Below are 71,648 nucleotides of genomic sequence, written 5' to 3'. Positions count from 1 at the left end.
TGGAAAACACTTCCTAAGGGCTGTGCAAATTTTCCCGCGTTCTGGATGAAGTGTATTTGCAAATGTTGCTGTGCCAGAATGGTCTGTTTTTACTGTTCTTTCAGTAGCATTTGGAATTCTGCATTTGGCTTTAGAAGAGTTACTTTCCGAGCCAATTTAAACAAATCTCCCCGTGAACCCAAAGTTAAGGCAATGCGGCATGCTCTGAATGCTCACGTAGGGTAAGAACACATATGGGCTTACTGGACTGCAGCATGAGTCTCAATAGCCTCACTGAAAAGCATTGTTGTATTTGTCCCTTAAGTTTCTGTGCATGTGATTTGAAGTCAGTGCTTGTCRTTTGATCATGGTTGTCCAGATGAAAGGTGAAATGATGTAACCAGGTCAGGGATTTTCTCCTCTGTGAGCACAAGGTGTTACTGAGTGGCAAAGCATGAGCAGCAGTGATGAGAACAGTGATCCTTGCGTTTACACAGGCAAGAACTTGTCGGTGAGCACTGGACATTAGGCCACAGCAAGATACTTTATAATGCAGGTCYTCTCTATTTCATTTACTCTGTTATATGTGTTTCCATTTTTTGTCCAGGCCTTTCCAGTATGACGTGGAAATATATTTATATATGGAATGGCAAATTACAATTAGCCTGAAAATACAATTTCTGTGTCAAAGAAGGGCTCAATTATCACACTTCTGCATTGTTACTCTTCCTGTTGCTTGGCTACAGGGTTGTACGGAAGACTATATTTTGATAAGAATATAAGTTAATTACTTGCTCCTATTCCTAAATCAGCAATTAAAATTTCACCTCCAGATTTCCTATGTCTTTCATAACATAAGTAGCAGTAGAAAGCAAAAATATTTTGTTTGTGCTTCCCACCTAGCCAAGGAAGTAGGCTCAGAACAATGGCCAACCTTGCCCAAAGCAATTTTCACATTTTCTAGCCAGCTGCTTATGAAATATAATTTCAGAATAGCTTTCTTTGGAATACTGCTTACTAGCCAGGAGCTTTCCCACCTCGTTTAACCTCAAAGTCCTGTTTTGTTTCATCTTGGTGTTTGCTCTGGTGGTAATCGTTGTAGAGCTACATGAAATCTTTGTTTCAATCGTACTAACAAGTAGCCTATTTTATTTTTATTTTTTTCCATAGCAGTATTACTCAGTTATTCTGGATCCATTATTACTTCGATAATGGATAATTACTTGGACCACTTCTARGAAGTGGTCAACTCGGCTGTAACGTTTGCATCGGCTCTTGCTTTATCAAAGCTCCCTAACGTTGTTGAGCCGAGTTCCGTGAGTCTGGCATCTAACGTGGTGCTGCTTGCAGCTCGCTCTGGCTGTCGGTGGGCTCCTCCATAGCCTTGTGTCCTGTCCAGGGAGCTGCTCCCTCCATGCCCGAGGCAGCCCTTGCCCTGTGTCCCTTGCAGGGTGGCATCTGGGGCACTGCTTTGCAGCGGGGAAGCCACTCAGGTAGTGTTAGATGTTAAACATGTCTGTTTGGCTGGAGAATGACAAGGGAGTATGGGCTGGTACTTCCTTCCCGCTCATAATTTTTYCTTTCCTCACTTAAAATACCTATAGGTGTTGTAATATCTATGAGGAAAAGAGAAGACTAAGAAGAAATTAAGTATGATAACAGAGTGCTTTCTGATATTTTAGTTTTCTTTTGTCATTTCAAATAGATGATTAAGTGTGAACAATGTAGGGAATGTCCAGTAAAACTGTATGAAGTATCCACTGCAAAAAAAATTAAGGCATTTAATATTTGCTTGGGGTTTCAGTTTTCATTAAAATGCAGGAAATAGTATTCAAAAATTCCTGTTTATGAAATTTTTGTTTAAGCAATTTTTCTTTAAATATTCTTCAAAACTCCATGGTGCACTCTTGAGTAATTCCAGTTGGAGCTTTGTTTGGATCTCTAGGATTTCATTTCAAATTGTGCTCTTGGATTCGTCTTATGTGATGTGGGACCTTCCATTGCCTGCAGGACTCCGTCCCAATTGTCTTTACCCTTTGGGGAAGTTTCCCAGCTCCATATAGTTTTAGAGTTTGCAAGTACTTCTTTGTACTGTGTAAACTTAGAGTTTAGAGTACTTCTTTGCTTTGGCCTTGGGGATGGGGAAGGAAGTTTTCAGTGCACTTCTCGAGTGAATATTTGCAGCATTTGAACTAGTTAACTGCATTACATTTGAACTGTTGTGTTAGATTTGCTGTGGGATTTTATTTATAGTTTTGCCATGAAGATAATCTCTTTACTAAGGACAGTGAGAGGGAGGAAGGTTAGTTCAGTATATTCTATGGATGCCCTTTTGCTATGCTGAATTTGTGGCTTGTGGGAATTGCTCTTTTCCTTTGCAGTGTCATTAGCCAGGGAATTAGTAAAATGGAAAAGAATTATGATTAGGGTAAACTGTATGGTTGAATAAATGTTAGCATACAGGAGCACAAATATTTCTTACTTTTCTAGACCTTTATGGTATACTAAAAACACATAGTCTTCCTGCATCATTAGTTTTACATCTATTTTAAAAATAATTAATAAAAACATTTGTAAAACAAAGTTTGTGACAATGAATTTTAAATGCCGCATTTTTTTAAATAAAAAAAAAATATGAATGCTCTTGAAGTAAGGCGCTGCAGTCACTCCCTAATTGCAGCTGAAGGGTTGCCCTTTTAAGCCTCAAGCCTAGGTAGGGTGTGGATTCCAGACCATGGCTAGCTATTCCTTTGGTGAAGGCATGCAAAGTATTAGCTAGGTTATTTCATCCATTTGGATTGCTAGCCTAGGGTCCTTTAAAAGCAGGTGCTGAGAATAGGTGCATCAGTTAAATACTCYGTGACGAGACTGATTTATGACAGGAGGTTTAAGGAAGAAAGAAAATCATCATAAGACAGATGAACAAAGGGTGGCTGTAATTAAGTATGTATTAGACACCAGCACTGTGGCCTCTCCAGACCCTGACTTTCCATTTGCTGTCTCTTACTTAAAATGTTGTGCACTGGTTAGTTGTATTAAATCCACACAAAGGGGCATGTTCTGTGTTCCTGGCTAGCTTTTTCTACTGATCAAGCTGGAATGACCTTTAAAAAGCCAGATAATATTTTATTTACCTTTTTTCTCCCATTTACTGCTAAATGTTAATGAAGGTAAGAGATTCAAATCCTGGCAAATAAAGCATTTTAATTGACTTAAGTGTAACCATAACAGTAAATTGGCTGCTTTATATGGAAAAGCTTTTCAATGTTGTTGAAACACAGGCTTGTGCAAGCCTTCCTTCTGTCCATAGGCTCAGAAATTAGTAGCAAACATTTCCTTTGTTTCCAGTGTCAGGGGGTTTGCAGACCTTTTGGGGATAGGCGCTCCCAGGGTTGGCTGCTATGACCTAGTGCTGGCCAAGTGTTCCCTTGAGACAGCAGTTACAGCCTCCAGGATTTTCACTCACTTTTCAAGCTACCTGTTCATCTACATCAAGTTTGTATCACGCTTAAGCACTGCCTGGCACTGTTGAGTCTGACCTGGTGCTTCAGCTAATCTGGATTTAATGGTATTAGTGCTTTAAGGGCTGATGATCAGTTTATTGCTGAGCTCCCATTAAACAGACATAGATGAAAACCCTTCTTCCCTTCCTAGGAAACTTCCTCTAAGTTTGCATCCCACTCTGTGGACTGAGGAAATGCTCCTTGGGGCTGGAGATAGTCTTTGGGCTTGTGTGTGCAGAGGGACATGCAGAGCTCTTGCACAGGCTGGCGTGGCACACGTGAGCATCCCTTCCTCCCAACTGAGAAGTTACCTAACTGTTAGCAGTGCTAAACATTTCTCTGTGAACACAGATTACCCCATTGCATTTAAAGGTGATAGGGGCTTTTGCATGCTGAGCTGATTGAAGTCTGCAAAATGGGAAGTTTAGTCTTCTGATTTGGACACCATCTGATTACCTGTAGCTCAGAAACTTTGGTGACCGTCTCACTAAGCTGAATCTAGGCAGCGTTTCAGGAGAAGGTTCCCTCCATAAAATGTTTCATTCTCATGTACAATCCTCCCAATATGTTAACTACAAACCCTTTGGGGGGAGGGGGGGGGAGAAAAGAAAGGGAAAAAAAGAGCCTTTCTATAAATTAGTCAATAAAGATTAGTCTTTTGAAATTCAGGGAATTTGTCAACTTGGTGGGCTTTCCTGTTGCATTTGCCCGAGTCATGGAAAGTCCACTCAAAACCACTCTTGCACTGAACAGTCTTGTGTTGCCCACATATTCTCAGGAGCAACCTGGGTAACACTAACATAAGAAAAATATACTGCGGGTTTGTGAATTTTGTTCTGTAGGAAATAGCATGAGCGATGTATGTGGTCAAAGCTTATGTGTTCTTCAGAACCTTTGAACGTGACATTAAGCTAAAATATCATTGAAAGTGACTTAGAAAAAAGCCTTGTGGATTATATGTTTTCTGTATGCTGCATGCTGCTAGTAGAGAATAAAATTTGGCAGAAGATTGGATTTCTCAGGATTCTTCTGTGAATCACCCCAAAATCAGATTAGAACAAAGGCAGATATATTTTGCATTTGAATATAAAACCTATCAAGTGGGTGGTGAGGAAAGAATGGGTAAATAAATACAAAACCTCTTAAGGGTTTCTTTCTGGGTTGGTTTCAAGAATGTCCCACAAAACAGGTTTTCATGGTTGTATGGGGCAATGCGAAGCCATTCAAGTTTCTTTCCTTTCTTTAGAAATTCTGAAGAAACTGTTGAAAACAGCTTCTGAGCTTTTACTAAAATAGTTTCCAGAGATGAGGAAAATGAGAGAATGCATATACAATCTTAGACAAACGATCTGCTCATATATTGAAGCCTGGATTGTAAAATGACTGCTGTGCCTTGCAATGAATGAATATTCAGTGCTTCCCTGCTGGGTTGCCTTTTCCTATTTGAACCAGCTACTGTTCTGCACTGTGATTCACTTGTTACCAAATTAAACTCTTTACACACATGGGAGATCCAACTTTATAAAGTCAAATTTTTGAAGTGCTTTCTGGTCAGCCACTGTGCCTGTCACAATCTTCATAACACACTGAATTAAGTTTAAAATATCATCCATGTGTGTTGTTTTCCCTTGGCTGTTCAGCAGCTCTTCTGTACATCATGCATTTTTCTGTTGACACTACGTATCACTTAGCAACCCAGTGAAAGGCCCTATATGCATTGATTGCACACAATTGTCTTTATGGGGTGGAAGTGTTAAGTGAATAAACCCCCACGGGTGACCAGACGGTCATTCCTCTCATGTTGATAATCTGTTTACATCAAAATATTGTTTACTCAGCTCTCTGATCTTCAGGAATTTACATGAAGCTGAAAGAATACAGTTAACTCCCCACACTCTGACACACAAGTATGAGCTGTATTTACCTTCTCAAAGATGGATAGATTAAGGAGGGGAGGATTGTTTTGTTTTTAACTTAGCTCTCCCGAATAAAGCATTGAAATGCATTTGACAGTTAACCACAGATGATAATGCAATCTTTATGCTGGGGCTCTCATCATAATGGAGAAGTTACAAGGCTGTCACTGCTCCATAAAGAAAGAATCTTTCCTGCAGTCTTAGTGCCGTCTTTTCTGCTTTTCTCTTTGTAAGCAGTGGTACCAAATTACCTTCTGAAAAGTTTGATGGTTTTTTTTTTTTTTTTTTTGTAGACAGAGTGAACAGCAGGGCTTTTAAAATATTAGAGCAAGTGACAGTGTTGTGCTGCCCAGGCATTTTCCCCTGCCATAAAGTTGTGCAAATAGATCAAAATTGCTTTAAATTGTGTTTTTTTTAGTGATATTCTTACTAATTACTGTTTTTTCTAAATTGGAGACAAAGATGTAACTGTTGATGTAAACTGACATTTTTGTGAGAACTTTGGAACTCAATAGAACAATTCTATAGTTTTTATAGTAGGAGGAATGTGGGCATTTTTTAATGTGTGTGCCTGTTTGGGCAATTCAGGAAGATTTGGATGAAAAATCCTCCTCTTTGAAAAGATTCCAAAAACACATACCCTGAAGTAGGTGAAGTGGCAAGAAAACTGCAATCTGTTATTGTTATTAAAAAAAATACTAATTTTTGTAAAGATCACACTGTAGCATCTGTCTCAGTAAGTATGATTAGTTGCATTAAAGCAGTCAGCTATTTGTGCGTTTTGTATCTCTTTTTTCAGGTATCAGAATGTGTAGCCTGAACCTCTACCTGCGTAAGCGGTTCTGCTGTTTCCAGGCTGCTTTGTGGAGTAGCAGAACTTAGCAGGGGTTGGGAATTAGTGATACACCATGTGGTGGCTATCCTGGCAGCACAGCACAGGCATTTTGAGTTTGGGGAGTGGAGGCTGGGCCGCACGCATGTGCATGTCCTATTACAATGTGTGTTTTCTGAAGTCAATTGAAATCAATCTTTGCAAAGTCTGAAGAATAAATGATCTGGATTTCTCATTATGTTTCCATGTTGCTCCCATTGAAGTCTATGTACCCAATCTTAGTCTACTACAGAGAATAGTCCTATTGAATCAAACTGATCCTTGCTGAAGTCAATGGAGTTATGCCAGTGATTAATTTGGCCCATTAACTTCAGTGAAATTTCTCAAGTGAGTAAGGCAGTTAGAATTTGACCCAGTGAGGAAACTCTCATTGCCTGAATCTCGTGTGGTCGCTGTGACTAAGCAGAGCAGAGCACAAGGCTGGGTGCAAACTTGCAGGTGAGGACTGCCCTGGCATGGGGGCCTGGCTTCCTGATGGGCAGAGGAGGTGGCTACAAACCATTTCCCTCTGGTGACTTTCAGATAAACCTTAGACAGAGCTGGTTTCATTTTGCTGGAAGTTACAGTTAATAAATAGTTCTTAGTGGAGTCCCCTAAAGAAAACTTTCTGTATGTTAACTGAGAAGCTGGTATCTGTTGCCTAGTTCTACAATCAAATGAATGACCGCTTCTATAAATATTTCATTGTTACAAGTTGGATTTTTCACAGCATTAACTTTAACAACATGGGTGTTTGCAATAGGATAAAACTTTAAATTGGTGTTTTGCTAGTTAAAAAAAAAAAGTGAGCAAATAAAATGGAGCTAGAAGTGTGATGGATTTGGTGGTAAAATTGCCATCTGATACCTAGAGACTTGTTGAGAATTGATTGAGAAAGCCAGAAGAAAATGACTATTCTTGTTTCGTAGGATATCTTTTCTATCTTTACAGCACGGAGGATTCTGTATATTTATTTGTTTACTTATTCTGTAAGAAAAGCAGTTACTCTTATCTATTATTGGTTTCAAATACAGCTTTTTCTAAAATATAATTTACTATAAAATATTGACTTCACATCTTAAAAACTGTTGATCTCAGGGGAATGAATGTGAAAATGCTAGGAGCAACTTAGAATAACTTGTTTTTCTTTCAGTTTTCTAAAGGCTAATTTGTATTTCTTTTTAATTGAGAAGAAGCCAGATTTAGCTGTTTATTTTCATGTGTTCAGAAGTTTGATAGCTCAAGCCAAACATTGCCAAGGCTTTCTCTGTAAAAAATTAATTAGTAAATGGCACTTCTCCTTCCCTAAAGATGTCGTTTTTCACATACTCTAGGTGATGTGGTTTGAATTGCCCATTCCAAAACATTCAAAGATTTTTTTAAAATCATTAATAGTAGGAAATTTTTGCAAAATTTCAGGACCGCAAAGCATGTGTAGTGACTGTATGTGGAAAGAAGCTGTAATCAAAGTGCTGAACCTTTATTTGAACTGTGGTGCCTTGTGCTTTATCGTAAACCCTCTCTCAACCTCTAATATCTTTGTTTGCTTCAGTATTTTTTCCATTCAGACAAAATTCCCGGCCTTCTAAGTCTAATGATGTTGACATATTAAAATGGTAGGGAGAAGAGTGCGGACTGAGCCCCTCCTTTTAGCTAAATGTTATCTGCTTAGACTAATATTGCAATTGCCACCCACTGACATAATTTGTTTCACAGTCACAGCCTGGCAGCATGAATCAAATGTTGACATTCTAATTTCATGCACACATGGGTGTTTGGCTGCGCAGGCCGCGGCGGCTGAGCCATTCAGCCCCTACCTGTGTAAATCAGGCAGACAAGGCCCTTTCACTGCAGCCCAAGGGGAAGTTGCTACCTTCTTGCAAAGGCCTGGCGCCGCTGAAAGCCGCCCAGCCCTCGCCTTTCCACAGGACACGGGCGCTTCTGGGAGGGACTGTCCTGCTAGCCCAGGCAGATAGCTTCCCAACGAGGTTAGTACTTTSTATATTTATTTATAAAATACTTTTTTATTCAGAATGCCTCACATTTTTCTCAGAACTGATGTATGAAATAGATGGTTTCATTCTCAAAGCTGATAGGGTATTTTTACTGTAATTGTTCCTATTGAAATGGCTGCGGTGCAGAGGTGTTGCAGCCTGGCTCCTGAGACCTGGCCTGTGCTAACGCATGTTTCAGGAGCCACGTCCCTGCGGCACTTCAGTTCTCACACCCACCTGCCTAAAAGTGGGCAGAGGGTAAAACCTTCGGCCAAGTCCTTTCATTCCTGTAACTGCTGTCCCTGGAAGTAGTGCAAGGCTGTCACCCCAAAGAGGGGAGAGGCTGGCACACAGCTGGGTTTAGGGTGCCCTTTCCCTAGGAAAGGGCCGCCCCAGACAACTGCCTCTGCTTCAGGGAGGACCTGCTACCTCCTGTATCCTACCTCCTTCCTTGGCCTCAGCAGAAAGGGCGGTGCCGCAGGGCTCTGCTGCAGCCGGGGCAGCTGCCTGGCACTGTGCTGTGCTGTGGAAGGGCCTGCCCTGCCTCGGGCAGCCCTGGGGAGACCTGCTTCCCCTTGCAAAGCGTCACAGAGAGTATGGTGCCGTTCTGGGGCGATCATGGCACGGACTGTGGCAGAAACCCAGCTTTTCTTTGCACTACAAATACGGTTAAAGTCTTGCAAGTATCAAAACTATGATTTTTGTTGTTGTTTCGATTTTGGAGTTTTGTTCCATTTTCCTGAGAAGGACAGTTATTGATAGTGAATTTGTAAATTTTCTTTAGAGCATGGCTTTTGTTTCTCTTGAAAGGCACCCTAAAGTCATGACAAAGCCAAAAGAATGGCTTTGAATAGTTATTCATGGATCTAGAGACACTCTGCAATGTCCCACCTCAGAAATGTTCCCAGAGCTTCATGGTGGGATCACCAAGCCTGATGCCGAAGCGGTTGCTTTGGGGCCACTGGCCCCTGATTATTGAACTAACTGTCAATGCCAGGAAAACACCTGCTTTGTGCTTCCCTGTTTTGTGTGTGTTTGGAAGCTCTGAAAGCTCTGGATTGTTATGAAGTCCCGTTAAGAACAGCAGATAGTTTGATCCCTGCTGCTCTGTTTCAGTTCATAGTGGKGCAGACCAGCCTGTGGCAGGAGGCCAGTGCTTCAGCCTCAGGGGACCTGGATGAGAGCAGAGTTGTTCAGCTTGTATCTGACAGGAGTACCACAAAGCGAACTGTGTCAGGAATGAGATACACATATACAGGCCTGCTCTCCTCTGGAATAATTGCAGACGTTGTTGTCCCACTGCATACATCCAGACCCCCAAATCCCCTCTGCAATGGCCTGGAAGGCAGGATCTAGCTGGCCTTCACAGCTCTGCAGTACTGGAAAGGGAACAGATTTTAGCCAAGACCTCGTGTCGGAGATGTGCCAGATCTTTAAAGTTCATTCAGAGCGAAAAGGAACTTGTTTTGTAGTCCAAAAGAATGACACTCAGTAAATTGAACAGGAGTGAATTTATCTCCCTCAGAAGGATGGAGGGCTGAGTCAAGCCTGCTGGGATCCGATGTGCTGTTCCAGGGAGGTGCAGAGGTTCCAGGCTGGAAGCTCAGTGTGTAGAGCCTTTCTTAGCAAAGCTCCAGCTCTGCCAGTGGCCTTGCCAGAAGCCCTGGCTTCACTTTCAGCATTTTTTTGCAGCGGTTCATGAGAACATTTTCATTAGTTTTCATGAATATTGTTTGCATGCCCAAAGCTCCTATTCTGGTCCTGCATCCACTGAGATTTTTTTGCTTTCCGTCAGTGAAAATTCAGCACATGGCTCCAAAGACATACCTTTTTTTTTTCATGGTAAGGAGGCAGGACTGCTAGAAACTGCCTCCTTTTTACTTCCGTAGGGCTGCAGAAACCACCACAACATACAACTTGCATAGGTAGGCAGCAGCTTGATTACAAGCAGAGGAATGAACTTTCCACTCCAGCAGCTTGCCCACATACCATTCCTGTGGGTTATATGGCTGAGTCTGGGATTGTTATTATTGTTTTTAATGGATAGACATTAATGCATAATCTTAATAGTGCTTGCTGTCAGAAAAATCTTTACATTTCAAAAAAAGGTATACAGATGATCCAAGATATAACATACATGCTCACTGCAATCCTTCCACAGCGTTGTAATCAGCATGCAGAACATCAAGGAGTCTACATGCACGCTGTGAGGTAGCTCCTGCACAGCTGGGATTAGATCAGCTGGACTCAGTTGCATCTTTTGTCCCATCAGAAAGCTCAGGAGTCAGGAAGCAATTATGGGGCATGGCCAGCTTTTCTCACACTGAAACACCAAGCRCAGAGCATTGCGCTCAGTGAGTTTCAAGGATCTGGCAAATCTGGGCATCTGAAGTTATACGGAAACAGTCTTTTGTCAGGAAAATGAAACAAACTGGATGTGTCTGATGCTATGAGTTTATCTGATAAATTAGGACATTATATGATAAACTTCTCATTGACATTATTGACTAAAACAATTTCAGACTATGCCCGCACTGGAATGGTTTTGTCACAGTCCAGAACTTTCCAGCCTCCCTATGCTCATATAGATTTAATACAGAGAAAATAAAGCAGGATTTTCTACATTGATACTATCTCTGCACTGCTATAGATGTGACAGTGTTAATATGGCCACCGTAAGACATCAATGAGTGTTTTTTTAGGCCTCCTAATGGTCTCTCCCCTGCTCTGAAGCAGGCCCTGTGGCTTGCCCTCAGGCCTCCTTTCCCCAGCTAAAGAAAGGACGTGTGGAAAGGCCCTGCGCCTGCTCCCCACACCCTGGGGCTTGTGGTTGTTTGTGAGGAGCTGCCCAGCTCCTATCCGTCGAGTCTGGTGGGTATCGAGTGGTGCCTGCGCTGAGGCTTTTCACCTGCCCTTGGCGTTGCAGGAAATTCTATCAACATTTTACTAAGCAAAAAATAACCAGAATTTATTTTGTTCTGTTTTTCTTTCTCTCTATTTTATTTATTTATTTGGTTGGTTTAGGCCAGCTGGTTAAGCCAGAAGAAGGAAAGGGCTGGAAGGGAGAATTTGTGTTTTGGGATATTTTTGAATAATGAAAACCTGGCAGAGGGGCTGTATGAGCTACAGGGCTAGCATCTCACAGAGATGAAGCTTTATCACTTTGCAATCTGCTGCAGAATTCCTCATGCTTGGCTTGTGGTTTCCCAAACCACAACCAAAATAATGTGGAGAAAGAACTTAAAAAGACTTTCAGAAAACCAAGTAAATTACAGTGTTTCCACCTGCTTTGATAAGATGAGAGAAAGGATGAAGATGCAGTGCTGTGTTGACATACCGTGTTGGCACAAGCAAAGGGCTCATTGGGAAGTGTTTCTGTAACTCTAGGTTGCTTGRGTGCTCGGTGCTCCTGAGCAGGCGCGTGGGAGGCTCAGATGCACGCACGTGTTTGAGGAACACGCCTAGAGCATTTGCAGCATTTTAAACCTTTCTTCAAAGATTTTTTTTTTCCTTTGGGTCAGATATGCAGTGTCTGGATTAGAGAACATTATCAACTGGACCAACCTGCTCAATTGGTTAGGACTCGAAGGACTTAGCACATTTAGAGGGGCTTAGAGGTAATTTCTGTCTTGTTATTGCTAGGAATTTTCCTTGTAAGGGCAGTAGCTCATGTGAGATAGACTGAGAGGCCTCTATGAAACAGAGGAGGAAAAAGCAGCAAAAAAAAAAGTAGAAAAAATAAAGTAGTAAAATATATTTTTTCATAATGAAAACATACGATGATGGGTTATTTGCCCAACTTTTTATGAAAGCCTAGACCACTAGGGACAGTTTGAATTACCTCTTTTTGCCACAATTTCTTTAGAATTTAGAAGTAAATTATTTTCTTTAGTGGAATTTTGGGAGGGTTTTTTTTTCTTTGCAAAGGACAGTGTCATTAAGTGAAAAATAGTGATTATTGCTACAGAAATCTCCATGTAACTGTGTGCCCGCAGGCTGACAGAAGCCCAGCCTTGTTTGTAGGAATATTACCTGTGTTTGCAAAGCCAGGAGCTGCTAATGGGTGTTTCATAGTGAACTGTGGACGTGGTAGATGCCCTTGGCAGGCTTATTGCCTTGGCCAGCGCTACCGCTGCCTTGTTGGCTCTGTGCTGTCGGCAGGAGCGCATCTGTGCTGAGCTCCCCAGGCTTCTGATTTCAGGGTTAGCGCTGGCAGAATCATCTCCAGGGTCTCTGCACTATTTGCCCTAGTGCAAGTGTAGTCCTAACCTAAGTCCAGCAAGTTGGTAATTTTCTAAAGCTGCTGCATCTCCTTTAATGGAGATACTCTTGAACAGCAAAAAGATAGGCAGAAGTAGAGAAAGTATTATGAAAATTAAAATGTCAGAAAGTTTCAAAGAGTCATGTCTGGATGGATGATGAGTGCATTGAACATGGTGGGGAAAGAGTGAATGTGTAAGAGAGGGTTATATTTTGCTCTGTCATGCCAGCAGGGTCACATAGTAAGAGTGTCCACCATGGTTTATGAAAGGGACTGTACATCACAAATACTGGGAGATGAACTTAGGGTATCCTTTCTAATCATTTCTTCCTACATAGGTAAAACTCCTCAAGACTTAGAGATACATTAAGACTGATTAAGTGGCTGATTCCTTTTGGAATAGCACGGAAGCCAGCAAAGCGACTGTTTGGCAAGGAGTTCTGTGTCCTTGTAGTTAAAGTGTGTGTGCAGGTGCTTCTGGAGAGAGTCTCTTAGGACGTGAGCAAGCTCATCTACCTTTGCTAATGGTAGGGTAGGTCCTCCAYAAGCCAGGTTACTAGGATCTTCTGACCTTGACTTCCTCAGCTTGAACTTTATCCTTCGTATAAGAACAGCTTGTAGTAATTTCAAATGCTTTTAATAACTTCTGTGTAATGAAGTCTATTTTCCTTCCTCCTCTAGCAAAATAAATCTGTATGTTTAAAGATGAAAAATCTTGAGATGAAAATAACTTTGCACCCATTTGTTTATGTAGTTCCTTGTCTGGAGAATATCTTTAATTTTTATGGGTCCTTTGAGCATTGAGCATGAGTACTTAAATTTAAGATGGTAAACAAAAATTTCAAGTGATGGATTAAAAAAGCTAGATCTGCTTTCTATCCATTTATCTTCCCTTTGTCCTTAATCTTGATTTGCCCTGTAGGTTAGTCTTATCATAAAGACAGTATGAATGACTGTCTCAGCGCCTTTCCTCATTAATGCTGCAGGAAATTGATGAGTAGATCTCTGGAACTGTGGATTTTTTTGGCAAGAATTATAGCCCCTATTTATTTTGGAGGGACCCATGTGGCTTTCTAAGCAAATACATGTAAAAAAATTCCCCAAAATAAACAGTACAAGTAATTGCCTGATATATGAAGTTGACATTTTGGCTTTGTGATTTGCTCTGATATGTAAAAATGTAATTTCCTCTTTGAAAAGATGCTGCTGCAAAATTGTAAGTAAATTAAAATCAGTGGTTTATTCAGAAAGTGAGTAATAGACTCCATTTTAATATATCAATATTTATTCTGCAGCTCCTCGGGTCTGCCCAGATATGTGCCATCTAATGCTAAATGTATGGTTGACTGTGATATTACCTTTGTTTATAATTGAAATGGATAAAGATTGATGTAAATGTCTTGCATATTCACCCTGGACTGGGTTGGTAAATAACATTGTTCCAGATTCTGAAAGATCATGCAGGAGTTTAATTCCCAGCATTAAATACACCGGATCTGTTTACATACTTGATGTTAGGCACTTAAATAAGTGTTTTTTCAAGACTGGGACATTTGATACTGTACTTGAGTTCTAAAATTCAGATGATGTATAATTTTGTAAATTTAATGAAGCTGTATTTGCTGGTGCATCTCTGCCTTGAAGGAATCTGTTTGTTGGATAAACATTATATTCACAGTAGCATCAATTTGTGCGTCATTTTAATTAAGCTTAAAAATAGAGTACAAGAAAGAGAAATACATGTCTTAATACATGGAGCACCCTCTGACACACTGAAGTGCCCTGTGAATTGACACTGATAAAGCTTTGGACACGTGCCATGTTATTAAAAGCCCTGGGAGGGAACTAGATGGCAGTGTTGGGATGAGGAGGAGGGGGGTAGCGGCTTCCAAAGGGAAGCTTTATGCTCTTTCAGGGTGTAATTGCCTCTCAAAATGTTACAACAAAGGTAATAAACAGGTTAAAATTAAAAAAAAAAATAAAAAAAGATTAATGAAGTTATTCATTCAGGAGTAAATGTTTACTTCAGGAGTAAATCTGACTGCAGATCTAGAAACAAGTTTTAAGTCCTTAATAATAGAGTTAAAATATTATGTTCTACAGTTTATACTAAGGTTCAATGTCATAACTGTGAAAATTCATGAAGATTAAAACTTATTGCTCTGCTTTTGTTTTCTTATTGGATCTTTTTTTTTCTTTAACCTAAAACAATTCAAATGCTTCCAAACGTGTGAGTGTCTGAACATTTGGCTTTGGAACATACTCATAGTATGATCCATATGCTCTTTCATTTCTTCTTATACAGAAACAAGAAACAAGCCGTTTAAACTTTGCATTAGTTTTAATAATCTTCTGTGGAAATTGGTGATTTGCACCTTACCTCWGTGTAGTGAATTTCTCTCTCTAATGCAGAAATCTCTTTGTATTTTTGATGGAGTGAGCAAGATTCTAGTTTAATATCAGAATTCTGGATTCTTCATTATAAAATTTGCTTCTCTTCTGCTTCAAAATTCATGAGGAATTTTCACAAATRTGCTTTTTCAAATCCACCTGACATTATATATTTTGGAAAAATAAATTTAGTGTGGTTATTTTAAGTGATAATTATGTCAGTTTTTCAGTATTTAATATTAGAAATGCAAGTTATTCTAGTTGACTATGACTTGTCTTGGAAATTGGATACTTCTGCTGTATCTCTTCCTTGTTTGTATAAGAAAAATTCATACAGGTCACTTCATGCATTTCATGCAAGCGTGCGCACATGCAGTCCTGCGTGTCGTTTTCCCTCTCTTTTTGACTTGATTGCAGTTTAGTGAAAAATGTTTACAGAATTTTTATAGAAAGTAAAATGTCAGAATGTGGTTAGGACAAATAGTATTTTTATATTTGCCATACTTTCACAGATGGCATTTCTCTTTTGCAGTGTGTTCCAGAAGGCTTGAACAAGACTTTATATCCACTGATTCCTATTGTACTCTTTATTTAAGGAATATAGGACCAAGGTTAGCTGTGTGATACTGGCAGAAGCTGTAGAACTTGCGTGAACTGAGTATCCTGATCCAAAGGCAGGCAGATCTTTGTTGACTGTAGTAAATCCATTTCAATCAACATAGATTCAATTTCCTTAAGAGCAAAATATAGCCTGTCTTTGCCAGAACTTTCAGCAGGATTGAGTTCTGGCCTTCCATACTTCATCAATTAGCTCTACAGGATGACTCTTATTAATTCCTCTCCTGTGCATGAATGYAGCAGTAGAAGATGTTTAATCCTACATGTGGATTGTTACCTAGAGCTGTGACAATAGACACAGACTGAAACACAGGAAATTTTACTTGAACACAAGGACGTAGTTGTTCGCTGCAAGGATGGCCGAGCAYTGGAATGGGTTGCCTGGAGCAGCTGCGGAGTCTGGATACCTGGAGATGGGCAAAAACCACCTGGAAGATGTCCTGGGCAACCCACTTTAGCTAACCTTGCTTGAGCAGGAGGTTTGGACCTGAGGTGCCTTCAACCCCAGCTGTTCTGTAATTTTGTAAGTCTGTAAAGTGAATTCCCTAAAATGTAGCAAACCCTATAGAGAAAGTTTGTTTTTTGACTAGTGCACAAAGAAGTACAATAGAAGGCCCTTTAGTGATGCAGCACAGTACAAATACCCAGACCCCAGTACAAACTTCTAATTGAGTATTATTCATCTATTTTGGAGCAAAAATTCTAAAAATTACTGTAGATAATATCAGGATGACTTTGTTTTGCTCAAAAAAATGTGCAGAGATGACTGTGGTCTCCTGTGTTTGAGAGCTGTTCACTCGCATGTGTCTGTTTGGGAAGGAAGTTGCCATGTGGATTAAACAGTGCAGAGGGACCTGATTCCAGCTGCAAATTTGCTTGCTTTAGGGCAAGTCCCTTTATTTTTGCAGACAGCAAAAATGAAATAGAAGTTTAACACCCTGCATTAGGCCTGATTTGAAGCCCATGGAGGTATAGAGACTTCCTGCTTGCTTCCATGAATTTCTCCACTCAAGTTGCAGTAGAAATGGCAAGATGCAGCAAGCATCTGTTCCACACAGAAGGGACAAACATGTATATGCTGCAGCGTGTTGCTCAGTGGGTCGTGACAAGGACAGGGAATTCTTTGCTCGTACCAGCAGCTCAAGGCACTGCTGATCTCTTTGTGGTGGCCCSCTCGGTGTTTCTGGTGTGATGGTGTACGTAGGCACATTGCAAACCTACCCTAATGGAAGTAGTACATCCCAGCTGGGAATGTTGTGTTGCTTTGTTTTTGTCCAGTTGCTTCACTCTCCTAATTTGTTTTTTCAGTAAGGCTGCACAACCGAAGAGATGCCAGTCCCCAGCGTGAAGCAGAAGCTGGGAGAAGTAGGCAATAGGAAGGCAATAGCTGGGGGTGGCCGAGAAACTACACCTGGGTGTAAACACCTGCCGCTGGCATGAAGCTCCACCTTGGAGAGTTCCTGTTGGGGAGACTTCTGCTAGATTTGCTGCTTGCTGGAAATTTTCAGGGGAACTTTCCTCCAAGTCAAGTTCTTGCTGCAAATTCCATATATATCATTAAGGGCTCTGTGTTCTGGTAAATGATAGGAGCAAGAGACACTTATGTGTATCTTTCCTTAAAAAAAAAAGAAAAAWWAATAACTCTTTTGTCCTACTGGATAGGCAGCATTTTATGAAGAAAATAGAAGAAATTAATTAACTGTAACTGAATTTCACCTCTTTAACCTTAGCTCTTGAGCAAACCTGAGCTAAATAAACATCTGACCATTCAATCTCTTCCACTTAAGGTTAGCTTGAGTTTATTATACAGGCTACTGCCCTTGTGTATTAGGGAAAGCATAAATTATGCATACTAATTACCTTGGATGGGGCACGACTTTAATGAATTCYTTTAATTAAACTGCAACACAGTGGTTTTATACAGGATGGTCTATATTTCATCCTTAAACTATGTAACCTTCATCTTTGTCTGGAGAGATCACACATGCGAGTTGGTTTAATTCATTTAAGTAGTATATACACAGAGCAACCTTCCCTCACTATCACTGGAAATTTGAAAAATGTTTGTGTTCTGTTGCACTACTAAGAAATTAGATTCCTCAGTGGAAAGTTATGGTTCTGCCAGGAAGGCAAARGCCGGCATGAAGGAAAAGGACAGGGAGTCTTGAGGGAATTAAATTAGAGAAATGTTTAATATTGGTAATTTTTAAAACAAAGATGAGCAGATCATTTCAAATGATACTCCACTTAGTATTTCACTTTAGTTAAACCAGCAAAATTATCTACGTCCATAAAAATGTTTTTTTTCAAAATGGCTTTAGATCCCTTCAAAATTATGAGTTCATAAAAAGTCAATATTACGGTTTTATTTTTGTCTGGAAGGATTTGTGGTATTGGCAGCACCAGTAACTTAGTAGCAGGAGTAGCAGCAGAGGTGAAATGACTGATTTGATTCTGATCCTTGAAYGGAAGGTATGATAATAATTGTGCATTCTCAGGCATTTTATCCTTGGCCCTGTATATGAAATCTGTATGCCCTTTATTTTTTCCTTTTACTGGAGTGTATTCTTTTGTTCTTGCTGTATACCTCTTGTTGGCAATTTTAAGAYTTCTGTGGCTTCATAGAATCCAAAGAATTAAATATGGTCATTGTATGTTCACCAASTGAGAGACAGGCTAATTGCTCAGGTAAAAAGCAGCAGGATGGCAGAAAGCAGTGCAGATTGCCTGCCTTGATGCTCCTGATCCCTGCATCCTGACACCTGCCTCTGGAGTCTGCCCAAAACACAACTGTGAGCTCTGTGGTCAGTGCTGCCACATGCGGGTCCTTCTCTTTGCCCCTATAGCTCTCTCCTGTCAGTGTCTCACTTGGGCTGTTTGTTGCTTTTGCACCCTTTGGGCACAGTCCAGAGTACATAAAAGTAAATGTGCTGTTTGTTTCTTCAGTGTTGCTGCCTCTGGACAAATCCCTGCCCCTTGCAGTTATTCGCATKGATACCTTCTACTGCAGAAACCCCTTCTCTGATCTGTGCGGGAATCTACCTGGTCAAATTCCATGCAAGAGGGGAATATTCATGCCGTTATTCATCCAAACTATTTTTACATGGGTATGTTCTTTTATTTGATGCTTGCCTTAAAAAGAAATGATCGGTATACTGTATATAAGTCTATAATTTAACTTTTAAGATTTACTTAGATATTGTGGATGGACTTTATTCTTAGATTTTTCTGAGGACTTTCACTAGCAACAGTTGACTTTTAACATTTTCTAAGAGGAAGCAAAGTCTGGTCATCTGTCACCTTGAAAAGTATTTGTATGCTCATAATATGCAATCACTTTTTCCCTGTGTAAACAGAGCTAGATTTTTTAGTAAGTTGAAATATACTGATTTGCTGGCATATAAATGTTTCATCTTTCTCTTTCTCCTCTTTGGAGGATGGATTCAGTACATGCTTTGAAATAGATTTAATCTGATCTGCACTTCTGTGGGTGAATCCACAACTTAGGCTTTTGCTCTTCATGGCTTTGAATCCTGTGTATTTTCAGTGGTTGCTTGATGTCACTATTTGCCGTAGGCTTGTCTGTCTCCTGGAGCCTGGAGGCCATACAGGCTCTACTCTCAGATAACATATGTTTTGAGAAACCATTTTTCCTGGTTTTATCTCTCTTACAACCTGACTTTCTGGAGTCGCATCCATGCCCACCGTCTCTCTGTCTGGCTTTCTCTGTGGGTCTTATTTTAACATGGAAGCGCTAGTATGTGTGATAAGGAATGAAGTGGTTTGTGGAAGCAGTGGGACAGGCCTGGCATTGCTCCTGGAGGACACCACAAATGTGCCAGTGTAACTTTCAAATAGGCTTCTTCTTTCATAAAAGTTAATACTCGCAGGACAAACCAAAGCTGTTTGTTCAGATGCACTGTGCTGAGCAGAAATCAGTGATCTCTATTCAGGACAGTATTTTTTCCAATCTAGGCTAGGTTAAAGGAGCTAGGTTAAAGCAGCTCCTTTAGACAGTGATAGTGAATATCAGCAGTTAAATGATTTTTAATTATTTAATTATTTAATAATTAGACAAAAGATAGTGAATATCAGCAGTTAAATAATTCATAAGTAACTGCACTTGAGATGAAGTTATGATGAACAGAAGCAATAGCTAATAAGAATCCCATCAATCACTGGATGTTTCTCAACCATTTTCAAGGAATGCTATTGGAATTGTAAGAAACGCAGCAACTTTTCCACAGCCCCTAGCTGCCCCTTGATGCAAGGCAAGCCTTTCTTTTGGGATTACTTCTAGAGAAGAACATCAAGACTAAACAAATAGGGTATTTGTGTATCGACCTGAAAGGCCTAGCTTTTATTGTGAAATTACGGTAATTATTGTTGTCTCATTCCAACCAAGAAAAGCTATGGAAAAGAAAAAAACTTCTATGTTTATTGAAATTTACGTAAAAGGTATATGAGGTTTCTTTTGTTTTTGTGTTTGATTTTAAGCAGCACTTGACAGTTAAGCGTAGATGACCTGGGTGATAATAACACACTGCAGTATTCTGTGGTGTTGGTTGTGCTCTGCCTAGATTGTACCGGCGTGCCAGAGCTGCTAGTGGCTTTCGAAGCAGAAGGGAATGGGTGGGATATTCCTTAGTTTAAAAGCACAGTTTGGAGCCTGCAGGTTATTCCATGTGTTCAGATACCTGGACAGACAAAGAATTTRATTTCACTGACAAATGTGCAAAGACACAGAGATGGTCTCAGTGGTACTTGCAAGTGCAGGGAACAAGTTTTTCATCTTCACCATGATTTTACTCAGGTTCTAAATTCTATGGTGACTAATTAGTTAAATAAAAATCAGTGAATGGAAATTAAATTTTCCATATTTGTAAGCAAGAAGAACCTGGATTACACCACAATATGTTAGTATTCATAAAGATTTTATTTTTAAAAAATCACTCCATGCTTGCTCCTAGGATTTTCCTTTTTCCCAGGTCCATGGCCAGTCTGAGCCAGCTACYACAGTAAAGGTAGCATGTGCTGACACTGAGTTCCAGTCACTGTAACCATCTGTGTGCAGCRAGGGGAATAACTCTCCAGGTTTTATAGCTTTCGTTGAGCTGGTCCCACTGCAGGTGAAAGAGGCTCTGTGTGGCAAAGTGGCTAAAAAGCCATGTGACAGCAGTTTTCCACCTAACTTTCTGTTTTAATTTGGTTATTCTTGAATAAGACACTTCTTGTATTATTTTTTCCCATTTTTTTCCAAAATATGTTTTTAATAAATTATAATTTGTATAATTAAACTGAACCAAAATGTATGAATTACTTAGGAACATGTGCTAATTGAGAGAAACATTCTCTTGTTAACAGCGTTGTTTACCTAAGGGATTCCTCTCTGTATTTCTGCCATCTTTTCCCCGAGGCTCTTGCAGCGGTCGCAGCAAGTGCTCAGGCCTGCGCTGCCTTGTCCTCTGGTGCGGTGGCAAGCATGTGCCCTGCCTGAGCATGCTAGCCATTGTATCCTATTTCTCCTGGCCAAGCATGGTAGCTGTTGTATGTTATTTCTCAGTAAAATCCCAAGCCCTGGATGCACTGAGTTTGTGAGAGGATTCAACCCCCACAGAGCTTAATGTGGTACTGAGGCACCAAAGTATGCAGCCAAGGAACGTGTGCATTGCAGAAAGTATTTGCTAATACACTTAGCAAAGAGAGTTGAGGGATTCACAGCACATCTTCAACCTGAAGGTGTTTATAATGGGTATCAAAAAAGAGCTGRCAGCTTCTGAGGCCAGCTCAAAAAGGGGCACAAGGTGTGGCAGGATATGCAAGTTGTCATAAGGCACCAGAGAGCACCATTTAGATGTGGCAGGAGGAAGGCAGTCATTGTATGCGTGGTTGGGGCGTGAGCTGCAATGAGATTAAAATGGAGCTCTCAGTTTTCACAAGAAAGGAATCCTCTCTTGATATTACTGGCATGTGGTATCTCAAGCTGTAGTAGCACCAGTGCCATGTTGCTATTGCTGCAGTTGCTGATACTGMAATCAGGGACAAGAAAGAAACTTGGCTATATAGACACTTCCCAGAAGTTTTGTATACCTGTATATCAAAATCACAGCTCCTGGACTGCAACCCCTTGAAAAGTTTTGTGTAAATCCACTGGAGATTGCAATGGGAATAGTCAGGTGCTTGGGAGGGACCCAGCGCTTCAGTGCTTTGCTACACTGAGGATGAAAATTGTATTGCTGGATAATGTTGTTGTGGTAGCCATGGTGAGACCCATGCAGGGAGATGCAGGCTTCGTAGCGGGAGTTGGTCTGTTCCAGTAGTGCCACTGCTGTACTTGACAGCGGGGGGGGAAAAAGGTTAGTTTTAAGGTATTAAAGAACAGACATATGGTAGTAATTAATTAGTCACATAGCTGCATATTAATTACATTTGATTTTGTTATCCTATGTGTTATTTTTTTGCACTTTAGAATATGAAAATATAGCTTTCAGTAGACCTTGTTACTTTATCCTCTTTAAGTCTGTGTTCTTGGTTGAAGTAAATAAACCAACACAGTAAAGAGAGTTGATAGCTACTCCATCTGTATTATGGCACACAATGATGGCTGGAAGTTAAAGGTTTGATATATAGATCTATTTTTTTATTGCCAGCCCCTGCCCCTGAAGAAAGTATTAAAATTTCCAGATGAGTAACCAAACAATAAATAGATGAGACAGTTGCTGTGAATATCTGATTTTTTGCATAATAATGAGATAYGGCTGGATAATATACTTTGCAGTCCACAGTTTGTCTACATTATCATTTTGATTGGACAAATGCATAAGAAAGATATACAAGTAAAGCCATACCAAGTCTTTTATTTTAAATTGATTCAGTGTGAGAGTTCAGTTTAATTTCCAGGACATTTTAAAAACAAAACAAAACCCAGGAATATCCCTACCTACATACAAAGGAGTTCGCACACCCGCAGCCAGGATATAACACAAATACCCAATTCCACAATTAACTTACCTACCACAGAAGTACTCCGTGGAAACTGCYACCTCTTTTTCATCCCAGTTAGGCATGAACTTATAAGGCTGCTGTATTGCAGCTTTACTTTTGCATATACAATTTAATTTACAGAAGGACATACATTTCCTATGATTCTTCCCAAGCAGATTTTACGTAGTGGCAGATTTCTGGACCTGTTTTTTGTTGTTGTTGTTTTATTTTGTTTTTAAGAAGAGCAGTAATACTAGATTTCATATCCATTTATACCTATCAACATTTGCTTCATGACAGACAAAATGAGAAGAGCTGTCAACATTGTACCCAGAAACCAGTAGACTATTTAAAAAAAAAAAAAAAAAAAAGTGGGAAAGTGAGTCCAAACTTTGGCTTAATTAGTTATGCTGGTGAAATATCCCACATTGAGAACTGACAGATGGATTGTACCTCAGTTCAGTTCCTTGTAATCTTCCCCTCATAGACAGGTACTTCATGACTTCTTTTGCCTCAGTAATTCACGTCTTGCTCGTATTAACAGAAATGCAGAGTCAAATGCAAGCATTAAAGTCTAGACTATGTAACATTTAGTGACTGTAATGTTCCCTACCATGGCAGAGTTGCAGCTTACTACATTTTGCCTCAGAAAGAAAATACGTGTTTCTTGTATCTTGCTGATGGAATTATGTAATGAATCAATTATATTTTAAAGATTGCAATACGTGTAATGGCTAACAAGTTCTTGGTGAAGTCATCAGGCTAAGTGTACTGCAGGTGCAGCATCTTTCCTTACTGGAATTTGATCCATTCACAAAATGATTTTCCTATTCAAATCAAGTGTCATGCTTCCTTTCTCCATGGATAATTAAATAAGCTTCCCAATTTATTCCGGCATTCTAATTTACATAAGGTGCCAACCCCAAAAAGGCCTCTGTTCACTCAGAAAGAAGACATAAAATACCTAGATAAATGTAAATGTCAAGCAGCGCTGGCTCCTGAAGGCCACGCTGTCCCTGCAACGTGGAGTCTGGCATTGGGTGGCCCTGCATAGCAGGGGCTGCAGCAAACTGTGAGGAGCACTCAGGACTGGAGTTGTCTTCTCCTGTTTTGGCTTCTGAGGGCCCACGAAGCTTTGGGTCTGTGGGACTGAACCTGGCAAGAGCTTTTATACACTCTTTTTACTCCCAGCTTCGTCAGCTCAGCTTTCTAGGATGTAATCCAAAGCAAGGGTTTGCAACTCAAAGCAAGAGTTGGCCTTTYAGTGAACTTCCTTCAGGCAACTAGTTTTTATATAGGCACTTTGTGGTAAATTCMTGTCATCCAAAGCTTATCAGTCAGATCTGTGCAATTTTAGTTTGTAGGCTTCCTACAACTTGAGGTTCATGCTTTCCAGAGGTTATTTTCACAGCTTTAGGTACTGCTGTGAGTCTTACTACCATAACATTGAATTCTTCATAAGCGCTGATGTGCTTGTGGCACAACATCATGTAGGGTTGGAAATGTAGGGTTTTTTTGTGGGGAGCAAGCAACCAGGGAGTCAAGGTGTCATGGAAGTGAAAAACATGTAGGTTGTGGCTCAGAAATGAGGAACATGTGGTGTTGCAAAATCCTCTCCTTGCAGGTTTGGAGAAGAGGGTCTACAGATGCCTGCAAGGTTGTCTAGGTCTAATTCACTCTAGGTATAGGGAGATCATTGTGTGATGTTCTGGGAGCCCCTTGCTTTTTTTCTAAGACCTAATGGACACCTTGAAAGTCTGCAAATATGTTGGTAAATGAGCCTAGTGCTCCTTAATTGGAGGAAGTGCATGAATTCTTTACCCATCCTGTGTTCTCTTGACCACAGAGGTTACAGAGGGGCGAAGTGCAGTCTGGCAGGCCTATGCCAACAGCTGGTAATGCTCGTGGTGGTCACTTGGGGAATTGGATCTGTGCATTGGGAAGTGATTTGCAAGTGCGTGCTGTAGTAGCTCTATTTTTTTCCCCAGACGAGGCAATCCAGCTTCAAACATCTCATACACAGTTTAAACTTTACACTCAAGTTTTTTTCTTCTCTTTCCCCAAGCTCATAATTTAAGTGAAAATGCATCAAAAATAAGTACATAACATGGCAGAATGCAAATCCTGAAAGAACTAGCAGAACCTTCATTCTGTACTTTGTTTTCCTTTATGATATTTTGTTTTATTAATAAGACTGGCGCTATATTTATGACAAAATAAAACAACTATTTCCAATGAAGCACAGAAGTTTTCATTAAACATCAAATATAACTAATATTTGATGTCATAAATATTAATAACATTCACATCTTTAGATACTCTAGAATCAACTCCAAATGTTTTTGTTTTGATTCCCTTATTTATTTTTATTTCACATTGAACAAGTGGAAGGCATTTTTCCCATTTCTCTGGAAAGAAAAAAACACTTATCAATTTCTGCAGGCAGATTTAATCTTTTGAAAGCTCTTTTCAAACTATTTGAATAATCGTGTTGTTCAGTGTATTTTACATGGCTAAATGGCGTGTCTAAATATAGACAGCCAGGCAGAATTATCACTAAGTGTCAGGTGGCAGAAATGCAATCGGGAGCCACCAGTGTGGGTGTCTCAAAGGACCAGCTCTGAAGTTCCTGCTGCACTAGAACTGCTCAGAAGAAATGGGCCTTCAACTGGAGACGTTAACAGAGCCACGTTTTCTGTGGGCACACAGCATAACTGTCATTTGCCATCTGGTTTCTTGGCCATTTCTCTGTAGATACCGAGCAGTACTTGGTGTTGCCCACTGAGAATGGCCTGCATAGATACCTCATGTTCTTTGCACAGGAAATTCCTTTTTCTGAGCTGACCAGTTCCATGGGTTCTCTAGAAATACAGACTTCTGCCTAGACCACCAAGGCTTTTATTTCCTGTAAATAAATGATTAATGTTATCAGTTGGATAATTTGTTGGAACAGAGAGCAAAGTCTTCTAGAAGTGTAAAATTTGATACCTGATATGTCTTTAATAAGTGGGAGCTAAGGCAAAATTAAAATATCCGTCTGTTTGCTGAGGAGATGAGATTCTGTTGACTAGAGGGTGTGCCAATATGAGAGTGCTAGAATTATTTCTCCAAGAATTACAAGCTGCTCTATGTATTTGCACATGTTTGTTTCTTGTATTCTATGCTGCAGCTATGCAAAGGGTCTGGTGTCCCCAAAGCCGACACTGCAGCTTGCCTTTCTCTAAGAATCCTTGTTCTTAAATTACCTTGTTAATAACTTAGTTGTTAATAACTGCTGTGGAGAGGGGAAAAAAAAAAAGGCTATATTTCACTGGTGATATGTTGTACTCCTTTTTCCAAGACACATAAGTGAACAAGCACAAACACCTGTGGTACTGACTTGGTACTTATACCAATCGTGTGTGTTTGTTGCTGTAAGAGAGAGCTGTGGTGTCCAGGCGCTGCTAGGCACCGGATGGCTTGAGGRAGATACCTGGGATGCTGTTTCCTGTCCAGCTCCACAGTCTCATTCTGATGTCCTACAAAAGCCTCTGTTTCCCTTGCACAGCTCTCCCTCTTCATGCCCGTTCATTGGTCGTATGGTTGAGGGAGGCAGCAGATCAGTAAACAAAAATAATCCCAAAGTTGGGTTGCATCAGATAGCCAGTCTCCTTTGGAAATCAGGCTCATACAGTATTATTTCTAGATAAACACACACACACACACACACACAGTTGAGGTGAAGGCAGCCTTGGGACTAAGTTACTCTACAGTACTAATTTACCTTCACGTGACAAGGCTAGAGTCTGGTCAATCTCTTTGGATTTGCCAATCCATTGATTTTACAGAGCATGCCCTAAATGTTAATGTGCAATAGAAAAGTAAGGGGGAAGACAGAGACTTTGTATCCAAAATCAACTTTATATTAACTGAGTTGCATTAACACGAGAAGTGTGGAAATGTATCTCCTGTAGAAGCTGCTCTGCGTATGCTCAGAAAAGGAAAGGAAAAATAGATGTAAACAYGAGGTGAGAGGAGTAGGAAACAGTAAGTCAAATAAATAAATAAATAAAACTAAAGAACAAAATTCTCCGGATGCTTTCAGAGCATGAGGGAAAGAAACCCCATGTTTTTTCCAAGTCTGTTGAACATCATAGCTTTTGTAAATAGGCCAGTTCCAAGGAGATCATATATGCACCAAATGGGAGATTATTTGCCGCGCACCATTTTAGCTCGTTTGATTTATCAGTAACTAATGGAAAGTTGACAGAGGCTTTGAACAAAATGATTTAATATGTCATGAGCCTAAGATTTGGCATCAAGAATGTTTTACTTACAGATTTTCATGTGGTGACAATATGGCCAAGTTGTTAACATTAATGAAATCCGTTCTAATGTCTTTTTGTAAGATGCAGTATTAATATTCTGTTATTAAACAAGGAATTTAAGGCAGCACAGTGGGGCAGGGAAACAAACTGCTTCTAAAGAAATGGCACCATTCAAGGCAATAAAAGATTTAAAAAAAAAAAAAAAAAAAAAAGAGCCAATAAGTGGAACAGAATTGCTTCAAGTTAACAACGAGACCAACGTAATCACTCTGATTTTTAGATAATTTTGAGGGTAGAAAAATTATTTAGGCAGTGACTGTGGCTAACTGATTTTGGTTTTTGTCAAGTAGGTGTATAAGTTCTTAGCCTAACTTGATGACGAAGAGAGACTTATGGAGTTGTGTTTTCTGTCAGTCTTTTCTCAGGCACCCCAAGTAATGGTGAATGTTTTGGCCCACGGTAGTCAACCTTGAGAGGAGTAAAAGGCCTCCTTCTACTAATTGATTTCCCAAATATTTTCTTAGAAGTATCTTGGCTGGACAGAAGGGAAGGGTTCACACTAGTTCCTGCTTGAGAGAAAGGCAGTTCGAACTGGAATCCTGTTCACTTTGTTTGGCAGCGTCAGAGCATCTTCAACAAGTCCACCTACTGCTGTTCCTCATCTAGTAGAGTATCCTGCAGGAAAGGGGGAGGATGTTAGAAAGCATATGAATGTTGTCTGTAGGGAACCTACAGACAAATAGATTTATTCCAGTGATTTCAGTATAATTTGTTTTTCAACGCTGTTGGAAATCTCCTCAGTGGGGTCTGTGAGAGTTGTATTGTTTTGTACTGTATTGTATTTTTGTACTGTATTGTTGAGTTGTATTGTAGACTGAAAGGATAACAGCATAAGAACAGTGATGGACAGTCTTGGAAGCCCTCTATGTGCAGAAAGAGCTCCCTGAGTGCTATCACTAGTAGCTCTTAGAGGATGCAGAACTTAGAGGATGAAATCCTAATACTGCGCCTGCCAAGGTCATTGAGTGAGTTTATGAGAACAGTTTAGAGTTTTCATTGTGTCTGGGTCTGATCCTGCAATATTCAAACAACACTGAATAGCAGTAATTTGGCAGATCTTTTCATTCATTTTCCAGTTCTGTGCATGTTAACTATTACACAGTTTCAGCAAGTAAAAGATGAAATGGAAACATTCCAGAATAGTCCGAATCATGTGTTTTATACAACTGAATCTTGGTTGTTTTCAAGGAACACAAAACTAAATGGCACCTTATTGCCTAGAGCTCTGATTTGTCCATCAACTTGGGAATGTGATTTTACTTAAAAAAAAAAAAAACAACAAAAAAAAACTGTTCAAGGAGATAAAGACGCTTTTGCTTTGTATCCTCAAAAGCTGCAGGAGAAGTCAATGCAACTTAAGCTGGTGCTGTTGACCTACCCAACTATGCCATGTCCTTACTCACAGAGCCGTAACTTCCCTGTCTCACACTGAGAACTACGGAGCACATTGTCACTGACCCAAATTCATCACAGAGTTTCTTTGCAGACCCTCAAGCTGTCCCTGCAAGCAGTATCTCTCAGCTTTAAAGAAAAAAAAAATAATCACCCTGAGTTTGGTAATGGTGAAACAGTTGGCTTTTTTTCTAGTTGATTTACTTAGATATAGGAATTAGCAAAGGAAAACGTTTAATAAAAGAAAAAAAAATCAAAAAAACTCTCAATATTTTGAGGAAAATAAAAAGCAGCATTTAGACATGCATACAGCTCGCAACTGCAAAGAGAATGCTAACGAATGATTGGGAGTGCTAGGTGTCTCGTGTGTTTTCTTCTTTTCTCATGTGCTGGGTGGCTATACGAGCTGACATATCAGGCAGAGGCTGTGTTCTCTGACAAAGCTTCACTTCACTTCGGAAATGCATTTTGTTTTATAATTCATGACTGTGACCGGATAGGAAGAAAGTATTGTTCCCTCGTACGCAGCTCGGAGACATCAATTGCAGATAGAGAAAGTTGACCAGTTTGATAGAATCTGACTGCTACAGGCAGAACTGGGTTTGTTTTCCAACCAAGTGCCTTCATCTGAACATTCAGTAGGTGCTCCTGGGGATTCCTGTGTGATGACTTTCAAACAGTCTGATCTTGAGCTTTTGGAAACATTTCAGAATAGTGTCAAGCTGATAAAAAAAAGACAAGACAGTAGCTCTTTGTATATTTTCTGATTAAAAATGAAAATAAAAGCTCTTAAAAAGCAAGGCTCTGGTAGCCGAACTTGGTGAGCAAGTAGGCTCAAAAGGCATGACCTAAACCATCTTATGGTAATAGGATTTGTAATAGGTGACTCTGTGTAGACAGGAGTGGAGTTTTTGCGATATGTAACTCTACGTGCACAGGGAAGCATCTTTCGTTCAGTTCACTCAGTGGGGATGAAGAGAACCAGGCAAGTTCCAGAGCGGTCCAAGTGCCTGATGTGGGCMTGTGTTGCCTGTTCTCTGGAGAGGCCAAGCAGCTCTGCTGCTCCCGGGCAGAGCAGGAGTTTCAGCCCTCCTGCACTCTGCTGTACTCTCTCCCGCGGCTCTTGTTTAGAATGGCTGAATCCTGACTGCGTGGGATTGGTGGCAGCCATGAATGAATGTGTTCACCCTGACCAGAGCAGCACTTAGGAAAACTTGTCTATGTAGATGTCTGCCTTGACAGCTGGGCCAGCAGGTCTCTGCGTACTGGACAAGATTATACTGACGAAGTGTGTTTTTGGTGACATGGCTGATGGCATAAGTTCTACATGAAAATATCAACAGCTTTACTACTGGCGTAACTATGCTTACCGGGGATTTTGCTAGTGTTGGAGTAATACAGTTAACAAATCTGTGCTCTAACGGGTGCAGGTGCTGGATAATGTAGTTTTGGTGCAGAAGGAAGGCTATTTTTTCAAACTTTTTTTTAAGCTTAAAAGTATTAGGAGTGGTGATTTTGTTCATGTGCAGTAGAAAGTTTCTTTTGACTTGAACAGAATTAACATTTTTACCTGGAAATCCATACCTATGGAGTAAAGCATCCACCTGTGYGAATCAGACAAGCTGTGCTGTAACTAGGGGAACAGATCAGATCAGATGAGAAAACTCAGCAGTGATGGGACAAACAGCGCAAGACAAGCCCTGCCCTCCCCGTAGGAGGATAATGTTTTAGGAGTTTGATGTCTGCCTCCGAAGTATGCGGTATGGGTCATTTTCTGGGAGAAAATCCTGGTGCCAGTCTTGGAAATCGTGAGAATGACTAACTTAAAATCCCTTGGGTAGCAGGGAAACACCTACATGAAGCYAAGAAACATGTATCTTCTCACCCCCTGCAAATGTAACTAAAGCCAAAACAGAGAGGGAAGCCATAGCTCAAGAACGAAGTGRGCAGGACCATTGGCAAGTTGTTAGTTTCTGTGGGTGTAGTGCTGGTAACAACTGGTTTGGTTTCGGTTATAATCTTGCAGTTCTAGCCACCAGCGGAGCAGAAATTAGGAGTCATGTTCAGAACATAACAGAGCCAGTATCTCCATTGATTCTTGTTTCCATATTCCAGAGAACTTCCTTAACCTAGAAWTTATTAAGGTTAATTATAAAATTATCTGTAGCAGGGCTCAAGTACATCAAGYATAAGTTGATGGTGAACACAAATTGTTCACCTGAGAATCTGCAGGCTCCTTCAGCAGGTCTGTACAGACCTAATCCCATCATTTGCTCTGTGTGTGAGCGGTGTCTGTGCTGCRAAGGATTAGAATGAGCTCAGAGCACAAGGAGAGATTATACCAGCCCTGTTTATATGAGTCCAGGATGTTTTTATAGGAGGCTTGGGAGAACTGTCCCCTTAGCACCAGCAAGGGATGTCTCAGTGGAGTAGGCAATAACGTTGTTTTAATGCCCTGCGTTGCTAATRGAAGCTTTCAGCTTTTCAGTATGCTGCTGCTGGGAACTTAATYTTGAATTCCTCATAGCTGAGTGGTCGTAAGTAAGAATTTCAAGCCAAACTTGCAAGGACTAGGTAGAGCAGAAATATGAGGGTAGAGGGAGAAAAACAGATGCTGATGCTGCTTTGATTGCTGAGGAAGAGTGCATAGGTGTGGTGTGCAGGAGCTATGCCCGGGCTGGGTTGAGGAGCTGGTTGCCATCTGCCAGTGGACATTGCCTCTGCAAGCACTCACGTGGCCTGCTCCAGGGGCTGGGTGCTTTCTGGTGCCCTAACATTGACCTAATGTTTAAAGCAGAAGTTTTGGGCAGGAGGACACAGAATGCAGTAATGTTCAAGGATTTCCAAACAGGGGCTCTAGTGCCTTTTTGTTTGCTTCATCTGAATCTTCTATTTGTTTCATGTTTAATTGGTAGCCCAAGGGCACTGGGTATGGTAGGAATAAAAATACGCTGTAATCAGTATATTATACTGTTAAAACATGGAAATAATGGGTGGGTGGATGAGCAGAGTAGGGCCAAGAGGTCCTGAACTCCCTCTGACAGGCTCTAAGCATCCTGGTTTGAAAGGCTGGGAAGGCACTTCCTGCCATGGAGAAAAAGGGAGTCTGGCCTGGGAGCAGAACAGGGCCCAAGGCTGGGGGCCAAGCCTGCCCTCTTTCATCTGTTGCCTGTCCAGGAGCTGTGGAAGCAGGTCCCCATGGAGGCCGAAGCCCTAAGTTTGAGTGTTCTGGTAGCCCGTTTGGGAAGAGCATGCATTTGGTTACTATTTACAAAAAAAGCTGGGGTGTGCGGGGGACTGCTGCTGTCAGTGACTGTTTGGGCTGGAGAGTGGAAACGCTGCAAGTTCTCCTGGGCTGTGAGATTATTCTTGGCTGTGATGTCTCTCTGAGGAGCTGCTCTAATTAATGCAAAATACTCTAGTTGCTACTTAATAAATACCAAGGCCCTTCTCAATATTATGGAATCAAGAGCTTTTATTTAGCAGTGCCTATAGAGGAGGTGTGAGTTACCCTTTCCAACACATGCGTGTGGGCGGACAGGACCGTGCCACGAGTCTGAGTGAGCAGGACATGGGCCCTGCCTGAGTGCCCATGTGCTGTATCCTGCCCTTGCCACCTCAGGGCTCAGGCTCCCAGCAGAACACAGGTGACAGATAGGCTGGTCTGACTTAGAGATGCTGCCTGGGGAGGGGGCTCGRGGCCCAGGTCTGGGGTGCAGGCAGGCGCGGGACCCTGGGCGAGCTGCTCCGCATGTGCTGTGCCCTTGGTGCAACAGGACACGCAGTGTCAGCCCAGTCCACAGCCCGCACCCTGCCTGGGGGTCCTGGGGCCAGGGCGACGGTGGGCGCTCTCCTTTTCTTTCTCCCTGCCACTTTGTGAGGAAAAACATTACCTGCAGCCCGCACTTGACTCCAGTGGGATAAATCTGGAGCCTTTTTTTTTTTTTTTTTTTTTTTTTTTTTTTTTTTTTTCTCCTCCCTGAGTTGTATTTTTGTCAAGACAAGGGTGCCACTGCAGCTTGCACTGTAGCACAAACGGACCCAGGAAGAGAGAGGAAGATAAAATGAATTTAAATTCCAAAGGGGTTTCAGTGCTGGTTTCCTAGTCCCCGAGTCAGCAATGTGTTTGTGAAAATTCAGCCTTTTTGTCCCTTAGAAAAAAAGGGCTAAATCTACATCGGTGGCCCAGTCTAGGTTTGCTATTCTTTGCATTTTCTATTCAAGTGAATGAGAGTGAATGAAGTGGCCTGGGACCCTTTATTTGATCTACTCAATTGCATAAAGTGACAGAATTCTAATATATTTGTTTAATGCTCTTCAATGGGGCTTTCACTTTCTAGCTTGCAAATGAAGCCTCGATCTGCAAAGTTTTGTCCTTTTTTTCTCTTCCACCTCTTTTTTTTTTCTGGCAGAGAGACCATATTTCATAACTTGGGCCACGGTTTGAAGTGATTTCAAGAGGAGTTTTAGACTCGAAAAGTGGGAAATAAAGAAACAGATGTGAAGTTATTGTAAATTCTTATAGTGGGCTCTGGGGCTATTGTAAACCCACTGCAGGCGGTCCAAAGCCTCTCTTTTTCATGCTGTAATTGAAACATATTAATTAGATAATTTGTTGTTAGTTTAAAAGAAACAAATACAGCTCCTCAAAGGCTTCACAGCCCCGTTTTCTTTTTGTTAATAAAAACAAAACTTAAAAAAAAAAAGCGCCAAGTGACATTTATATTAAGATTCAGAAATAATTCCGCACTGCAGATGACTGCAGCTCTCGCCGCTTTCCCGGGGAGCCCTTAGAGGAAAGGCTCGCCCATGAAATCCCTCTCCTGGGGCTCTGCGATTTCTTTTCTCTCTACCTGGCAGCGCTGGCGCTTCCCTGCAAGGCGCGTCCCGCCCGGACCGAGCGGGCAGAAACCGACTGCGTGAGAAGGAGCCCGGCTCCTCGCAGCACAGGAGCCGCTCCTGCGAGCTGGGGTCTTGTCACACGGCTGGGGGGGGGGGGGGGGGGGTGAAAAAAGGGGGAAAAAAATGAGAGAGAGAGAGATACTATCGCCTGGCAGGGGTTCACATGCCTTACACTGAATTGCAGCAAAATGCGCGTGGCCAGGCAGGCGCTCTCCTGCCTTACCCCCAACCCTGGCTCAAGCGCTTCTTCCTCGAGAGTCTTTTGCCTGCAACGAACACTTTCCTTGCCGCGGATGCGTTTAGTTTATACTTAGTTGCAAAAATAAGTACGTAAGGAAATAAATAAGAATGAAAAACGACCCTACCAAAATCAGTGGAGCTGCTGCTGAGCTCGTCGAGGCTGCTTCCCTGGCCCCCCTCTGTCCTTTCCCTCCCCACTGTTGTCTCTTGCCGGTTTATTTCAGATCTGTGTTTATTGACATTGGACTTGAGCCATTAGGGAGATTTAACAAGTCAAAGCAGTAAATTCAAGCGCTACGCTGAACTGCGCATTTGTTTGCAGTGAGCATCTAAACATTTCCCCAAGTGCGGCGGGCGCTGCGCGGGCGCGGGACAAGTGTGCGCGGAGCCGCCGAGCGCGCTGCGGGGCGAGGAAGCTCCCGCTTTTCAGCTTTGGGGCACAGGCTTTTCAGCTCATTATCTCAGCTGATTACTGGAGAATTTTAAAAGCGCGGCTTCATCTTCTTAGCCGAGCTCTCATTTCGTCTTTGAGGATCTAACTGCTATGTCTTAGGACATAGGAAGGCAAAGAAGAAAATCCTCCTCGCTTAAAAATGTAGGTCGTCGCCTATTTAAGAAAAGTTTCTCGAGTTATGTGTCCATTGATCTGGTGATAAGTTTTGAGTGCTTTCTTTAGCTGATCGTGTTGATATAATCGTGGGTTGGACTTGATGAATGAGTTCAGTTGTCCCCCATCTGACAAGCTTTAGCAGCTTCATGCATTTTAATCAGCCCAATGATTCATGTATTTTCCACCTTTTTTTTCCCTCCTGTGTGTGGGATCCATCCTCTTAAAAAAAAAAAATCGCAACCGGATTAATTGCTCTCTACACGAATCTGAAAACTCTCGCTATAAGTAGTGAGAGAAACGGGGGTGCTACTTGCTCTGTTTATGGTCCAGAAATTCAKATCGCGATCAGGCAGGGATAAATCTCCTTCAAATCCCGGAGGTAGAATTAGCGAAGCCTCTGCGTTCATTAGAATACAATGGTGGTTCCTTTTTAATAAGCCTTTAAGTATCCGGTTGTCCTATGACTGTTTTGTTAGTGCAGACCAATTTACTAATTTCGCTAGATTACCTGTATCTTTTCCCACAATTGCAGAATCCCTGCAAGATCCCTGCAAGAATAGAAGAGCCCCCCTAGGAAGGTGCTCGGGGTCCAAGTTCCCTTGTCACTGCATTGACCTTACTTTTAAAAAGTGGCACTATATTGGTTTACAGAAAAATGAATAAACTGTTCAGTGTTAGAGCTTCCAACCTGCCACTTTTAAAAACCATGATTAATAAAGAGGAGGAAATAATAACAGTAGTTGAATTAATTAATCCTGCTTTAGGAGACATAAATCACAACTAAAAGACTGCAGTTTTCTGGGTTTAACCTAGAAAAAAAAAAAGAGGTTTTTGTATGCCTCTTGCTTGTAARAAAARAAAAAAAAAAAAAGACAAAAATTTAATATCCAGAGCCTTAAAAGTTAAAAAAAATCAAGTTTTCTTTTGTTAGGTTTTTTTTTTTTTTGTATTTTTTGTTAGTTTTTGTTTGGTTGGTTTTTGTTCACCCTATATTGTAAAATTTCACTGATTTTTATCCATCCTAGAGAAATCTAACTAGGAGTAAGCAAGCAATAAATCTGCACCCACACATGCATTTATGCAGTGTGTGTATATATTCAGTATCGTTGTATATGATATCAAAATGCATATATGCATGAATATATATAGGCAAAACACAGAAAAAAAAWTATATTATTTCCTCGGTAACTCACCGATAAAGACTGTTTTGTCTAACATGTGAATTGTTGTTTTTATAGCAACCTCATGTGAATATGCTATAGATTATCTAAATATTGAAATAATGACGTTCCTTTTTCACGAACTAATGCCATTTTCTCATGTAAACTCTTCCAAAAGACAAATAAGAAACTAAATCTGCATTTACATATTTTAATGAGAAAATATTATTTGGACGACTAGGTTCATAATTTAACGTAGACACTTTTTTTAAACCTTTGTCTTAAAACATACATGCTAGGAACAAGAACAGCATATTTAAAATGTCATGCGTATTCTGTACAGGAAAAAGAAAAGTTTAAAAAGGAATTTCTTTACAGCTTCGATAGACACTGACGCGTTTTGTGGGTATTTTTTTTCTTTTTTTTTTTTCCCTTAATTTAAGCAGTTCACAACAGAACAACAGTTCAGTTTCCAGCAAACTACCTAAAACTAGAAAGGAGAATATCAAACAAAAGTGCGTTTTACACATGTTCTCTTCATTCCTATAGACAAGCATTTACAGTTTGCGCAGCCCCTCGCGCGGCGCCGCAGCGCTCCGGACCCTGCGCACTTGGCACCTGCTGCATCTCCACTGTGTGCTGGGGGCCGGGGCGGCTTTTCTAAGCTGTGCTGGCTCTTGTGCTTGGTAGCACATTGGTTTTTATTATTAAGTAGTTTTTAAGGGCTGAAGTAGATAGCTACAAAATTGGAAAATAACCCCCAGCTCCCCAAACCCTACAGTTGCTYAGAGTTCACCAGAGCCGTTAACTTCTCTCTCCCTTCCGCCTGCGGGCTTCAGGCAGCGCTCCCGGTAGCCCAGGTGCCGCAGCGGGCGCCCCGGGCCTCCCCGTGTAGGCACCAGTCCGGTACTCGGAGCGAGGCGGGTGCTGAGCAGCAAGGCGCRGGCACACGCGCAAGGCGAGCGCGTCTTGTCCGGCGCTTCGACGTTGCCCGCGCTTTGCTTCTTGGAGGCTGGAAGCGTCGCTGCGCTCGTGCCGGGGACTGCAGCTCCCTCRCTCTGTCTCCGCTTTTAACGAGCGGTCCCGTGTAGAAAGGTTGCCCTTGGCCAGACAAAGGGAGAAGCGGGCAGGGCCGGGCGCGGCTCCGCCGGACTGGCCGCAGCAGCGCGGTGCCTGAGGCGCCTCGGGAGAGGTGGGACTGCGGGGGCAGTTGGGGTTCGCGCCCCTCAGAGCGCAGTCTGCCCTGCGGCCGCGACAGCGCGGGACGCTGCGCGACAGCGCGGCCAAGAGCTGCTCACATGGACGGCCGAGTCCCGTCTTCGCGCGGGGCGTCGTCGCTGCTCGCAGGGAGAAGAGGAGAGCGGGGAAGGCGAGAAGAGGAAGGCAGGAGCGAAGCGGGAGGGGGGTGGCGAGGAAACTTGGAGGGCGCGGGGGCCGCGGTCAGTGCACCGCCACCGAGTGCAGGGCGGGCGCCGGGCTCGTGAGAGTCTCGCTGGGGGTGGCCGGGCTGCTCTGGCTGGTGGCGGTCTGCGAGGACGTGGGGCTCAAGGAGGGCGGCGAGTTCGAGAGGATGGTGGGGATGGGCGCGGGCAGCGCGGGCAGCGCCGGCACCGCCGCGGGGGTTGGCTTGATGGGCACCGGAATGGCCGGCAGAGTCTGCCCCCCGTGGCAGAGCGGCTTGATGGGCACGCCGTACGCGCTGTACTCGCTGCTGGCCATGGAGATGGGGGTGGCGGTGTCGATCATGCCGGAGCTGTACATGTGCGGCCAGCCCGTGCCAATGGAGCTGCCCACCGTAGTCAACTGGTTGGGGAGGGGGTAGGCGGCCGGCATGGGCTGCATGGTGGAAAAGGCGAGTCCGCCGGGCATCTTGTACTCTCTGGCGATGATGTTCTCGATGGCGAAGGGGTGCTTAAAGCTGGAGGGCTGGGACACGCCGAGGTTGTAGGTGGACATCTGGGGCAGATGGGTGCCGGTGGCGGCCAGCGCGCTGAGGCGCAGCTTGGCCTGCTGCTGCAGGTACTGCGCCGCGTCGGCCGGCTTGCTGGGCGCCAGGTGCTCCGACTTGAGCACCTTGAAGCGCTTGCGGCGGCGCAGGAAGCTGCCGTTCTCGAACATGTCCCCGCAGCTGGGGTGCAGCGCCCAGAAGCTGCCCTTGCCTGGCTGGTCGGGGCGCCGCGGTATCTTGATGAAGCAGTCGTTGAAGGAGAGGTTGTGGCGCAGGGAGTTCTGCCAGCGCTGTGTGTTCTCTCGGTAGTAGGGGAAGCGGTCCATGATGAACTTGTAGATCTCGCTCAGGGGCAGCATCTTTTCCGGGGAGCTCTGGATCGCCATAGCGGTCAGGGAGATGTAGGAGTAGGGAGGCTTCTGGTCACTGTAGGTGTTTCTGCCCGGGCGAGGCATCTTCGCTAGGGGAGCCGCAGAGATCTGCAGAGGGGCAGCCACGGGGAGGGGGCGGGTGAGCCCAGGAGGGTTTGCCCAGACGCGCGGCCGGGGCGCAGGGAGGGGACACGCAGAAGGGGCGCTCCGGGGCCGAGCAGAGCCCCGCGCCGCCGGGAAGCGCCGGATCCTCCCCGGCCCAGCCTCGCGCAGCCCGGAGCCCGCCGAATTACCAGAGCACTACCTTTGCCTCTTGGTCTTGGGAAGGAGGAGAAGGGGACTCCTCTCTTTCCCTTTCCTTCCCTTCCTCTCCCCTCCGCCTCTCCCTCCCCCGCCCCATGCCGCCCCTACATCTGCCCACCTTAAAGTTGCTGGAAGTTGTCAGTCTGCATCCGGGACGGAGCTGGGAGTCGAGGCTGTTTCCCGGCGCGGTCCTGCGGCGCTCCTCCTTGCGCGGCCGCTGCTCCGTTTAGTCCCGAGGAGACAGCGCCAGGCTCGGTTTGGGGAATCCTCCCGTACACCCCTCCCTCGACTCCGCGGGCTGAATCAGCTTGTTTTACACCCCCGGCAGCCGGGCTGTAGCGGGGGCTTGTTTGCTTCTCTGCAGCTGAGATGAGCTAAGTAGTTGCCTCCATGTCCTTCCTCTAACCATCTGATAGTTTTATGTGGTGACATGAGCAGAAAAGACCCCTGTAGAGGCGCTTCATTAATGTGCCACTTCTTCGCTATCATATGACAATCGCCTTGGGAGGAGGGGGAGGGGAGCGGGAGGAGGGGGCTGCAGAGAAAGGCATAATCTGGTTTCATTTACACCTATTTACATGGACACCTTAGGCCAATAGGAATCATTTCCATTTGAAGACAAGGCGAGGGATGCAGAGGCTCCGCGAGCGGGATCGCAGCGCGCCGGGAGCCAGTAGCGGCCGCGGGGAAGGTCCGCGCTAACCTCGCTGCGCACCGCTCAGGAAGCCTGGGCTTCAATTCACACGTACCAAAGGAGCTTCCGAGCAGGGGGGGTGTTTGACATGGAAATGGCCCGGCTCTGGTATTCTGTTTGTTCTGTATTGTACCTGATTTGTATTGTTGGCTAACTTAAGGCGAGTCGTTTTCCTGTAAGGAGAGACTTTCTCTTGGCCATCTGCAGCCGAGCCTCTGCCTCTGCTCCGTCCCGCCCGGGCASAGCTTCCCGCTCAGCCCGCGCCTCGGAGCACGTCCCCGAGCCCGGCGGGGCTAAAGCGTGAAAGCCGACTTCGAGCYGGCCGGGCGTGGACCCCGCGCAGGCTCCTGTCCGCTGCGCCTCCGCTCCCGCGGGGGTGGCCAGGGTATCCAGCACTCTAGCGGCCCCCTTCTCTGCACCACGTCCTTCCCCGGCGSCCCGGCCCGATCCCGAGGCTGCCGCTCCGCCAAGCGCCTAGCTGCCAGGCGGCCGCGGGGAGCAGCCTCGGGACCCGCGGTGCCAGGTGCCCAGGCAAGGTGGGGCACGTTGCTGCGATGGGTATTCCCGAGCGCATCCTGCCGCGTTGGAGCCAGAATGAAGGATAGGCTCAAGGAACGGCAAGCCCTGAAAAAAAAATCCTTTGTGAATACACAACCACTCCATTAACAATATTTTCGGAGCTGGTCAATAACTCACCAAAACGTAACTTAAACACGATGAATTTAGGAGATTAAACAATTTCATTAATATTGAAATGGCTACCGGGGCTGAGCGCGCCCGCTTGAAATGCAAGCGCACGTTTTTCAATATTAACAGAAGTACTTGAAGAAAAGAATAATGTCACCTTCTTAATTCAGCAAAAATAGGCGGCATGGGGGAGGGAGCGCCCGCTCGGGCTGGCTGCGCGGAGCGGGCGCCTGCGAGGTGGCTCTGCGTGCGGATTAGCGGCCGCGCTGGGGGACACTTCTCATCGAGCGGGGCTCCCTGAACTCCCGCCACGGATGGAAAGCGCTTCTGCCGCCGCACCTAAACCCGACGTGTGGTCGCTAAAGGAGGTCGCCCTCGTTGCACTGCGGCTGCCCTCGGTCCCAGGCCGGTACGGTGCCGTTTAGCGAGAGCCGGGGAGGAAACGGCGACTCGCCTCGTGTCCCCTGCGCAAAACAGGGCTCCGAGCTGCGGGGCTGCTGAGCTGCGAGCGAGCCGGGCAGGGCAGGACAGGGCAGGAGGATATGCCCTCTGCGTGCAAGGCGGCCGGCGGGGAGCCACTCCTGGGCCCCTTAGGAGTTTAGCAAGGACAGTACGAATTCCTCCCATGTCCCCCAAGGCAGCGGGCTGATGGCTTCGTAATACGAACCCCCAAGTAAGTAGGTTTAAGGACCCCCATATACACTTTTTTTTCCCTCGATTGGAATTTGTGTTTCAGCCCAGGTCATTCTTGGAATCCTCGTGCAAACGAGAGCTCAGGAGYAGCACGGGCTAAACCCCACAGGCTGACAGATTCTTTTCTTCTTCCTTTTGCTGGTATCATTTACTTTTGAGGAAAGGAAGAAAGGAAAAAAAAAACCACTAACGGCGTGTCCCAGCGCAAACGGGAACCTCTAAGCTGTAAAGTTAAAGAAAACACGACTTCCGTTGTCGTTTGGTGCCGCGAATGCCATTGAGGGGTGTTGAAAGCGGCCGATTCCCCCATGCAGGGGAATGTGTGCGGGGGGGCTCGGGTCCGCTAAGCGCCCCCGCCGCTCGGACCCGAAGTTTCACCTTGTCGTACAGATGACACGCAACACATGACAGAGCTGGGCAATAGAGGGTTTAAGGGTAACTTGTAGCTTTTGCCTTTTACTTCGAAAGCCGACATATGAGAGGAGGAGAGGGGGCGAGAAGAATGCTTGCAAAGTGAATCTAAATCCATTGTACAGAAAACCAAAACAAATAGACGTTTTTCTGAAGCCTAATTCAAGCAAGAAGTGGAAGTATTGGGAAAACTGTATAAAATACACATAAGTCAATTATATCAATGTGCAAACCTAATGGAAATCTATTTCGTGCAATAGCCATTCAGTCTCTCCAAGGAACCCGGCGCGGACCACCTTTCTGCATGGAAGGTTCGCAATAGCCCCCTTTCCCACAAGGAGGACCACACACGTTTACAGATTTGGTAATAATTTATGCTAATTTTCCTCCATAAATCCACAATTCGCTTCAGTGGCAAACGGGGCTGTTGAGAGAGGAAAAGCAGACAGAAAAGTGACAAATACAATATTGATTTTGAATCCTTGTGGCTGGCGGCAGGTGTGCTTTTTGCAGAGAGGAGGAGTGCGAGAAGGGCTGGGGAGAAGCCAAGAAGTTTTCCAGGGATACAAAAAAAAAAAAAAAAAAAAAAAGAAAAAAAAGAAAAAAGAAAAAGAAAAAAGAAATCCGCGCGGTGCCAAAGAATAGCTCGCACAACCTTGTTAATATTTACAAACCAGTTGGGAGAAAAGAGAAGCGAGGGGGGAAGTACCCGCTTCTTAGAGTTTCCTAGGCTGCGCGACACAATGCCGCGCTCGGAGCGAGCTTCCCCGTTTTGCAAAGTCAACTCCGGGCTGCCGCTCGCGTCCGTCTTTCGCCTGAGCCTCGCTCTCTGATTTTTATTTATTAATTTATGTATTTATTGTAGCGGTTCCGTTTTCCCGGGGACCGGTGGGGAGCAGGGCGCGCCGGGCGCCGCGCTGCCCCTGGACGCGGGTGCGGAGCGCCGCGCTGGGAACCGCGCCGCAGCGTGGCCGCCTTTGTCCCGTCGCACATTCTTTCCCAAATCTGCCACTTTGGCGTGAAAGTGCTTAGCGCCTTTCAAAGGGATTTTGTTCCTTTCGCGCTGAGCACTAAACAAACTCGCCCTGCCTGTCAGCGCGCAGCGAGACTTGCTCCTCAAACCCCGTTCCCTGGCTGTGCGGGGCCCTTTGTGCCCGCGGGGCGGGCTCGGCCCGGCGGTGGCCCCGGACCTGGCCTCGCCGCCGCCCGGGGTCCCCGCGTCYTGCCCGCCTGCCCCGCCGGGCCTTCGAGCACCGCCAACGGCCTGGGCCCTTGCTCGGTTGCGGCGCGCTTCAGGCCACCTTCCTTCGACCGCAGGTGGTGGGGCCGACGGGCCCGTTCCCCGCCTGCCTTCGAGTCTGATGCTCCCTGCCCTCGGCTCCAGCTTCCCCGGGCCTGGAGAGGGCTCGTCCGTCCCAGCGGGCCGGGGTCCGGGCGAAGCCGCGCTACCTTGYGCGCTCCACCTGCCGCCGGGGCTAGCTGCAAACTGCCCGCGCGGATGCGCAGCCTCCGCGCCCCCCCGCTCCCAGCCGCCGGCGCCTGTACCCGAGGGGTGCCTGAGCCCCGTTCTGTTGCCGCGGSCCCCCCTTGAGCTCCAGGTTAGTGTGTTCAAAGCCAGGCTCTCCAGGAAAGTCTTTCCTTCCCCGAGCATGTCTTGGAACTTACAGGGGTTGTTGATTCGTTTATTTGCTTATTTATTTATTTATTTAGAGAAGTTCCAGGTGAGGCCTCGCAAACTTTCTCTTTTTTAATCTTCTCTTTTAAATAAATGTCGCATTTCAGGCAACCCTCTCTTCTCTTTTTCACATTGTAGGAAATATTGAAAATGCCACCTTAGTATTGAAGGGATTAACTTGCTTTTCTCCCAGCCCCTAACTCTGGTGTAAAGGGAGCAGTAGATCAACTGTATAATGTGTGCACTGTTTGGTCATTTGTACAAGCAGAACAAAGGTTGAGCTAAGCCAAATTGCATTGCACTTGTGAACCGAGTCCCAATTTGAAGTATCTTTTACAGCAGGGGGAATGAGAACAATTTCGTGTATGTCTAAAAGGGAATAACAAAGCCACTTTCTAGAGCATCTCAAAGTGAAGTAGTGAGGCGTGACATTCCCAGGGTGAGGAGGGACAAAGGCAGGGTCAGAGGGATGAAAAAGGGAATCAAACAGCCACTTTCACATGTCTGCCCTCAACTGCTGCACCTCTCCATAATAGGAAACAACTGTTGTAAAAAGGGGGATTGCTCCCATTCATTCAAAATAGCAAATGATAGCTAAACAACATTGTCAAAACTGAATCAACTTCTGTGCAGTACCACCCAGAAAAAGGTATTGTGTTTTGGTTAATAGTTGGGTGGAGCAAACTTGATTTTCTTATTCTTTTTTTTTTCCTTCTTTCTTTTTACCATTAAAAAAAAAAAGAAAAAAAAAAGAGGAAAGAAAAAAAGAAGAAATTGAGTTTGATAATTGTGTATATATATATATATGTATATAAAAATCATCAGGTTTTGTCGAAGCCGTGCTCATCTCACTGGTGCTTTCTTCCCCAGTCAGTTCTTGTCTTGCTGTTCGGCACAAAACAAGAAAGAAGGTAGATTCTAAGGGTAAGGTCCCCTTTTCCCTGTGCAGAAAGGTGTGCAAACCACACAGGGACTGCAGCTCTTCCCCGAATTGCGGCTCTGAGGCGCCAAGCAAAAGCACCTTCAAAAGACTTCAAAGTTAGCAGTAACCCCGACGTTGTGAGGTGGTTTCTGTGATAGTTGCTCATGTGGAGGCTGCACCCTCAGGAGTACTGGAGTGCACGCTATCCTCATTGTCCGCTCTTTAAAACCCAATGTAGGAGCCGCTAGCGGAACCCAGACTAACTCTAACGTTAAGGGAAACGTTTCCCCCATTGTGTGAAGCCTTTAAGAAGTCGGCAGTTAATTGGGGTCTGAACTTTGGAAGCGCCGATTTCTCTGCTGCCCAGAGGCACGTTTACCAGCAGATCTTTAACGTCTCGCTCTAAGGCCATGCGGCGGCGGGTCCCGGGCTGTGTGACCGTGCGCGCTGCCCCTCCACGCCGCCACCCACAACGCGCCCGCAGGGGAGGCCGGGCCGCCCGCCGCGGGGACGGGGCCGCTGCCTGGCTCGGCCGGGCCCCCCGGGCGGCCCCGCGCCCGGCCGTGCGACCTGCAGCTCCGCGGCCGCCCCCTCGCACCGGGAGCCGCGCTCCTGCCTCCCATCTATCCGCCGCTTGGCAGCCAGAAACATATTAACCTTCTTTAATATTTCATTCCTGGAAGAGGTGCTTTGGATCTAACTTTAGACAAGATTTCCCTGCAGCGATTTCTTCCCTTATGTTTTTTTTTTTTCCTTCGCCTTTATTACTGAGCGATAACTGTGGTCGTATAGCATTTAATCGGCTAAAGAGGAAAGAGTGGTTTTCTTTTTTTTTTTTTTTTTYTTTTTTTTTTTTCCCCCCCTCTCTTTCGCCCTTCCTTTAGCGAGGGGAGCTTTTGCACGGGAGTGAAAGGGAGATAGCCGGGATCCTTTTCCTCGCATTTCTTTGCATGGGAAGCGTTTCCTTCCACACTCGTTCTCTCGGCCACCACCTGCAAACCTGAGGCGCCGGCAGCAGCCCGAGCTGGCCGCGGCCCTCGCATGTGGCGGGCGCGTTGGCGGAGCGGGCGCTAGAGAGGCCGCCGCGTCCTCCGCGGGCGCGGGACCCGGCCCGCCCACCTGTCGCCGGCGTCGCGCGGGGCTGCGCGGGGCTGCCTGGGTAAACGGCTTGTGTATTTCACATTATCATCCCGCTATCTGCAGGCAATGTAGATTTTCTAAAGATCTAATGAATAAACAACCAGCAAGTGCTGGCGGTGTAATTTACATTGTTAATGCCTACATGTGTATAATAAATATGCATTTGTATGTCTGCAGATAAACTCTTTCCAGTTTTTAACCTGTGGTGATTTTTTTTAAAGCTGTCCTTTCCAAGGAACCATTTTTCCCTTTCCTCTCCCGGGCTGGTGGTGAGAGCGACCAGCCGCGGCGGCCCGCGCTCGCCTCGCAGGGAAAGCCGGAGTGAAACGGGAATGTAAGGTACTGGCTCCGAGCATTGGTGTGGAGAGGCGAGGCACGAGCCTCCACAAACCGCGCTTAGAGGCATGCGGTTCCCTTCAGGAAAAGTTTCGTAACGCGGTGCTCCCGTCCGCCCTCCTCCTCCTCCCGCGGCGCGCCGAGGACAGCAGCCGCTGTCCCCGCTCGCCTCTGTAGAGGGCATCCCTGACCAGCTCTCCCGCCTGCGCGCAGGGGCCGCCCCGCTCCGCGCAGCCGGCACCTCCACCGGGGGTGAGGCCTTCGCCGAGTCCCAGGGAAGGCGCTTAGCGCTCGCGCCCCTCCTGATTTCACCTGGGGAGAGATAAAGATTTTCTCCTCATTTTTCGCTACCAACCAGGTGCCACTTTCTTATCTTGCTTGATGGAAAACGTCTCATCTCCAGCGCACTGGATCTGGCATACATTATTTTAATTAAGTCTGTGGCGATTTACTTTCCTCTGAGATCCATTCCGCTGTGCAATTAGGAACGTATTGGTGCTAGTACATATGAATATTCAGAAGAGTGTCAATTAATTAGCAGACAGAGGAATCTCATTATGGTGCTCGAAACCCTTTTAATGCTAAGCAGAATTAAGGGGGCATTTGCCAATGTGCTGGATTAGTGAATATTTTACTGCGCGCTCATTTAACTTCATTATCATAGCACTTACACTACTCTCTGATTTTATTAATTAAATTGTTCATTAATTTATCCAGAAAGAGGGATAAAAGTTTTATGACGCCACAGCACTTGCGTAGAGAGCTCCGCAAGCTGCCGCCCGCGCTCCGCCCGCACTCCGCGCGCGCTGCATTTTGTAGTCGTGAACTAGATACATTTTTATTTCCTGCAACCCTAGAGATAACTCTAATATTGCAATTAGTGCGGCTTCAGCAAAGGGAGAGAGGCTCTAGCTTGGAATTTCTAGTATAAGCTGCGGCTTTCGTGTTTTTTTTTTTTTTTTAACTTTCTCCTCCACGTCTCGGGAGTGGAGAAGCTCACGATGCGATTAACCCCTTAGTCTCTGCGCAGTGTGCCGGAAGAAGAGGAGTGATCTCCTCCTTCCTGGGTTCCTGGACAGATTCCATGCGGGCTCTTTGGAAAGGAGGCAGAGCAGGAACTGCACCCATTCCACCACACCCATCCGCGCTGGCTCCGCGGAAGCTGCTTCCCTTTATCAGCACAAGCAGGAGAAGGGCGCAGAGCAGAAGGCAGCGAGCAGGTTCGCAGGATTACACTCATTTTCTAATTAGGCAATACTTGAATTCTCATTTTTTTTTCCAAGGAGCATTGTATTAAGAGCAGTTATTTAAAAAATGTCCGTGGGATATTGTGCTTTGCAAAAAACAAACAAAAATTCCCTCAGAAATGTTTAATATTAAATATTAATCAGATTTAAATTCAATAGCTGTATCCTGCGACAGCTACAGATGTGCGGGAAGCTGTGGATAATCAGCCCTCGCGCGTCTTCACACAGGAGGCTTCGACCTGGTGTCAGGAGAGGCTCCGCCGAGGAAAGGGAAAGCGCTGGAAATGTGTTTTAAAAGTCACCTTCCTTTCAATACTGAGTGTGGAATTTGCCCAGAAAGGTTAGAAAGACAAATATTAAATCTGCCTTCACAAAGGGAGCTGCTAAGTAGATCCGAAATTAATATGCATGTAAAATTAATTAGCTGCATTTCATGACATCAAAATAAGTACCTGGGAAACAAGAACACCTTCCGGGCATTTGGAGCCATATGCTGGAATTACAGTTAATTGACTAATTACATAAATTAGGCATTAATTTTACAACACATCAAGTATAAAAGATATCTCAATTAATTGTGCGCAGATGAGGAGGTTAAAGGGGCGGCGGGCGGCCCAGCTCTGGCCGGGCCGGGCCGGGCAGCGCCAGGGCTGAGTGGTGCTGCGCGGGCACGGAAGCAGAGGCGGGGAGCGGTGGCCCGGCTGCCTTCAGCCCGCCGCTGGCTCGGGGCACTCATTAACGCGTGGACACCAGAAGCGCGAGTTCATTAAAATCAATTAGAGTGATCTGAGTTGATTGGCTTTTGTCAGGGTGAGCAGCCCGCGGCCGGGAGCCGCTGCCCCCACCCCTGTTGAGCTGCTGCCTGGTGTGCAGTAYGGCCCGGGGTGCCCCCCTGTGGAGCTGGGTGCCCTCTGCCTTTGCCCTATCTGCTTCCTTTGGGCTGCTTTCGAGGGAAARAAAAACATCCCTGCATCCCCATAGCAGTGCTATGCTTTCCAAGGGGGGAGAAAAGCTCAGCTGTTAGGCAGAGGGCCCGAGGTGAGAAAGCTTTCTGTGAACTTGGATGCTTCACTTTTGGTTTGGTGAGAGCAAGGTTGGAGTTCAATGGAGGTGGAAAACGTGAGGTAAACTGACCTTTGGTGTGCCCTGTTGTTGTGCTTTTGGGGTGAGGAGATGCTCTGACCAAAGCCCAGCCCAGGGCAGGTTCCTTGCCCATGCACAGGGTGGCCTGGAGCCACGGAAGGGCTGGCGGTGCCTCCCTCACCTGCCCGGGGAGGGTCCTTTTCACCCACCAGCACCCAGCAGGCCGCTGCGCTATTGGGAGCTCACTTTGGAGCTGGCAGTTTAGGTGTGAGGCTGGCTGGTTGTGTTAAAAGTGCAGGAAGGCTTTTGAGCTAATTGGAGTAATTATATTTTAAAGGTTAAAATGGGAGAATTCAAACCAGCAAGGGAGCTCAAGGCACTGAAGAAAACCACAGCTGTGGAAGAAGGAGTGGAAAGACTTTCATTTTGTACTGGAATGTTTGAGAAAGGACTGGAAAGTGATTTGCATTTGCGCTAGGATGTATTGAGCAGCACAAGGTGCAGAAACATTTTCTACTTCCAACTTGCAGTGAAGTGGCTGCAGCAAGGCTGGGGCAGCCCTTCCGGCAGGGAGAGGCTCACAGGAGGCCTCTGCCTCCTGCCCTAGCTGGCATCCCCCAGGACCCTCTTCCTCCTCTGAGGGGCGGCTCTTCTGGGGTCCTCAGCACTTCCCTAGCATCTCCCATTAGTTCTGCCCTACTAAGGTAAACAAACTTTGGCTTTGAAATTCAAGATCCTCCCCGATTTGTAAATAAATGCTCCATACAAAATGGTCTGGCTGCATTAGTTACAATATAGCTTGACTGCTGATGGGTTAGAAAACAGATGAAAACCTGCCACACGSCTTTCGTTTTATTGAGACAAAATGTTCATTTTGATGTAGTCGTTTTGTGCTGTTGCCAGATGCTGAAGGTACTTGAGGGAGATGTTGACAAGTGGATAATTGTCAGCAGAACTAAAACAGACACTTTGTTTACAGTTGAGCATGATTAATTGAGAGTAAATAAAACAGCAGCTCTGTTCATAAACTCTCTCAGCAACTCAAGTTCAAAAAGAGGCAGCATACTCCGGAAAGGAATGAGCTGAACTTGTCATCATTCCTGAGGAAAGGATCATAGGCAGGGTCAGTAACTTAGCGCGATAATTAGAACACACGGTGCAGCATGGAGCACCAGCCTCTGGGTTTTGATCCACATGGTTTCCTTCTTACCTACTTGCCTATCCTACCTACCGGAGTTGTGCCTCAGAAATGAATTTAAATAGGGAAGTTTTGTGGCTGAATGCTAGAAAGAGCTGGCACATTTCAGTGAAATGAGGATATCTTGTTAACAGTAAAATATTWAGCGATGCTGTGATCTTCCTTTCTATGTTATAATTAACATTGCTAAAGAACATTTCAGTTTTCATAACAGCAATGAGTTGCCCAGATTAGTGATGATGGTCAGTGAGCCCTGAGTGTAGTCGTCAGTTTCTTTGTAAACCAAATTATGTTTCTAATTGTATCATATAGTAACGTGATAATGTACATTTACCCAGAAATGTACAGAAGGTGGCATAGTTAGTACCTAAGYGATACTTCTATGCTGTTCAGACTAGATAGATGCTACAGCTCAATGGGAGGGCTGGGGGGAAATAGCACTTACCTATTTGGAATTTGTAAGGTAGAATGTGGTATTTGGGCATATCTTTCTCAAAATTATCATTTCCCTTCTCTCCTGTGTGGTTGATCCACYGTGAAGCCACTTCCTGTGAATTATTCTCCCTTTAATGAACGGGAGCTCTACTRAGAGACTGTTGTAAAATGCTGCTTAGCCTCCCCTGTGTGTACCACACTTTTCAGCAAAGTCTCTTAATGTATATTCATCCTTCCTGCCTCAATCCAGTCCCTGGGTGGTTTGCAGCTTCTAAGAATGGCATATCCATGTGTGTACCTGTTACCAGTGGGTGTTCAAGCAGTTCCTAAATATATTGCAGCTGTTGACTGCCTGTGTGAGAGGCAACCRCTTGTCCTGCCAGTAGTGAGTGAGAGAAAAGCTGTTCTCTTCTTTCTTTGAAAACTGTTGTGTGTTTCCAAGTGAATCAATAGACTGCATCATACCAGGGGTTAATCTGGGGTGTGGGAAGAGGGTATTATCTCAACTTTTGACTTCAACCCTGGAGCAGAAGGGCTGGTGGCAGCATTCTGTGCCTTTGTCGAGGAAAGCCCATGAGTTTGAGACTGGTGGCAAGCTTACGAGGGATTCCTGAGTAATGGTAGGGCACAGCTCACGAGCTAGAGCTAGAACCACTTAGAAAGAGGGGAAGGCTGACAGGAGTTTACAAGAGGTTGCCTGTGATATACATTTATATGCGAATAATATTCCCATTTGCACTCTGAAAGCCAGTCATGTCACCATCCTCCCATCCTGTTGCTAGCATCAGGGCTGCTGGGACCGTGCACACATGGCGTGGGTCGCAGCCTGTCCAGGGAGGCAGCAGGAGCAGGCACGTGCACGACGCAGGCGCCGCTGCACGTGCACCATGACCTGCTGTGTCTAGCATTTCTCCTGCTGTTCACTGGCTGCTGGGCTCCTCTCCAAGTGAGACCCTTGGTCTTGAACCTGTGCCTCATAGTGCTTATTTATTCTACCTGATCAATGGCTTGTCAGTAGGTTTATTAATTAGGGCACATTTGGACAGTTTATCTTATCAGAGCCAGTAGGATTACTTATTTTGATTTTTATTTTTCCTTTGAATTCCTCTATACCCGTCATATTTCTTGAGTTCCTTCCAAAGCCTTTTCCTTTCTCTTTTCTTCCTCTGCACTGATGACTTTGCTCTGCCCTTCCCTCGTCTGGAATGCACCTCTTCCTCTGGAGCATATGCTTGTCTAAGCTGCAGCAGTTGTTGGTTGTCTGTGCAGCTCAGAAGTGCCCCAGGATGCTCCCCAAAGGCTGCAGTACTTCAAAAGAGATGCTGCAGGCTCACAGCAGCCAGAAAACAGGCGCTTGGGGTGCTTGAAGCCCCAAAGGTGGCTGCTGGCATGGATGTAAGAGGAAAAGCTCCTTTCAAGGAGCAGCTTTGGAGTTTCCTTCTGTACGGGGGCACTGGGCACTTTGGGGACAAGGCAGCATGCCAGGTTCCTCTGTGCAGGTTGTGAAGAGCTTCCCAGAAGCATGAGCAGCTGTGTTGAGAACTCCTGGGTGGGTCAAAGTACCAAGGGAAGAAAAAGAGATTGAAAGCATAATCTGTTGTGCTGCTGGTAGACTTTTCAACCCTTGAGTTGAAATTGTTGTTATTGTAGATACTATCTTTAACTGCACTGTTATTTGTAGTGATGGTAGTAGATGTCAGCTCTCCAAACAGGAGACTATACTTAGCTGCAAGGCAGAAGGAAAGAGTATTTTCCATAATAGTGTCACCTTTGTGCCTTTACCCAAAGTCCTATTCACCTGAAGGTCTGTTTGGAGATGATGAATTCCCTTTGCCCGCCCTCTTGAACTAACTTAACCTAGCACTTTCATGAATGCGTCTCTCTATAAAACAGCTGCCACACGAAAAACAGGCCAAAGGCAGAAGCTTCTAGTTCTGTTGGCATTGGTGGAATGGAGATGTTGGATGAAAGGCAGCACTCTCCCTCATTCGTGGATTGCACAGGGTTTTTGAGTGAGAAAGTGCTCAATCAGTTTGCTTATCACCCAGGGTCAATAGCTGTGCTGCTTAGACCTACAGGACTGTCTATTAAAAATTACCATAAATTTCATAGATGCTGTAGYGTTCAGCAAATGCTGAGCAGGCTCAGTTACCACCTGATACATTGCAGTCATGCCTAAAGGTCCAAGCTGTGCTCAGGTCTCCCTATTGAAGACAACACACAGTCTCATGCCCTCTTGCTTCTCCAAGAGATTTTCAGTTGCTGTGATGGGACTGTTGTGCTGCAGTGATAGGAGGGTGTGAACTAGATGTTTCAGTCCAACCAGCCGAACTACAGCTGTAGCATCTGTCTAGTCTGAGGGGACTAAATGTGGCTTTTGGTGTCTTGTTAGTAACATCCCTGAGAATTGCAGGCATATCTGACAGATTGATGTAGGGAGTCCTTTTCTCATGGTCAAAACTAGTGCATTCTGAAGACAGTTCTTCTCCAGGCACAAACCTGGAGGCAGTTATCAATTAGTGCCTTGTTACCTTGAAAGACCTTGATCTGGAGTCAAGATGGAAAGAAAGAGCCAAACTCAGGAAGGTGAATGTGTTGCCTGCGTGCTGGTGACYATCTGCTGGGTTTCGTCATAGTTAGCTGCCCAGGTACATATTTATAGGTAGACTGTGAGTGCTATATGCATGATATGCTTCATATGCGTGTAATATTAATTAGTGTAGATTTGTAACTATTAAAGTGTAGTTTTGTGATGTGTATCTTCCTGTTTATTCTCTTTGTGTGGGAACAGACTGTCTTCCTATACATTAGATAATTCTTTCTGCAAAACAGATTTTTTAAGAGACATTTTTAAGAGGAGTTTGCAAGTGAAAGTCCCAAGAGGTGTAGCACAATTTGCCTTTTGCATTCAGTATATGTAAGTTTGTGTGTATTTGCAGAGTAGAACTTTATCTTCGTTGTCATTAGTGGTCAGAAATGCCATGGCACTAGTATTTTACAAGTCAATTATACATAAAACATTCTAACAGGATTATTAGAAAGTATTAAAATGCTTGAGAATATATGTGATACAGGAAGAGGCACAAAATTGCTGTGTACTTAGCGTGTATAATGCAGCTTGCTCAATTTGTTCCTGACCATTCATAGGAGAGTACATTTTCTCTTTTTAATTGCTCAAGATGACAAGACCTTTTAATTAAGGTGGCATCTATAGTATTCATATACTGCAAAACCCACAAATGACTAAAACTTAATAGCTTCATAAAAACTATGGTTAAGGCTTTTACCAACACTGCACTCACAGCGAAAGGCCCTAAATCAGCCACCTCCAAAGTGAACATATTCCTGCACAGAGAGGCAGCGAAACGACTGGATCTGAGTGGTAGCTACTCCMTTTTGTACAAATAAACCGTGTGTGGTTTTTATGATTGTAGTCATGAGGTGGGTAAAGTGCTTGTGGTCTGTCTCTTACGTGTATCTGCACTCCCCTGCCAGAGCTGTGTGACAGTGGCAACATCCTGGGCTTCCAGGTAGGAGATGCTTCTGGGGAGGGAGAGCAAAACAAAATGATTGTTCATCTCAGCTTTCCCCACAGGCCTCCCCAGCCCCAAGGGAGAGTTTTGCCTGTGTGCAGATGTGTGGGAGCAGGCAGACGGGCTGGTGGCACGGTGGGGACAGAGCGAGAGGCAGGGCACTGCTGCCGGAGTTAACCTGCTGTTAAACAAGTTATTCTGTGTCTTCTCCTTTTGCTTACAAAGTGAGGCTTACCTCTGTTGGGCTCACACMGGTGGTGGTGACACTCCTGCGTTGTCCCTGCTTGGGAGGAGGCCATGCTGCAAGATCCCAGAGATCCTGGGAGGTCCCATTCTGCTCCTGACATGCGATGCATGGCAGCTGCACGTGGTTTTGCCCTAGTAACTCCAGTGGCCATGCAAATAGCTTCTGGTGGCCCCTGTAAGGGGGTTTATATTTCTTTCTTTGTATCATTTTACTCCTTTCTGAAACATAGAGGAATATTATGCATGCAAGGTCTTTTTCAAGCAAGATTTTTAGTTTTTGGTTATTTTTCCCCCCCATCACGTTCAGTCTATGAAAAAGCACCTGTGTGTATTCAGCAGGCAAGCATTTTGTAAGTATTTCTTTTATCACAGAGTTAGATATTTAACAGTTTGTTTTTAATCATAATGTTGTGATGCAGATTTCCTTGAGCAGCCCTTGATATTAATTAAAAAATAAAGTAGATTGTATAATTCAATATTTCCTTTGGGATTTGTTTGGAAAGTGACTTTTTTTTAACCTTACTGCTAAAAACACTGCATTGTTTACAAGATAAGTATTTAAATAATTTAAAGATGCTCTTCCGAAGAGAGACCTTGTTAGAGTGAAAAGTGGTTTTTTGTGTGAACCTCTTGCGAGACAGAAAAGCCATGAGTAAATAGAGGAAGAAGAAGGAACCTTAAGTCGGGTAACATTTAGCAACACCCAAATTAATGGGACTAATCCTTTGTGGTTTGATATTAGTGAATTCTGCTCACTGAGGGTGCTCCTCTGTTGTCAGGTTGACAGTCCCACTCACATTGATTTGTGGCCAGTTCTCAGGGTTGTGCCTGGTGAGACTTTATGTGGCGGCTGGGCTGGTTCTGCAGACCAGAGTCTCAGTTGTGCTGAGACGCAATGCTGAGACAAAATGCTCCTGGGCAATTGTCTCAGTCTGTCCGGGAGCATTGCCCACCTCAGCCCCTGGGTCTCAGGGCCCAGGACAAGCCGTGTCACCTCAGCGCTCTGCCTGCCGTGCTGCCGTGAGGCCTTGCTTCAGCCTGGGCCTTGTGCGTCCTGAGCATGACCTGGCCTGGCATTTTTATTTGGCCGATGGTAAGATAGCCCTGAAAAGCCAAGGGATTGAATGCAATGTAAAGCTATCTAAGCTTATCTCCAAGCCCTTTCCTGGGGCTCTGAGGGTCGTTTCTTAATGAAATCGAGCACACAGACACTGTCTAGTGGTACTTTAGAGTAGGTTGTTTTGATGAGCATCAGTGCAGTAGCAGTGTCACATCTGCACGAGAAAACAAAGTGGAGTTAAATCCATGCATTTTGGAAGAGAACCCCAGACTACTGCACTGTCTTGGACAGATTCCCTGGTCTTATATGCCCATCATGTGAGAGTCTTTGTCATGGCATTTGTCAGTCTGCCACACGCAGATCACCCCTCTTCACAGGAGAGAATCTGAACTAGATGTGGAGAGGGGTACACAAAGATGYACATGGATCTTCACAAAACATGAGTGCTTATTTGAGCCCCATGTTATTAAAGCACTTGGAGTTGTGCTTAATCAGTTCATCTGTTAAATGACTTGCAAGCATATGCTTAGATTTAATCCTGGAGGTGAAAGCATGTGTGGTAAGTGTTGCTGTAAACAGAGCTGTGTTCCCAAATGGCATTTCCACATTGTTCAGGTGTCTGGCTTTTCTGCGCTAAGGGAAAAATAATAAAAACAAAAGTAAAATCACCTGTCAGCTAGGATGTAGCTGTGATTATATGAGGATTTGGGCAGGGCACATTTGTAGGGAGAGGCAATAACTTAATTAGACTAGCTGGTGTCATTGAAAAAATCAGACAAGCGTAAATGTGTTTTTGTGATATTTCTGTACTCGGCACGTTGCCAAAGCTTGTTGTTGCTCAGGTGTCAACACTGATAGAAAATAATATTGATCACATTATAGGAGCTTATGTTAAGGAAAAGTAAGTTCCTGTAAAACAGCCATGTGTCCAGTGGTCCAAATATTTTGAGAACAAGAGGAAAGCTTTATTGTTTCCCTWTTGGAGCCAATCCTGCATGGCTGAAGCAATGAAACCTTTAGACCTTAGCAAAGCTTTTACAGCCAACTGCATTTGCACTTTTAGTGAGACTTGGAGGGTGTTTGGTACCCTGTAGGGTCAGTGACTGTCCCTGTCTAATTCAAGATCAGATCTTGTACCTAGGTTTTGTGTAGGTGGGAAAAGATTTGCTTTTCTAGCACTTAGTGCAGAGGAAAAATTGAGATTTAAATTGCAGGTGAAGTGGATTGTGCTTTTAGAAACATTTTTTTTTTTTCAAGATACTGTTGTGGGTACCTGAGGAAAGTGAGCCCTCTATTCTGTGCATTGTAACAGGGAGTGAGCCTGTGTGTAGAAAAAATACAAAAATGAAACAAAACCTGGAATTCAGGCTTGAGATGTGAACTTTTTCTGTGTTTTTTTAAGCCATTAAACCAGTGACATGCAGGTTCAGCACTGGGATATAAGCCCAGGTGCTTCAGCTAGGTGGCTGTTCTGCTCAAGTCCAGTTACTGAGGAAGTGTCCTGTAACCTACAAACTCATCCGAGTTGTTTTGCTGCAGGAACATCTTTTTCATTCCAGGAAACAGAACTGCTTCTTGTTTATGCTCACCTAAATACTGCCATTTATTGAAACTGCCAAAATGAAAATGCATTTCTTTGTCTTAACACTGCTAAAAACCACTGCTGCAAAACTTCGCTGCTAAAATACCCTGTTTCTTTTATTTTTTTTCAGAAAATAGGATCACCTTAAGCTTGATGAACTTCTGAAGCTGGAGCAAGTAGGAGGAACATGTGGAGAAAGCTGTCTCTGGGGATGCAGTCTCAGTGAGTAAGTTCACTTTAGACACGAGGTTTTGGTAGAATGATTTGATTCCATTTTCTAAGGCAAAATTTGACAACAGTAAAACACCTTCACTGTTTAATCTTCCACTAGAGAAAAATATCAAAATCTCTCTCTCTCTTTTTTTTTTTTTTTCTTTTTTTTTTTTTTTCTTCCTCCTGCTAGAAAAGCTAGCTGGCAGAAAATTTGAAAAATGTGGATTCCCTTCTTGATACTAAGTCACTTTGTTGATGAACAGTGCTCCCAGCAAAAAACGGGGATGGTACCAGACAAAGGAGACCTGGCATCATTATCTGCATTAAATATCAATAGTTGTGCTTTCTTTCTTATCAAGTGTATAACCTTGTGTGTCCTTAAAGTGTAAAAACAAAACAGACACCACCCTAAGGACACCTGGGACTGCACTTCTGAGAAGCAAAGAGAAATAAAAAGATTTTATTAAAATATTATGAATTATTGTTAACATATATTTACATAATTTAATTCATCCTAGGAAACATCTTAGAGAATTAAATATTATATATCTATAGTCATGAAGTCAACCTTTAATTTCATCATTTCAGTGCTACAGTCCAACAGTACATTTTCTACATGTTTTGGGAGAATTATGTATTTTGTGCAATAACGAGACAGCTTATGTTTCTGAAAGACATGTAATTAGATGGAATAGTTTTTTGGCTTGATTATGTAGTTCATCCTTGAATTAAAAGGAGCATTTCTTTCCCTGAAAGATTTTTTTTTTTTTTTGATTGTGTAGTCTGTATTATTACAGCTAGTGGGTTAAGCAGACTAGTGCTTAGTGACTAGGGTCAATAGCGTTTCTTAAAAATGATTGCTGTTAGCAAGTGTTATTTATGCTTTGATATTTCTACTATATACTCCTTTTGCTAGGAGCACTTAACTTGGAAATAATTTAGTTATACTATTAAGATAAAATAATTGAGGTTATTTTGCTTCTGTTCTTGAGAAGGCAGTCTCCTTTATTTTTTCAGTTGAGCTAGGTCTGTAATACTTTCATAATTAGCAGCTATCAATTAAATAAGAGTTTCACACCCTCTTGATCTATTATTTCCACAATCAGTATTTTAAATGGAAAACTCTACTGAGAGTCTGATTATGCTAATGGGAGTGAGGAGGAAAACAAAACCCAAAAGGGTTTTACTTATTGAGAGCGTCTGCTGTAGGAAAGGTATAACGATGCCTTCTAGAAAAAAACTTATTTATCAGAGGACCCATTGCTAGAAATAGAATCAGAGAGAATCCCAGAATAACTTTGGAGGCAGAGAGTTAAAGCTGTTTGTGTGTGTGCCATATACGAGTAGTTTCCTGGACTTCTGGTAAAATGCCTGTGTTTATTGACACAACAGTTTACTCACAAAACCATGCCTGTAAACAGAATCTTCTGTTTCAGACAAAAAAAAAAAAAAAAAAAAAAAAAAAAAAAAAAAAAAAAAAAAAAAGGTAATTGTGCTGCTGCCAAACAAATCTGCTTGACAGCATGTCCATTAAAAGGGCATTACGCTAGTGAGGAGGCGCGCTGAGGAGGCCTGAAAATCGCTTGTCAGGCAGAGTGCCCTGTTGGGGAGCCCAGCTGCTTGTGAACCACAGGTGAATCGCTCAATGTCTTGTGGTTTTCATCTCTGGGTTTGGAAAAGCAGGAGCACCTGTGTTTGCTGATCACATCTGTCTGCTGCTTAGCTGTCTCCCTTTTCTCCTCTGTTCAGCAGTTGGCTACCAGATGAGCTTGAGATGAATAGCAGTCACCTTACTCGGAGCTGCTTTATGATGCTGGTGAGATGAAATAGTTAGAGCAGATACTCTCAATAAGCAAAGGCCTGTACTCTCTGCAGTTCATTGAACCCATATGGATAAGAACAGCTGGAAAGATGGGTTTGCTACCTGAGGCCAATGTTTGTGTTGCCAACCGCGACTCCGGCTTGCTGACCCTTATATAATTCATTGCAGTTGAGGAAATGTTGTTCACACTATTCCATTTTGTGATGAATGGCATTACTTMAAACTGATCGTCTTGTAAAGCAGTGGTGACTTCCCACATCTGACAGATGTGAACAAGGAATACAGTCAATAAATATTGCCATGTTCTAAAGGAAGATTCACTGCTTGCAGTTGAGCAGGAGGAATTTCAGTGCAAACAGAAAACAGGTGGAAGAGAAGCTGGTTAAAATTCCAATTTAGAGTTCTGCTTAAGGGTGGACTCTGGGGGGCATTCACACATTGTGGGGGTCTGAATCTCCCAGCCACAGGGCTGCAGGCACAAATTTCAATCTAGCACTGCTGAACAGTTACTGCATCAGTGACTCCCTTCCAGGAGCTGGGTGAATAGCTTCAGTGACCATGCTGAGCTTGGATTGCAGCAGAGTTTGCTGAGAAAGGGAAGGAAGTCTTGAGAAGGCCTTATTGGGATCATAAAATTTTCTACTTAGTGCTAATGCTTTGGTAGATATTCTTCATCAAGACATTTCCTGCTCTATTTTTAGGAGTTTCCTCAGGAGAGGGGTTCTGGGAGGGAATGGAGGTTCTGGGAGGTTGTGCCAGAAGGTGATGGGCACCAATTGGAAAATGAGATGAGGAGGGTGGTGAATCCTTGGTTATGGAGGAGCACATATGCTGCTGGGTATCCAGGGAGTTAATGTAATGGAAGATAAGACAGGAATTAAATTCCTCATGTATCTGAACACCTCCTTCATGGGGTAGGTATCCTCATGCTTTCAAGGTACATCATATAAGAATACGCAGGGCACACAATCGATTGCTTAGCATTTGTCTACATTCACTGTACAGTAAATGTACAGTTGTTTTGCAGTGTCCTGCTTAGCCTCTCACTGTTTGATGGAGTTGCAAAGGTGAGCTAGGTGATGCTTCTGTGGAGTTTGGTTAACACCAGGCTGATCTAAAATCATTTTGAAGCTAAGTGGCTGTGCATTGATATTTGTCTCCTGATTTTTTTTTTCCCTGTGATATTTCAGTACACATGCAGTAACCTTATTCTTGACTGATGTCCTTCCTTGTGATAGTAAGAGAGATAAAGGCTTTTCCTCACCTAGGGGCTACGAGTGCTCCAGCAGCCTGACCCTGCATGCTGATTCTGTTCCTCTCCCCTGCCTCGGCCTCAGGTCGACCAGCAGGGATGCTCCTGAAGTTGCAGGTCTGACTTAAGCAGCCCTAACAAAGTACATCAGACAGTTCTGGACACAGGGCAGTGCGCTTGCAGTTAGGTTGAGAAAAGGCAACTCACTTGATTGTTGTTTTGCTTTGTTGTCACTAATGTTACATCTGCTGAAATCAAAGTTGCAGAATGGAAATGCAGCCAAAGTGATTTCTGCTATTCCCCCTCTTGTTTCTTTATATTCTAGTGCATAGCCACAAGAGGCTGAATTAAGGTTGTCTGAGCAGCTTCTCTGTACTTAACTTTGCAATTAAGCTACTTAAAAGACTTTAAAATGATTTCCTAATTAAAAATTAGAGCAAATAAGCCAAAATAAAAAAGTGAAATCATGTGAAACAAAATTATTGCTCTTTTGGGTAGCAGCAATTCGTTTGACTTTTTAGTGTAGATCTGCATACCCCCAGTGCTTCAAGTAGCAAAGCAGTGTCTGTCTTTTGTGTGTGTCTAGTGGAACAGAAAAGAGAGAAAGTGCGTTACAGCTGTCCTGATTGTCTCTGAATTTCCCAAATGTTTGCAGCAAAGCAACATGGAGACCAGAGACTCCCGATCTGTCAAGTGTTTTGCAATGACTACAGGTCCTTCTGCGAGCAGTGCTGAACCTGCCTGTTTTCCTGGATTCCTCATCGCATCCCACTTGCAGGTTTTGCTGGGGGACCTTTTTGTTTGCCGGGGCTGGCAGGAGCTGGCAGCCCAGCTAGCAGCGCTGCTGTTCACCTGGAGACAAGGGCCGTTCGCTAGAGAGCACGGAAGCAGTCTGCTCTGGAGCTAGGGCTGCCCAGACTTCCCCAAGGGAAAACCATGACTGAGGTGTTTCCGACCGCCTCTGCTGTTACTCACCTGGGCTTGGAGAGAGAGGAAGTGACCTTCAAGCAGAGATGGGAAGAAGGGCTGTGTGGCTGTGCATGAGGAGTGATGGATACCTGGGGAGGTGAGGTGATAAGACAAAGTGTTTCTCTGCTTACCATGCTCCCCTCTCCCACCCGAGGAAGATCCTAGTGCTGTGCATGCTAGGTGGCAAGGTTGTTGGAGTAGGCAATATGGGTTTCTTTGGCTTTTGCAGCTCTGAGCTGTGTTCCATGCAGTATCGACTGCTGCGGTCGCTTTGGTGATGCTAAAGAAGCCTGTGTTAAGAGCTTCAGGGATTTGGGCAAGATGCCAGAGGCTTTTTGCAGAGGCATGTGAGAAAGGGGAACTGATTCCCCGCTTTATATTGCTGCCAAATGGGATGGAATTTCATGAGGCAAAGAGGAGGCTTCCCTGGCTGGCGGGCTGCAAAGCACAGGTCAGGCCGCCCGCCCGCGGGAGCCCCTCCAAGGGGAGGTCTCAACGTTCTTCATAATGGACAGTATTTAACAACCTAAGAAGTCATTTACCAGCTCCTCTTATCAATATATGCACTTAGAAATCTTTGTAAATATAGGTGAGCATATGCATCTATCTAAATATATTTTAGACAAAATAGAAGTGCCAGGATGTCCCCAGAGTGGCTGATGTAATGTGAGGTAAATATTGCAGCCTACTCACAAACTGCTTTTGTCTTCCTTCATTTTGTCATGTCTGTATTCAGGTGGCAGCATATTTTGAGGACTGCCCTTTTTTGGGGTGTGACAGCACGCTGCTGAAAGGTAATGACTGTTGTGAGCCATGAATATTCAGTCAGTAGCATTTTCCTGATTGCAGCTTCTGTTACCAGAGGGTGACCATCTAGTGTAGATGTTAGGATTCAGGAGGTGAGGTCAAAAACCTTACAAATCCTCCCACAGAAGCCATGGGAAGGCACTCGATGCGCAAAGGAGTCGGTCAGGATGAAAGTAGAATGAGGGGAAACAGCAGGGAGGCACCTGTGTTGGTTTGGGCACAGTTTGACACATAGGGACTTGACACCTGGTCAAAGTCTTGGCCCCTACTAATATATTTACAAGTATCTATATAGTTGATACACTTCACTCATTTAAGTGTATTTAAAGTACAATATTCATGTTTGAGAGGCTGTTGTATTTGTTAGTAATTTTCTGATAGCTGTTCCTGGCATCTTATATTGAAATGCAGAGGGCAAAGTGTAGACACATTGATTTGCTAAATGTTAAAAGATACAGGGATATTGGTGTTTTTATTGAAAAATGTGTATAATTACCCTCTTCTGTGGAAGAAAACATGATCTGGTGTAGTTTGTTGGCACTGTATACTAGCATTTTAAGTATACTAGCATTTTAAGTAAAGCAAGACACTATCAGTAGCCGTAAGAAATTATTTTCTTTTAGACATCAAAAGTTACATTGAGTTACATTGAGTACCTTGCCTAAGTGCACTTCAGCTTCAGCCACACAATAGGATACGCTTTATGATGAAATAATACACTTTTAATTCTGCTAAAGTGCAGTCTTTTTGAGTACGCCTATCAAATGATTTATCATCTTGCTTTCAGTACTGACAGAGTATCTTTGGGTAAATGGCCATGGACTGTCTGGTGTCATTTATAATCATTCCTAGATCACTCTGCTGTGGACTTGCACACTTTTCTGGGGAAGCTCAAAAACAATAGGAAGAGAAACAGCCCCTGCAGGCAATTACTAGGTCTTCTATTACTCCTAACTTTAATGCTAATAGAAGGAAATAACTTTCCGGGTCATCTATGAATAGATTCTGGGCTTCTTGATTTTTGTTGTTGAATTGGTGGCAATGGCAGTTTTCTTGCTGTAAGCATTCTAATGTGTTGTGTGACTGTGTGAGTGTGACGTGCTTTGCAGGGCAGTATATGGCTGAATCTTATTTATTTAKTTAGTTTTACTCATAGGAGCAGTGTGAGGGCTGGGGCTGGGTTGTGGGATAGCTTGAACAGGTAACACTATGAGCAGATGAACATCCACGGACAAATGAGTTGAAAATTACATCAGAAATAAGGACTTAAAAGTCACAGCTCTGCTGGTATTCAGAGAAATCCTTGCTCAGATCGCACTCAACTTTGCACAGGAGAAGTATAGCTGCTGAGTAGGTCTTGACTGCACTGGAGGAAGGATTCCCAGTGCAGAGGTCTTGGTTCTCACCAGAGTGGGGAAGAGGGGGGCCTCACCTGCACCCCGGCGTCGTGGTGGTTCCCTTTGCATTACCTTCTCTCCCCTCTGCCCTGCTTTCACCAGGAGCACAAGCACTGTTTCCGAAAACAACAATATATATCTGAAATTTAAAGCCTTTCCATTCACAGTGTTAGTTGTGGGGGGAGCTTTTGATTTCATGTTACTCTCCAGAGCAATGTACTGATGCAAGGTAGTTTGTACTGATTACAGTATGTTCATGTTTTTGACATCAAATCGGTGCTTTCAGGATTTTTTTTTTCAGTTTTTCATCTGATATTTTTACAGCTAGAAACTGAAGGGATTTGAGGAATAAGCGGCTTCAATGTGTTTTTACAATATCAGTGAAAATCTCTTTGAGTATTTAGAGACTCTGAAGACATCAAAATGACACATCTTAAGGAAAGCACAGTTAATCTCACAAGAGCAGAACTAGATTTGAAATACTTTGTGTTTGGTTATTGGATATGTAAATGCAGTAATTTGCTGAACATATTTTAAGTTTACCCTGACTGTTATGCCTCCTGAGCCATTGGTTGATCAACAGCATTATGATGTTTATTACTAAAAAAACAGCATCACTATTTTCCCCCTTACTTACCTGGGCCTATCTTATACCTGGGTGTTTAATTATTGTCGTCCATGCTATAAATGCTTACTACAGAAGTGCGGTTGTTGGGTTAGATACAATGTCTGAAGTATTCAGGTTTCAGTAAGCCGAGCCTTTTGGCATGTGCATCCTGTAGTGTTTAGGATGTTATGATTATGAAATAGCAGCCCTATGCTGTGCCCAGACAGGGCTCCCACTATCCCTGGGCTACCAATGCAACAGCGCAGGCAGAGGGAGGCTGGAGCAGGGAGCTCTTTTTGTTAGGATATGCCCACCAGGCACAAAGCATTAGAGTTGCCTCTGAAAAAACTCCYGGTAATCACCAGCAGCGTGTCTGCTGTGGCATGTGTAGAGTGGGCTGTGCCCTAGTGTGGATGGAGCGCATGGCAGGGTTGCTTCTCCATGTGTATATGCCATAAAAATATACAGCTGGATGCATACACATATGTGGAAGTGATTAATCTCATTGTGGTTTAAGAAGCAGCCAAGAGCTGAAAGTAATCTGAACAAGTAAGGGTAGGGGAAAAGTATTGATTTTGTGTCACACAAATGTAGGTAGAACATCTAAGTGGTAAATAATGTTCCCAGGGCACTTTTCAGTGTGGGCAGCTGAATCGCAAGAGCACAACATATTTAATGATGTGTAGAACACAGCCTCCTGGAGGTCAATAATGTGTACTTAACCTTTAGGCTTTCCATGTTGTCTGCTTGTCCAGTTGGTTTATGAAGTGCATGTTAACATGGTTGGGGATTAGGRCAGTGATAACTTGATCTCTCAAACCTTCTCTGCTCTTGTACATGAACAAACGGTGAGGAAATCTGTTGTGAATACTGCCTGCAGCCATGGCTGCGCCTTGTACATGACACACAGCCTGGCCATGCTGTCTCTGAGTTGTATTTATAATATGAACAGTAGGTTTGTTATTTTATTCTAGCTTAATTTTAACTCCATTACTAGATATTAAAAAAAGAATGTTTTGGTCTCCAGCATGGTAAATTTGTCATAAATATTTCTGTCAGTGGACTTTGCTCTCTTTCAGGGCACAAATGATGATTAACATGTTTGAAGACCAAAATCCAATCAGAATAAAGGCCAAATCTTGGTGAGCAGCAGCAAGAGCACTTAAGCTAGGATAAAACTAAAACTTTTTAAGAAATGGTCCTTAGTAGGAAATAGAGCCTGAATTAAATAATTTAAATGACAACTGAAATTAGCCTTTGTTGTATGAAAGTTAAAATTAGATCTCCATTCAGCACGGTTAGCCTGGTCTCACATGAGACCCCTGTGTCTCATTTTAAAAAACTACTTTCCCTCTGAAGCAGCCTGAAAAAGTTCAGTCCAATTTATGCAGCCAGCTTATGTCTATTGCCAACGGAGAGTTGCTGAATATGTCATCCCGATGTATCAGCAGCACTCCTAGCAATGAATGTAGGGAATGCCCTGACTCTTAGTGTGTTTCTGCTTTCTACTATCAGTTTGTCGTACCTGTTTGAAGAAGATAAAYAGGTAAAGTGCAGTAGGTTTTAAGATAAATTTCCTCAAAGGTGGTTATACTTCAAATTTTGCTTGAAAAGAGACTCATCAGATGAATTTATCCTCACTGTGGCCATCTCTTGAAATTACAGAAAAAGTGGRGGAGAATTCAGAGCTCCCGATCATAAAACAGCAGGATCTGAGTGCTCCGCACAGCCCTTTTCCAGGCACTCCGCTGCTGGTTCTGTGTGCAGACTCCTGCTCTGGGGCAGGGATCTCCAGTGGAGGGACCCYGGTCTGCGAGCGGCGTTGCAGCTGCTGAGCTGAGGTCTCTGGTCTTTCACACCTTTAGTTCATGCTCTTGTGCCTGCTTTAACTGCACTGTCGCCGCCAGCTCAGAGCACAAACGTGTATAGTCACCTCTTTTAAGCTGGATTAAATTGATCTTGAGCTGAAGCTTTTGCTGAAGACCTGTAACTCTAGTGGAGTCATCTTAAAATCCTTGAGGTTTTATCAGATCATCATCAGGGCTTATTCCCTGCCTTTAACTTTCACAGAAAGTGGAGGTGGAAGGAAATGCAGCCAGTTTTGCAAGATGAATGTACTGTTTTTGTGCCTCAGTGTGAGACTTGCGCACACACRCACTCCCACCCAGGAAACCGTCCGTTTCTTTGAGTAGGTCTGGCCACTGCTGAGGCCACCCTCCTGGCCATGCATGGCTCTCGTGGCACAGGCAGCTTTGTGCAACTTCCTTGGGACGCAGTTTTTATGCAGGTACAGGGCTGCATTTCTGCTTGTGGTTGCTATAAACAATGAGAGCTCAACTCAAGCGGTTTATGAGTGAACCCAGGTTAAAAATTACTGTGTCTAGATCATGCTTCTATATGTTCATTAAAAAGATACCCTTTTTCATAAAATAGGAGATCCTATTATTAAATGTGTCCTATTTGGGAATTATTTTCTTGATTTTGTGGCATGCTGGCTTTGACAGTTTTTGTCAATGTAGGGTTTTTTGTTTGTCTTTTTTGTTTTTATCAAATATGAGAATTTTTTTTAGTTGTTTTAGGAAATGACTTTTTTTTTCTCTTTACCACCATATCTGTAATCATCAACTCTGCCAGTTTCCAGGTGGTGATTTATTTATTTCATTTTTAAGTTATGATACTTGACTGCACTGAGCCRGTCTGCTCACATTTTGGGACACCACCCTGTACCGGCAGTGGAATATAGCAATTGCTGCCCCCAGTCTAATAAACAGAGTCTTAGGAAACAGATCTAGGGGAAAAGGGCAACCCTAGAATCCACTTAAAGCTTCATTTAGATTTTTGTTTAGTGCCCTTTCATTTGTGTATGTAGCATGTTCCCGGTGCCCCTCTCCTCTCCAGTGTGCCAGCCTGTTTTCGGCTGAGGCAGGCACTGGTATTGAGCTAAGCTAGCCTAATATAAATGATAGCTGCGATGCAGCTTTCTGTAACCTGAAACTGAGCTGGTCTGTGATCAGCCCTACTGATCTGTTTGCTCTCCTGCTCCTCCTTAGGCTTACTGGCTTACCCTTCTGGAAGATCAGAGTGGAAATCAAATCCAAAATTTTAGCAGAGTATTTCATAACAGTTGGGTCATTAGTACAGCTGACAGTTTTCTCATTCTATTTCTTTTGCTTTCCTTTTTTTTTCTTCCTTCTTTATATATTTCTAAGTATTCTAAGTAATAAAMTATTACTTAGGTTTATTAGTAACTGGAGTGCTGATTCTTTCAAAGAAAATTTGCAATATAATTTGAGTGATTGGTAGCATGTTAAGAAGAAGAAGAAAAAAAAAAAGAGGATCTGATCCTGTGAAAACTTTTGCCTAGAGAAAGGACTGTTATCATATGAGTAGCTGCATTGATTTACTCCTATATACAAGCATTTGCAGATTGGAGCCATAAAGTTATATTGTATGTACATGGTGCGGAGCCTTTCAGGGGAATTTCTCTCTCAGGGAGAGAATGCTTCCCCCAGTGCTCTTTTGCCCTACGAGGAATCTGTCACTGTATAATTAAATGAGAAAGTAAATAACCTGGTTGTTTCTGAACATGGGCACAGTGCATGCAGTAACAAATCCCATTCAAAAAAGGAGTGGATTTGTAGAGATCTTTGCTGCCAAGTTTTAAGTACAGTGCAACCATATACCTGCTCTAAATTGGCTGCCACTGTAATTAAAAGTATAAATGTTTCGAGCTGAATACATCCTATTAGTAAGATTTTAGGAAACAAAAATTTAATTTATTCACATTCGATATGGTCTGTAAATGCCACCATTATATGCCTTCCACTGGCCTTTGATTAGCTATGGATTAATAAAACTTTTATACCTTCTTTGTCAGCCTCATTTTGAACTCTGTTTTTGCATACTGTTACTATTAAATAAATGAATTAGTGTCCAGAAATGTGTCATGCATATTACCTAGCAGCAGGAAGCATAATACAGTGGTCAGCTCCCCGGGAGCATTATAAATCCTAACACGCTGAGTAACCTGCTCATGTGGACCTATTAAAAGCTTGATGATTTAGTGAAGCAGTATTTGTGCTTAACAATGGAATTTTAGTTAATTCAAAACAAAGTAAATCATCTCCAATTACAGTATTTGAATATTCACAGTAGCTATGCGGGCGTGTGTAGTGTTGCCAGGCAAAAAGAAAAAAGGCAGAGGGGGAGGGGAAAAAAAGCCATTACTAAGGTTGGAGTTTAGGGTTTGGAGGGGTTGTGGTACCCGGGCATTAGGTGTTGGGAAAACATGTTTATTTGGCACAGCCGCTTYGCTGTAGAGAGAAGGAGCTGGAGGCAGGAGGGGCGGGAGGTTTTGCTGCTGCTGGGGAGGCGGCCGCAGGGCTCAGCTGCAGCGGGAGGACGGCCGGGTCCGTGCAACGTCGGCAGCCCTTTGTGTGTGCCCGGGACAGTGGGTGCCATGTGGGCACGTGCCCGTACGTGTCCCTTCTGACAGCCGTGTCCTGCTTTCCCAGCCTGTGCCCTGGGCTTTCAGTCTAGAYTTTTAGAGGTGCAGATGTGCCTGTACAATGTTGAAGTGCTTCAAGAAAGGCTTTTAAGGCCCAGCCTTTGGGCTCCGTAGGAAATATGTCCTCAATTGCTTTCCTCATTCTACTYCTGTGCTTATTTACAACCATGGACTATTCATTTCTGTCCATCTCCACATCTGTCAAGTTGGTACCTGCAGCCTCATTCAAAGATGGTGCAGCTCAGACTGTGAAGCACTTAGATGACTTTAGAAAATAGGATTGAGGCTTCTGAGCTCTGTAGGTCAGCTTAAAGTCAATGGTAAAGCAGCCTTTTAGGAAGCTGTTACCCTCTGCCTGTGTCCCTCAGACAAGTGGGAATGTGTGGTCATCGCTTAAGTGCGGGCAGTGTTGTGCTAATAATGCTACTGAGTCCCACCGTATAAACTTTAATGGAATTTGTTATCTTTTTCTTGCAGATTGATGCTCTAATTCTAAGCAGTTGCATATCTTGAGTGATAYTGCATGTTTCACTTTCCTTCAGTCAGTCACATTAAATAGTTAATTTTAATATTTGTAGCGGGGGAGTAAGKGAACCCATAAAAGCAGAACAAATCCTAGGGTTTACGAAACCATAATTTCATAACATTAGTGGAATATAGCCAAAGAAATAAACATCATATGAAAGCATACAAAGGCGCATAATATGGGTCTGACTAACTATAAGCTGCTCGGCTGACTAGCAATGTATGTTGAAGGCCGAAAGCAGAGGAATAGCCAAAGTGCTAACCTCCCAGAAGATTTCACACCTTAATCTTCTTTCATTAGTTCTTTCAAAGCTATTTTTTGCAACTTTTTTCCTTCATGGTTATTTAGATTCAGTTAAATAAACATGTTGTTGTTAATTAAGGTCACATTATTCCTACAAGCTCTGCAATTCTCAGGCCTCGATTCCATTAATAATCTTAATATATCAGTATTTGCCTCTCATGGCTTATTGGTCTGATCCTGTTATGACAATCATAGGATATTAGCTAGTTCTTAAGAAAGAAGAAAAAAAAAGAAAAGAAAAAAAGTGCAGTCCTGAGGGGAGAGATACAGGAATAAAATCATCGTTAAAAATAGCATATTCTCTCTGCAGTCTGTGCTATGAAATCTCATACAGTATCAGCCAGAGTGTTTCTCTGTTCCTTTAACTGTTGTGGTACCAGGGTAGCCATCTGCTGCGCACCAAATTAACAGAAATGGACTCATAAAATGTGGCATTACATAACGTCTATGGAATAGCTCAGGATATTAGGGAATTAATACAGGAGTACTACAACTTTTTTTTTTTTTTTTTTTTTTTTTTTTTTTAAGTGATGTGACTTACAGCTGTAAAGCTGCTGTTTAAAGGCTAAGGTTCTGTACAGGTTTCTGCTGCATCCCCAGCCTTTCAGAAGTGGAGGTGCTGGGTGCTGCAGGGTACCTGCCTGGAGGGCTGCTTGCTGTGTTTGCAGAAGTTGTCAGCACCTGTGAAAGCCACAGGCAGGTGTGACCCATGAGGCCCTTGGCACAGCCAGGTGGCCTTAATTAGCAATCATTGCCCCAACCCCCTGAGCTGGGACCACTGGCATCTCCTCCTCTCTTCCCTGGGTTTCCTCTTGCTCTCCCCCATCCCAGAAGCTGTCTACTTCAGCAGCGTGGTGAGTTGGACTATCTTATGTTTAGTGCTGGTGGTAGGGAAAGGAGGAAAGGGAGTAGCACCCTTGCAGGATACAGCTGTGGGCACCCTGTGGGAACACACGAAGCAAGAGGCATTTGCTGGCGTCTCTGGAGGAACAAGCTTGTCTGACTAGGAGAAAGTTTGTGGCCTGGGAAGCAACTCTCATGTAACTCATGAAGGTAGCTCATCTCTGGGAGGAACCCTTTGGCTGGAGCAGTCCTCACTTCCATGGAGAGACTCCTTATTGTGAGAGCTCTGTGAGGCTTTGGTCAGAGGCACAGGGTGTCTTCATTTTGGGTTTAATGTGGTTGAAATGAGACTGTGTCTATGGTTATATATGGTTTCTGGAGGTTTTTTTGTGAGGTTTTTTTTTTTTTAATTTTTTTTTTGTAGTTATTAAACGGTGATATTGAATTATGTTTGGAATCTGACGTCCCTTAAAATCTAACAACACTGCCAGAAATTGTGTGCCATGATCGCCACAGTGTGCAGGGCATCAGGGCTGCTGTGAYGTTGCGTGGGTACTCTGTAATGCTCTGTAACTTATTCCTTCTGCTCAGAAGCTTTAGCCTATTAGAAAGGGGGAGGAAAAAGGTTGACTGGTTGGAAGGTAGAAAAAAATCTCCTTTCTGTAACTGTAAGAATAATTGCTTGTTTATTAAACTTAAGATTTTTTTTCTTCTGTTCAAATGTAATGCAAATGCAGCTTCTTCAAATATTTTGGTATTTATTGACCTGTTTTAAGCAATTCTCAGAGTATTCATGATCAGAGATGTGTAATGGGAGCCATGGTGATTGGCTCTAACAAGTCAGGCAAGTGTTGTAGCTTCTGTTAAGGCTTGRTTGCTTCTTTAAAACAGGAAATGTTCTGGTCTAAAATGTGCTTAAGAATTTGTAGTCTGCTTCCTTTAAGTAGCATAAAACTTTATATATCTTTATGCTTTATATGCTTTAAAATATCATATGTTCTGCCAACTTGGCCAAAATGTGGTAATGTAGACTCTCAGGGGACATACAAGTGCACAGATCAGCCCTAGTTACTGCAGAGTGGGGGCTACGAAATTAAGTAGACATTCTTGTTCTCTTAACGTTCAGAAATATTTTTATTATATATGGGAGTAAAAACTGCAGAGTCTGAGCACAAATCATCTGTGCAAGTAGGAATTTTTTCCCAGCCCTGTCAGCAGAATGATGTTCTTTAGCTGAACAACTTGGGCAGCAGTCACTTCCCCAAATGATGGCACATCCTTGAAGGTTTATGTGAATTAACTGCGAGAACGCTTGAATTGCCCTAGTTTTCCTCCTTGTAAAAACAAATCTCTTCGTGGCAACAAGATATGAAAGTACAAATTGCTATTCATTTATGAAACTACCTAATATGTTGCTTGCCTATAACAGCAAAGCTGATTAGTTTAAATTCCTCTTTGCATTTGATGAAATTTAGGATCTGCATTTCTATAGCTTTCTAGCAAACGTAATGCTATAGTTATCTCTGACTTTTTACGAAAAATAGAAACTGTCCTTTGCATTAAGTTGTGCGCATTTAGTCAGCCAAACTGTATTTATTTAAGCCCATTCTTTTCCAGCTATATCTAAATTTTTACTTCAAAGCACTTTATGTCTATCTGTTTGTGGTTTTTGTGTGTATCTATGGGCAATTTGTTCCCAATACTCTTAAGAAACATCTGTAAAAAATAAAAATAAAAAAAATATTACATTGAAAGTGGCAGCATGCCAGGAATAAACCCCCGCTGCTGCTCTCTAGTGCCCATTTGCGCCTCGGCCTCCATGCAGTGTGCTTTGGAGGAAAATTTCACCACACTTTACTGTCTGTTTGCAAGATCTCCCACCCTCTGCGGTGCAGAGTAATGAGCACCCAATGTGCAGTTTGTACCACTGTTACAGGAGCGCTGGTGGCAGCGCCAGCTGCAGGTAGCAAGCTGAAATATTGCAATCCATTCCACAGGGCGCTGTTCTTCAAGGGCTTGGTTATTACAGGTTTTATTTTCATCCAGCAACTGTTATTTATTCACACAAAAGTCCTAGAAAGAGAGATTTAAAATGCGTGGTTTTAGCATAGGAGCTGGGGCAGAGGCAGAAATGTGAGTCCATCTGGGAGGACTCATTTCTGCCTCCAGAGCGATGGGCGCTTGGGAGAGCCTCCCTGGGCACTGCCCCGTAGCTGGGGTTCRGCGGCTGCGTAAGGAGGTCTGTCTGCTGCAGGCTGCTTGGCTTAATTCAGCCTTTTTGATTGATAATTAGAACTGACAAAGAACAGATCAATGCAAATCACACTTCTGGGACACTGCTTAATGAGACTACCCCAAATCCTTTTTAGTGGTAACTGCACTGCATGTTCAGAATGGAATTCACTATTGCTTTTTGCAAGTGCTGTGAATTAACACATCATAGGGCAGGAATGATGGGACTTTTAAGTGACATGGAAAAACTGGAGCAGTTGTTGCAGACCCTTYGTAGTTTACATGGAGAGACTTCTCAAACAAGACATGCCTGTGTGAGGGAGAAATGCGTGCAGCAGTGCCCACGTTCCGGACCACTGAGCGCCTGTGTGGGGTTGGCGGAGGCAGCTGCCTGGCCCCTGGCACCCTGATAGATGAAAAGGGAACCAAAATGAGCTGAACTTGGTTTTGTTATTTTTCTCGATTTTCTTTTCTGCAAATACTCTTCACGTCTGCTCCATTTCTTACAGTGAATAGTGCTGAGTTTTTCAACTGAATATTTATATATATATATATCTTCCTTTCTCCTTTTTCCTTTTTACTCTCTGTATCCAGTTTGGAAAATGCTATGCTATAAAGAAATAAATTTTTCAGACAAAGAAGGAAATACTGAAGTGCCTGAGTGTGGAGCTTCAATTGCTTAATTTTGAAAGGTTGTGGCTGAGAAAAGAGAATGGGGGAGGTGAGGGGCAAGGAGAAAAAGGGGGAAAATAAAATAACTTCTATCTCTATCCTTTTATGGGCAAGGCGAGGGGAGGGAGAAAAGAATGTGGAAGAGAGGGTAAAATTCTCTGTTTAAAAGCCTGAAAAAAATCTTTACTTAAAACTTTATTTTACTCTTGCCTAGAGTTATTAAATTAAAATTTAAAATCTATGAAAATCCTGGTGTTTTCCTGATCCTTCCACACATGAGGTGATTTAATTTATCCATTTCCCATCTATGAATGGTGTCTAGTTAAAAGTTGCCTTCACTTATGCAGTTTTTCTGGTTTTCTGAACATGCACTCTGTGTCTTTTGAATAATCCCCAAAGTTAAATGGGTAGCTGGTGAATTTGTCATAAAATACCTCGCATTTCTCAGAGTGTCAAGTACTTCTGTGTTGATTAGTCTGAATAAATTATAATGGAGATTGATATTCTAGTGTAGGTTTTTATAATTGTAAAACATTGATTCCAGTGCTATTCCAAGTTTTGTTCAATTTGTAATTTCAAAGCCTTATTTCTTTTTAGACCTCCCCTCTGCCTTGGTATTGCTGCCAAGGTCTGTAATTTGGCTTGCAGCTTCCTGCTTGTGCCTTCAGTGACACGTGCTCAGGAGCAACCAGAGTGTTCCCTTGACTTCTTCCCTTGTTCTAGCTCATTAACAAATGCCTTTCAGC

General features: G+C 43.7%; 1 protein-coding gene across 1 annotated transcript; it reads right to left on the bottom strand.

Annotated features, from left to right (window-relative positions):
- Nucleotides 1-36,628: 36,628 nt before the first annotated feature.
- On the bottom strand, nt 36,629-37,611 carry FOXB1 (forkhead box B1). Its single transcript, XM_026052461.1, has one exon. It carries the CDS (start codon nt 37,589-37,591, stop codon nt 36,629-36,631), a length of 963 nt encoding a protein of 320 aa, XP_025908246.1. The 5' UTR covers nt 37,592-37,611.
- Between the last annotated feature and the right edge of the window lie 34,037 nt (nt 37,612-71,648).

The sequence above is a fragment of the Nothoprocta perdicaria genome, unplaced genomic scaffold (assembly GCF_003342845.1).
Source record: "Nothoprocta perdicaria isolate Ctin4 unplaced genomic scaffold, notPer1 scaffold_113, whole genome shotgun sequence".
NCBI classification, from domain to species: Eukaryota; Metazoa; Chordata; class Aves; order Tinamiformes; family Tinamidae; genus Nothoprocta; species Nothoprocta perdicaria.
Note: the sequence above shows the minus strand (reverse complement) of the source record. Positions and strands in the feature narration are given on the sequence as shown.

Coding starts and splice junctions, on each gene's coding strand:
- FOXB1 (XM_026052461.1), bottom strand. CDS start 37,591: ATGCCTCGCCCGGGCAGAAACACCTACAGTGACCAGAAGCCTCCCTAC.